Source organism: Impatiens glandulifera, chromosome 8, assembly GCF_907164915.1.
Source record: "Impatiens glandulifera chromosome 8, dImpGla2.1, whole genome shotgun sequence".
Lineage (NCBI taxonomy): Eukaryota > Viridiplantae > Streptophyta > Magnoliopsida > Ericales > Balsaminaceae > Impatiens > Impatiens glandulifera.
The window spans coordinates 42,977,457-43,049,545 of NC_061869.1; the positions used below are offsets into that span (position 1 = coordinate 42,977,457).

At 33.9% G+C, this 72,089-nt stretch overlaps 2 protein-coding genes across 2 annotated transcripts; one reads left to right on the top strand and one right to left on the bottom strand.

Moving 5' to 3' along the window:
* Positions 1-22,537: 22,537 nt before the first annotated feature.
* LOC124911913 (serine/threonine-protein phosphatase PP2A-2 catalytic subunit-like) lies at positions 22,538-26,919 on the top strand. The gene is made up of 6 exons (XM_047452446.1): positions 22,538-23,059; positions 23,819-23,933; positions 24,682-24,790; positions 24,871-24,948; positions 25,542-25,733; positions 26,341-26,919. The coding sequence occupies exons 1-6, from the start codon at positions 22,807-22,809 to the stop codon at positions 26,512-26,514; spliced, it is 921 nt and encodes a 306-aa protein (XP_047308402.1). The 5' UTR covers positions 22,538-22,806; the 3' UTR covers positions 26,515-26,919.
* Positions 26,920-32,390: 5,471 nt separating this feature from the next.
* Positions 32,391-32,870, bottom strand: LOC124913357 (keratin, type II cytoskeletal 1-like). Its single transcript, XM_047453947.1, has one exon. It carries the CDS (start codon positions 32,868-32,870, stop codon positions 32,391-32,393), a length of 480 nt encoding a protein of 159 aa, XP_047309903.1.
* Between the last annotated feature and the right edge of the window lie 39,219 nt (positions 32,871-72,089).

Genomic DNA, 72,089 nt, shown 5'->3' on the forward strand with positions numbered 1-72,089 from the left:
CGAGTAGCGATTAAGGCTCGTCCGGCATTGTGTGAGTGTTGTAACATTCAAGTTAGTGGAGATCATTCTCATAATCTGAGAAGAAGGGGTGACGTAGGAGGGTTTGCTCCGAACATCCATAAAAATTCTTGTCTCGTGTCTTTTTCTTTATTTCCGGCTCACTTACTCCAAACCGAACTATCACTTATTTCAAACCAAACCGAAACATAATTTTGTTTATCAATCAAACCGGTTTATCTATCGTGTCTAACCGATCCCTTATAAACATCATCTAAATATTGTGTGTTGCTTCAAACTGAAATAGACATTTCCGCCCTTAAACTCGGTTCAAGAGTCTGTGACAGCTTGCGTAGTGTTAAAAAACGGTTGTAGTCTCTAACCAGACTATCACCAATTGTGTGTGTTGTTTTAAGCGGTCAACCCTTCTAAACCGGAACCCCGGTACTCCAAGGGCGATCCCGATCCTAACAAGTGGTATCAGAACGAGGTTCTTAACACTCAAGCAACCGAAGAAGATGGGAAGCATGACCCATAGCGATAGGCCACTTATGCCAAACATTGAGGCATTTAGCGACTGGAAGGTTCAGATATATTTACATCTGATCACGTTGGATGATGAATTGAAAACCATCCTGAAGGAAGGACCAATAAGGATCAACAAGGAGATAGATGCATGGACGGCTGAAGATCGGAGAAGAAACAACCTAGACAACCATTGCATGAGACATATTTTCAAATCTTTGGACAACAACACTTTCAAGAAAGTCATGGAATGCAAAACGGGAAAAGAAGTGTGGAAAAAGTTGATCCAACTGTTTGAAGGTAGTGATAAACAAAGGAGAACCAGAAAGAGCAGAAACTCTAATGGCTGCTGAAAGCAAGGGAAAATTAACCGATAGCGATTCGGACAACTCATCATCCAGCGAAAGTGATGATAAAGTTGAAACCTGCTTCACGGCTAAGAAAGAATCTGAGGTATTTGATCTCTCCTTTACTGATTTTACCCAAGATGATCAAATTGCTGCACTCAGTGACATGGTCGTTAAGTACATAAAACTATCAAAATCTCTTAATCAAACTATTTCAAAAGGCAAGTCTAATAGTTCAAGTTGTTCATCTCAAATCAAAGAGGTTGATGTTTCAATAAGTGATATCTCATCTAAGAATGAGAAGCTCAAGGAAGAAATTACAAGCTGTAATGATATAACTTCGAAGGATGAGATAATTTATGTAAAGCCAACTTCAAGCTGGCTGAAACCTGAGAGAAGGGCATCCAGTTTGTATGGAAAAGAAAAACTTGACCGAAAGTTTAGAGATGTTTACCGAAAATTATCTTTTAAAGTTAAATCATCAGCAGGTAGATATACTATACATACACACAACAGAAAATCCATCAAAATAATCAAAGTATGGATTCCCAAGAGATTAATAAGCCACGGACCCAAAAAAAATGGGGACCATATTTTCTATTGTCTATGAATGTAGGTAAATCAAGACAAAAGCTTGGAAGAGACAACATTGTATCCGGGCCGGCTGTTGACGAACACATCACATGAAGGGAACAAGCATGAAGTGGCTAACATCCTCACAAAGCCACTTCTCGAGTCTAAGTTTTCTTCCCTTAGAAATATTTTAGGATTGTTAGATTACAAAATTTGAAGAAAATTTGTTAAAAATAAAATAAATAAAGTTCTCCTTAAACCAAACCGTTTTTCCAAAAACCGACCAAACAAATATAAGCTCTTTAAACCGGACAAACAAATATAAGCTTTTTAAAAACCGGCCAACAATTACAAGTTTTGAATATTTATTCTAAATAATCAAAAAATGAGAAATTGATAGAAAAATTAAGTAGATTAATTTTAAACCAGCCACACATTACAATTTTTGAATATTTATTCTAAATAATCAAAAAGGGAGAAATTGTTAGAAAATAATTGTTATAACTTTTGAAAAGTTTAATGAATAGATAAAACTAAGTTCAAATATATATGTTAAACCGCTAAGTTATATCAAGTATATTAATTGGTTTAAATATAACAAGAAGATGCTGTAGCGTAGTGGTAAACACTTCTGTCTGTCACACAGGTGACCAGGGATCAAATCTCACCGACTACAAATAATATTTAAAGTTATGCTATTTCAAGGAAACTGAGCAAAATCCGAAATTTACCTATAGGCAAGATCGGCTTGGAAATATATATATCGTTTCGGTCAAGAAGCTCAATCAACTAGAGTTCAGTCAGCCGGTTCGGTCAACCAAAGTTCAGTCAAATAGTTCGGTCAAACAGACATTTAATGAAAGAAGGCTTCGGTCAAAACCGGATCGGTCAACCGACACTTAATGAGGCATGGTCGTTCATAAATGAGTTCTGGTTTATTAATAGGCAGTAGGTAGCTGTCAGGTATGCTTGTCCAAATCCAGAAGCAATCTCTAGAAAACAGGTAACTGTCAGGCATGCTTATCCAAGATCATTAGCATATCTCTAAAACAGGCGGCCGAAGGAAAGGCGTGCAAGTCCCTTGATCATTACCGGCTTCAGATGTCCAATCTCCTGGAGAGAGAAAATATGACCGTTGTCATATTTTCACTATAAAAGGAAGCTAAATCATTTCAAGAAAAAAGTTCTCCCTCGCGCGCGCGAACACGTAAATACGCGTGAGATCATTTGACGGTTCTAAACATTTAAGAGAGAGAAAGAAATCTCACGCGCGATCTTAAGTAGTCTCAATTATTGAAAGCATTGTTGTTGTATTGAATTATTTGTATTACATCAGAGTGAAGTGGTGTAATCGGCGAGTAGCGATTAAGGCTCGTCCGACATTGTGTGAGTGTTGTAACATTGAAGTTAGTGGAGATCCTTATCATAATCTAAGAAGAAGGGTGACGTATGAGGGTTTGCTCCGAACATCCATAAAAATTCTTGTCTCGTGTCTTTTTCTTTATTTCCGGCTCACTTACTCCAAACCGAACTATCACTTATTTCAAACCAAACCGAAACATAATTCTATTTATCAAGCAAACCGGTTTATCTATTGTGTTTTACCGATCCCTTATAAACATCATCCAAATCTTGTGTGTTGCTTCAAACTAAAATAGACATTTCTTCCCTTGAACTCGGTTCAAGAGTCTATGTCAGCTTGCGCAGTGTTAAGAAACGGTTGTAGTCTCTAATCGGACTATCACCAATTGTGTGTGTTGTGTTGTTGTAAGCGGTCAACCCTTCCAAACCGAAATCCCGGTACTCCAAGGGAGATCCCAATCCTAACACTTTCATTATAACCAACCTTTCAAATTCCTTATTTCTTCCCTTGTTTTCCTGTAACATTTTCTTCAGAATTTTTAACAGCAATTAATTTCTTATCTTTGCTACATTCCTGTTTTTCCTGGATTATTTCTTCAGCAATCTTATCAATTTTCTTTGCAATTACCTCCCTTAAACCCGCTATCACAAATTCTTTGACTTCCTTATACTTATTGTTTTTCTTTCTTCCTATTTTAATGAACACAGAACAAAGGAACAAAGCAACAAAATGAGCCATTACAGAATATGGTACACCAGAAACCCTGGCTATACAAAATAGGGTAAACCAGAAACCCTAACCTTCCAACCAAGCTTTGTAGATGAATGACCGACCTGGAAATTAGAGATGATACTATGTTGTTCGTACTGATTGTGTCGATTGTACCGATTGTACCGATTATGCCGATCATGCACACATTTGACAAGCGACAGTGAGCAACTAACAATGTGAACACAATAAGTGAACCACGACCTTTATACCGTGCAAATTGTGTCGTTCGTGTCGTTCGTGCTGATTGTGTTATTCATGTATTCGTGATGAGAGAATTTGCTGCCGAAATTTTTGCCAAAAACCTGAAAGATACTTTTTTTTAAAACGAGACCCCAATGTATTATTTGGAGGATATTGAGTTTGAGGGGAGAATTGACTTTATTTTTTAAGATGATTTAGATTCAATAATTTATATTGAGGAAGAGTTTGTTCATATCACAAATATTTTTAGCATTGATAATAATTTTATTCCTATTGATGATCAAGTTGAAAATCAAGAGCAACAAGACATTATTGATCAAATTCATTGAGTACAAACTCAAAAAGCTCAAGTCAAGTATGTTTGAAGCAATCCACTAAAAAAAAGAACTATTGTATATATCAAATGAAAAAAGGGAGAAAAAAACTATGTATATCAAATGATTATAGATTTTTTCTTTATGAGTAAAACTTTAGAACCATAGTTTGTGAACATAGCCTTAGTGTTATGATAAACGTTAATGGGACTCATTGAACGATCTGATGTTGATGACGCTGATGCTATCGTATCTGATATATGATCTCCTTTGGTCCTATACATTTGTTTTATGGAGAAGCTAATTCTTTACCCTCCTAGTTATGAGGGATGTGTTCTTTTTCAACATGTAGTGGGAGCGGATTAACCAAGCCAAATTCGTGCGATCGGTGCCAAATTATCATCGTCCTTGAGATACTTTTCTTTGGTATCAAATCCCTAGCATGGTTTGACCGATGCATGGTCGCCCCTACATCATCATCCTTGACTTAGACCATAGTAGATCTTATTCTACGTCAAGCCTCTTCAGATTGTTTAACAATGAGTTTTTTTTCTTCTAGGAGAGATCATGCACCCACAAATGGACACTAATAAAAAATGATTTTTAACAAGGGAAAAAACTCTCGGTGAAAACCTAATTGTCGTCGGTGATGGTTTTCACTGAGGGAGACAAATGCTCTCGGAAGGTGTCGGTAATTCGATTGTCGGTGAAAGAAAATTAGTATCACCAAGAGTACAAATCACTCTCGGTGATAATTCAATTCTTTTACCGAGACTAGAGCCAATGGTCTTGGTGATAATCTAAATTTATTGTCAAGATCCTTTCTTTAACTCTAAGTGATACTTGACTTAGTGATATAAACATGTGAAAAAGATAGTTATCTATTTGGGTCTTATATTTTTCTCTAGGATTAAAGTAATTTGTGCATAAACTTAATCATTTCTTGCTCAGCCTATACACAACAAATAAAGAAAGATAAGAACAAGAACCAAAGATCGGACCAAACGATTTAAGCTCTCTTAGAGATAAAACATTAATTTGGTAATTGGATATATAAAATCTTACCATAAGCATAATGTTATAAACCATACAAAGAATTTTCGATGACGGATCAAAAAAGGGAATCCTTTGATTTAGTTCCTGATTTGTAGAGTCCTCCAACTATAGAAAAAGATATACCACAAAAATAAGACTCCACCCAAAGCAAAGAAAACAAGATATATAGAGACCAGTCTGAAGACTTAAACTAACATGTTCTATAAGACCTTGTAGAAAATATAATGCTCTTTCTTCTTCCTGAGGGATTTCCACAAATGGACTTGGTGGACCTGCACACGCCTTCCACAGCTCCGTGTATAACTTATCTAGCTTAAGAAATTGCTGAATCACTAAAGAAGAAAGTGAATCAATAGAAGAAGTTGTATCGTAATCACCTTCATGTGAGGAATTTGGTAGAGAAAATAAATCTCGATTCGACATGATTGAAGTAGTAGTCTTCAAATCAAATCAAATCATCAAATAAAGATTGAACATCTCCCTTATTTTTTCGTGCTTAATCTAATCGACGATAATTTTTTTTCTATTATTACCACGAATCAAATCAAGGAAATGAAAACTATGGAAAAGAGAGAAATGAAAATTGACAGACTGTGTTTATAAATGGAAGAAATCGTCGTCGGCGTCTCCATGACTGTGAGCGTGAGTTGGAGGTTGTACGCTTTGTACACTAATCGGCATATAGAAGCGAGAGAGGGGAGAATCAAGTACCTGAGAGTGAAAAAAAATCTTTAAAACGAAAGAGAGAGTTATGGAGGCGCTGTAGAAAATGAAAAAGAAGAAAGTGTTGTAGGGAGAGAATTTGAAGAGGTTAGGTTAGGCAGATAAGAGCCGGCAATAGGGAGAGCAGATGTGTAGACACTCATTTTTCAACACCAAAATTTTATAGTTTATGTTTTTAATAAATTCAAACCTATAAAATTTTTCGAATTCATTCAAAGGCTTGTTACACTATTTATTTTAAAACATTATTTTTAGAATAATTGATTTTTTTTTAAATAATTTATTTTGGATTTTTAATAAAGTTAAGTTAGTAATTTATCTATATTACAACACTTAGGGAAGTTATTATATTTAGAATATTCAAGGTTTTAATTTAATTAATTATATTGGGTATTTATAAAAAAAATTATCTTACAAAATATATATAAACGTTTTTATAAAATTTTCGTTAGGTATATTTTATTTTCTTTTAATTAAATTAGTTGTTAGATTAGTTTCTTAGATTAGTTGTTAGATTAGGCTTTGCGGTTTTATTTTTTATATGTTAGCAATTTCTTTTCATAATTAGAATTGTTCATTACAAATAAGAATAATTAATAATAATAAAATTGTTTTCTTTAATTGTTTGTTTTAATTTTATTTCTTTTGTAGGATAAAGAGAAATGTGTCAATTCAAGATCCACATGCAAGATCTGAATCTGATTTGTGAATGGAGCCAAGAAGATCAAATCAAAGGCAAGTCAACCCAAAGTAAGGCCAAGAAAAGGATCCAATTGACGGATCCGACTGGTGACCAACTAATGGACAGACCCATGCCCAAGATCCGACCCATGAAATCAAATGCTAAAAAAATTAAGTGAAGACAGCGGTCACCTTCTTGATGGTGACAACCAGAAATCTTGAAATGTCGATCATATCATGTGCGGTCAAAGAGAGAAAGGGAAGAAGTTGCAAAAAAGGAAATATTCAACCGTGAGCATGAAGGCTTGGTCTTTTTTTTAATTAAAAATTAAAATGACCAACCCATTGGATGAAAACTTGACATTTAATGAAATGTCAAATGGAGATTGCTTCATTATATTAAATATTTCTAAATGTTTAAAATAGTTTTTCTTTCCAACGGTCAAGTATGTTAAATGGGCATTTGGTCCTTAGAGTTTCATAGCTTTGCTTATTAATACCCCTCGTAACACCCTAGCAAAGGATCTCATTTTTCCACATTAACGTGCCCCTAGGCTACCCAACCTTTTCCACAACCAAAACCATAAGCAAACACCAACCATTCTTGGGTTGTGTCACAAGTTTTTCTTGGGAAATTTTGGTTTAGATTCCAAAATTAAAGGTCATTGACCAAGAAAAAAAAATTATTTTTTTTTATAAAACCAAAATCGGGCCCTTGAATTGGCCATTTAAAAAGACTCAAATAGTTAAAAAAGAATCTTAATTCATTATTTGTATTATATTAGATCTTTATTAATAATCTATTAAAAAAAGAGAAAAAACTCAAAGATATAAAAAAAAGAAATTAGTTTTGGTTTAATTTATTATTTGTATGACATTAGAATTAGTATGTATATATATACAAGTTGTTTTTTATTTAAATGTCTTAAACGTTTCTGAATTTTATTTTGCAAGTTGGGATCCATTTGGATCACCAAGGGTTAGTTAGATTAGGATAAGGTGGAAAGATCGGTAGAATAGCAGGTATACTGCTTTAGGACCAGAAAAGCTAGCCCTAGGGTAGCATCTGACCGAAAAAAAGGCACCCTGAAGCATACTCGAGCGCCAACCGACCAAAGCAGCCTCTCTACATGCGAAATTCGGCGCCTTCATGATATTTTTGTGATTCTGGACGCCTTTGTACACATGAAGACAGACGAAACTAGCCTAGATCTGTGCCTATGCTAGTTCCCCACTGCCTAAGACCCTAAAATCTGACCGGAGCCTCTTTCTAGCCGAGAAAACCTAGCCCTTTTTTCTTGTATCCGGTTCTTTTAGACATTATTAGGATTTTATGTTATCTTATCTACACTATTAGCCTTTTAGGTTGAAATTTGAACCCCAAAAGGACTTGCTGCCCATTTATGACCGAAGGGGAGAGTTGATGCAGGCCAATGACCGAAGTTTTCTTCACCCATAGGCTGAGGACCGCTACTACTTGTCAAAGGACCAAAGATTTCCTCACCCAAAGGTTGAGGACCGCTGCTGCTTGTCAAAGGACCGAAGATTTCCTCACCCAAAGGCTGAGGACCGCTGCTGCTTGTCAAAGGACAGAAGATTTTTGCACATAAAGGCTAAGGACCGTTGCTGCTTGTCAAAGGACCGAAGATTTCCGCACCTAAAGGCTGAGGACCGCTGTTGCTTGTCAAAGGACCGAAGATTTTGGCACCCAAAGGCTGAGGACCGTTGCTACTTATCAAAGGACCGAAGATTTCCGCAGCCAAATGCTGAGGACCGCCGCTGCTTGTCAAAGGACCGAAGATTTCCGCATCCAAAGGCTGAGGACCGTTGTTGCTTGTCAAAGGAACGAAGATTTCCGCACCTAAAAGCTGAGGACCGATGCTTCTTGTCACAAGACCGACATTAGACGCACCTTAGAACCGAGGACCGACAAAAAGCACAATTTTTCGACCAATCTGGATTTTCACATCGACCAAAAATCAGGTATAGGACCGTGGAGGCTAACCATGATCCTTTTGCTTGGTTTTTCATATTTTTGGGTTTATTTTTATTTTTTTTCCTTTGGTTTGGCTTGGTTGGTTTTGATGTAAGTTTGTGATTTATGTGATCCTAGGATAGTATGAGATTATTTTTTTTCTAAAAAGTAAAGCGTAAGAATATTTTAAAGAAAGGCCAAAATTAATTAGTATAGACCTTAGGGGCGTTGTGGGACATAGCGTCTAAAAAACTCTTTCCCACACGTAACCAAACGCCGAACTCACATCTCTTAATTTCCTAATTTATGAAATTATGTGGAGACTCTCTAGTTGTGAGGATTAATTAATATTGAAAAAGTTAAAGTAGGCCTATGACATTCTTTCCATTAAAAAACTCCCAATCTCTCTCAGATTCGACGGTGAGATAAGATATGAAGTTATCTATAAAGCCTCATTTTTTAAACTTCAATTTTTCAAACATTAAGGGTGTGTTTGATAACCCTGGAATTGGCATTGGAATTGGAATTGGAGGGTCCAGTTCCAATTATTATGTTTGTTAGACACTTTAATATTAAGAATTGGAATTAGAATTCCAATGGAATTCAATATAGTGTAATTTGATAGTTCTCAATTCCTATTTTTTTAGGTCGGAATTGTAATTCCAAATTAACACGTTTTTCATATTTTTGACATGTTTAACACGTTTTTCACACATTAAACACGTTTTACACGTTTTAACACGTTTTTTACATGTTTAACATATTTTCATATTTTGGCACGTTTAACACGTTTTTGGCACGTTTAACACGTTTTTGACACATTTAACACGTTTTTCACGTCCTTGACACGTCTAACACGTTTTAGACACGTTTAACATGATTTTCACGTTTTTAACATGTTTAACACGTTTTTGGCACGTTTAATATGTTTTTGTCACGTTTAACACATTTTTGACACATTTAACACGTTTTTCACGTCCTTGACATGATTAACACGTTTTTGACACATTTAGCACGTTTTTCACGTCTTTGACACGTTTAACACGTTTTTGACACGTTTAACATGATTTTCACGTTTTTAACACGTTTAACACGTTTTTGACACGTTTAACACGTTTTTTTATATCTAGGCATATTTTGCACGTTTTGACACGTTTAACAAGTTTTTCACATATTTAACACGTTTTTGACGCGTGTAACACGTTTTCACGTTTTTGACACATTTAACACGGTTTTTTTACGTTTTTGACATGTTTTACGCGTTTTCACGTTTTTGACACATTTAACACGTTTTTATTTACGTTTTTGACACGTTTACCACATTTTGACACGTTTTACACATTTTTCACATTTTGGCACGTTTAACATGTTTTTCACATATTTAACACGTTTTTGACACGTTTAACACGTTTTCACGTTTTTGACACATTTAACACGTTTTTTACGTTTTTGACACGTTTACCACATTTTTGACACGTTTAACACGTTTTGGTACGTTTAACAAGTTTTTCACATATTTAACACGTTATTGACACGTTTTCACGTTTTTGACACATTTAACACATTTTTTTACGTTTTTGACACGTTTAACATGTTTTCACGTTTTTAACACATTTAACATTTTTTTTACGTTTTTGACACATTTATCATATTTTTGGCACGTTTAACACATTTTTCACGTTTTGGCATGTTTAACAAGTTTTTCACATGTTTGGAATGTTTAAAACGTTTTTGACACGTTTTCATGTTTTTAACACGTTTAAAACGTTTTTAACACGTTTAACACGTTGTTGACACGTTTCACATATTTTTTACGTTTTTGACACGTTTGACACATTTTTAACACATTTAACACGTTTAACACATTTAACACATTTTGGCACGTTTTCACGTTTAAACGTGTAAAAACGTGAAAAACATGTTAAAACGTGTAAAAAAACGTGTAAAAAAACATGAAAGATGTGTGAAAAACGTGAAAAACTTGTTAAAACGTGTGAAAAACGTGAAAAACGTGTTAAAACGTGTAAAAAACGTGATTATGTTTGAAAACGTGAAAAACGTGTTATAATGTGTGAAAAACGTGAAAACGTGAAAACGTGTGAAAATGTGTGAAAAACGTGAAAAACATGTGAAAAACCTGTTATAATGTGTGAAAACGTGAAAACGTGTTAAAACGTGTAAAAAACGTGAAAACGTGTGAAAACGTGTAAAAAACGTGTAAAAAACGTGTAAAAAACGTGAAAACGTGTGAAAACGTGTAAAAAACGTGTTAAAACGTGTGAAAAACGTGAAAACCGTGTTAAAATGTGTGAAAAACATGAAGACGTGAAAAACGTGAAAAACATGTGAAAAACATTTGAAAAACGTGAAAAACGTGTGAAAAACGTGAAAAACGTGTGAAAACGTGAAAAACGTGTGAAAGATGTGAAAAACGTGTTAAAACGTGTGAAAAACGTGAAAAACGTGTGAAAATGTGAAAAAAGTCAAAAACGTATTAAATGTGCCAAAACGTGAAAACATATTTTAAAAGTTAACATTTTGAACCGATATTTTATTTTACAAACATTAGAATTAGAATTGAATTACAATTCTATCATTTTTTCAAACATAGAAATTGGAATTGAATTACAATTCTATTGTTTTTCCAAACATATGAATTGAATTGTAATTCAATGCCAATTCTCATAGAATTGGAATTAGAATTCCAATGCCAATTCCAATTCCAATTCCCCCTCATCAAACACACCCTAAAACTAATTCCCCTCACGTTTTCAAAATAAAATTTTTAAAGAGCGTTCCAGAATTTTCAAACTAGTCGATCAAAATAAAATGTTTTTAAAAATCGATCACTGTTTTCTAGCGACTCTGCTGGAAACATTCGACGTTTGACTCCAAAGTAATTTTGGCCAACTATTTAAACATTCTTACGCTATAATTCATACTCTATATTCACATTATTCGACTATTTGCATGAGACTTGGAGCTCCAATGTGGAGGTGTGTATACATCGTTGGATGAAGTTCACACATCTATATTTTATGTGCTAAGGGTAGTCAATGTGAATGACACCCTCAACCCATGCCTTGAAGGATTTGGTGTGATTTTTAGAGTTGAGAAAAACAATAGGAAAAAACCTGGATTAACCCTCTCTTCTTTTCAAATATCTCCTACTATTGAAAATGAGGGATTTTGAAATAGAAGTGAGGGGGATGTCCAATTGAGAGCTCCCCTTACATAGAGAGATCCCTTTTGGAATAGTATACTTGTCAGTGGAACAACTCTCTTTTAAGTCATTTCCAACTTTAGAACAAAAAGTCAAAAAGCCAATTCTACCAAGTCGTTGCCTCGTCTCGTCCTGTCGAGCAATAAAGCCACGTCACGAAGCCTTTTACTTGACTACTATATATGATAAATACATGTATGCATATAGATATTTCAAGGCGCTCAGTTTATCCATTCAAAGTTTTAAAATGCCATGAAACATGTGAACAATTTCGAAATTTTAAAGCTAAACCAAATAATTTCAAAGGAGTAAAATCAAGGAAACCTAGAAAAGCTAAAAGAGGAATCTAATTTAACTACTTTTCTTTCTTTGTGTCTTTACTACTCAAATTCTAAGCGTAAGATATAATAAAGAAAGACGCGTGAGACACAAAGACGATCAAGAGAGACGCATGAGGCGCAAAGACGATCAAGAAAGATAAAAAAAGACTTGAAGATTCAAAGACTTAGACTAGATTTCTTTATAATTGAAATGTAAATCTCTTTATGAAAATACATGAGAGCAAAGCTTGTAATGAGAGGATGATGGGTGCTTGTTCTCTTTTATTTTATGACTTTTGTTTATGATTTTATCCATAACACTTAGGACTTTAATAAAATAAGTCTTTCTATTTTACTCATCCTTTCCTACATATTATACATTGTGAATGGGTAAATTGAGTGTTTATTGCATATTAGGGATTATGTGCATACAAGCAACACATTGCTTGTCTTATCTTACTAAAGGGTCCAAACTCATTGTATTCTTTTGAATATGAATCTTTAATCTATGGAAACCTCACTTGATCCAATCACAGGTCGCTACTCTGCATGTGACCCAGTTTCTGAACGTTACGTTCGAGCTATGTCTGATTCGGAGGAGCAACCCACGTCAGGACGAAGGACAAGTCACTTTACTAGCATCCAAACAGAATCTATGGCAACCAAAGATGATTTGAAGGCTCTAGAACACAAGATAACACTTCTAATGGCGCAAGTGATAGTGATGGTTCCTCCTAATGATCCACAACCCCATCCCCATACTTCTAACCTAAATTCCTCTAAACCAACTGTTCCAAACCCTGAGAATGATGAAGGAGTGAAGGCGGAAGAATGGTATGACTCTGATGAAGAAGCTAAGGTGGATGCGGATAGACAGTTAGCATGGATCACCCAGATCAACAAAGGAAAGACATTAATACAAGAGCATGACGCTGGGTTTAAAGAGGTCAACGAAAGAGCAAGAGCTGGTGCAAAAATGAGAAGAGAGAACTGGGCACCTCGGTCTAATGATGGACAAAATGGTTTAATATCTGATGTTATTCTCGATTAAGTAGAGGAAATGAACAACATGAAGAAGATACAAGCTGAAATCCTGAAGAAGCTAAGTGAACCAACCGTTAGAGGAACATCTAGGGTCATGGAATCCTGGAGGTATAGTATGGAGGCTGCGAAAAACGCTTCCAAACCTTTTGGACTGAAATTGCAAACCTTCCAAAATACTCAAGAAAGAAGGATCCTACAACCTTTATGAACGGATATGTCTTAAATATGATGCTGCACAATTTAGGGCAATTCATGATGACTCAATTATTTCCTAGATACTTGGCAGACACGGCTCTAGAATGGCATACACGCTAGAATATCGCAAAGTACCAGACCATAGAAGAACTGGCCAAGTCATTCATTAGTCGGTTCGTTGTGTTTGTCAAGGTTGACAAACCCGAACGGAAGCTTCGTTAGATTCTCCAAGGGGCAAACGAAACATTTGAAAGCTACGCGAATAGATAGAAAGAAGTCGCGTCTGAATTATACCTAGTGAGCAGGCTCAAGTTGACATGCTTTATGTTAATATGAATGTACTGTATACAAAGAAACTGTATGGTGCAAAATATCGCTTCTTGGAAGACTTAACCAGTGTTGGTGAGGGGTATGATGATGCTCTTAGAAGGAAGTCGAAGAAGGGAAAAAGCCATACTCGACGCCCCCAGGTATAATCCAAGGAAGAAGGTAGAAATTAGCCATGTTGCCAACATCTAGGAGGAAAAGAATAATGGAGCAGTGCGTCTTTCAAAACAATCATTTCCCCAAAAACAAATATTTCCACCTAGGCAAGTTCACACGCCACTTCAAACAGGAACCAATAGTCCTAAGCCTCGCAGGACATTCGTTGATCTGGGAATGTCGACATCCAAGGCTCTAGAAGTGCTATTACCAAGAAAGATCATCCAAGTGTTGACCCCTCAACCAGAGAAGGAAATAATGGGAAGACTTACCAATGAGTGGTGTAAATACCACCAAGCGAAAGGACACTTTACTAACTTATATTTCGCCCTCAAACATAAGATTCATGATCTTATCGATGATGGAACTATCCCAGCACCCCAAGTGAAGTCCAACCCTTTTTCCGAAACATAATGTCAACCTTGTAGAGTTAAACGCAAAGATAGGGAGGATGTTAGACTCCTCTTGCCCAATTGAGGATGATATTTGGATGATTGCTTCTTTCGATTTTAATGATTTTAAAGAATCTGACCAAGACAACGGGTGGGAAGATGAATTGGCCAAAACCCCTCATTTGGTCAAAACGAACAGTCAGTTTTCTTGTTTTAGTATCAATCAAGTATATCAGATATAAAGGAAGCTATTAGATAACTCATTTCTCCTCAAAATAGTTTGAAAACCAAAAATTCAATTTTTGATCACAATATGTTTTGAACATTTTGATAATCATTTAGGTTGATTGATACATTGAGATGATGATAAACATGTTCTTGGGAGTTTGAGAAGCTACCCGAAGCCCTTGGATCAAAGAATCAAAGCTTAAATAAAAATTAAAAAATCTGCACTTTTGTGTTCATGAGGACCGAGAGGTCCGACCGACAACCATCTGTCCAGACCGAGACCTAGGACCGAGAAATTTAAACCTAGGACCAATATGTCCGATCGAGAAATTCAATAGGACTGAGAGATCCGACCAATGTTCTTGAGATAGGGTCAAGAGGTCTGACCGATGATTTTTACATCAGATCAATAATTCAAACCTAGGACCCGAGGACTCCTTAACCTAGGAACGACAACCTCCAACCATGACCGAGAGGTTAAATCTAGGACCGAGAAATCTCGACCTAAACCGAGAACTCCTAGACCTAGGACCGATAAACTTATCCTAGAGTTAACCCAAGACCGATGGGTTTATACACTTAGACTGATGATCTTAGCCAAGGACCGAGAGTCCTTAGCATCTAGACCGAGGGACTTTTGCACTTCGACCGAAGATCCCGAGCCTCAACATAGACAGATGGTTTTTAGACCATGACCAACAAAAATGAACCCAAGGCTTAGGACTCCGATCCTAATGCATGTTTGATTCCCCTTTTCAAAACCTAAAATTATTTTTGTAATTTTGAAAACCCAAATTATTTTCTAAAAATCTAAAATAATTATAAAATAATTTCAAAATATTTTTGGGATGGTTGCACAAAATATTTTGATTAAGGCCTGTTTGATGTTTATTTTTAAACTATAACATTCTTAAAATGACTGATGTTCTTCAGGTATACTCCTTCTTAGTTATCATCTTCAACAGGTAACAACATTTAAATAATGTTGTTTCAATATTTTAAATAACGTTAAACCTAGAAGCATGACTATGACCGAAAAAATAATCGGTAAAAATAAAACTTGTTACAACCGATTTTCAAAAGCCAATTTTATAAGTAGAGACCGTTTTTAAATGGGTGTGGAGGATGAAGCGCGAAAACTTTTTCCCTAGCATCACCAAACTACGAACTAAATAAAACTTTTATTGATTTAATACATTTATATATATGTATGACACTTTTAATGATTTAAAAAATTTAATTGGCGAATCTGTTTCAAAACAAATAATCTTCTAATAATTAATTTAAACTAACGGATTTTTCAAAAATCAAATTATAATTTGATTACCGTAAATCTCCGGATTATTTAAAATTGAACCCCAAATTAATTAATTTTAAAAACTATTAGGGATTATTTAAAAATCTTTTAAAAATAATATTTTATTTTAAAAGAAAATTTCTGACATGCAAACCGATGTTGAAATTCTCGAACCTCGAACTTTTCTGCAAAACCGAAACGAATGTTTTTTCCAGGGTTTCAACTGCACTAAAAAAATCACTTCAATATTTTTTATCTCCCTAATTCATATAGCTTTACTCAAGTTAAATTTCACAAGTTTGACTAAGATGTCCAGCTAGGATGAAATTGATGAACCGTGGATTCCTGTAGCTAAAGTTCAGGCGGTTCAAAGTTGTATGATTGGAAGATGGAAACCTAATGAACCTTTTGAAGTTATTAAAGACACAAACTCCATTTTTTAATTAAAATTCTTTAATGTTGATGCCGGAGATCAAATGTTCATGGTTATTGGTCTTGGAAGGAAATCTTATGGTTGTCAGGAACCGGCCTGAAAGAGGTTGATTTCTCAACTCTCACATTATCTATTCATATTCAAAACCCGCAAAGGGAATAAGAAGATATCAATTATACAAAATCTTATAATTCAAATTGGCATTAATGTTGAAAATTATTAACGGTCAACGTTGATATTCAAATTGATATTCTTAATATTATTTGCATGAAGGGATGCTTAGAGAATATATCATCAATTAATACTAATCTCGTTGAACATATTATTTTAACCTTAAGATTCGAGAGTGAGAGAGGGTGAAAAATAATATTACAACTCCTAAATGTTTGGGCTAAAATAAAGCGAGAAATGACTTTAAATAAATAAAAAATTAAATAAATAAGGTCGAGAGTTGTGATTAATTTAGATATTTATGTGAGAGTAATTGGATACTTGGGTCGGATTGTGGGTTGACCCGCCCATAAACTTAAAACGGTTAAACATAAATTTAAAAATGTTATTTGTAGGTTTCGAAATTGCAACCTAAGAAAACAAGTACAACCCTCTAACCAACTAGACTAACAACACTTTATAATTAAGATTCAACACCAAATTTGATGAACGCGAGATATTTTAAAATAAAAGTTCAAATTTTTAACTAACTAATCTATATATATATAATGATGCTTCATTTTTAAAATGTCCGGATTGTCGGGTCGAGAGCTGTGGTTAATTTGAATATTTATGTGAGAGTAATTGGATACTTGGGTCGGATTGTGGGTTGACCCGCCCATAAACATAAAACGATTAAAAATAAATTTAAAAATGTTATGGTTTGGAACTTGCAACCTAACAAAACATGTACAACCCATTAACAAACTAGACTAACAACACTTTATAATTAAGATTCAACACGAAATTTGATGAACGCGAGACATTTTAAAAATAAAAATTCAAATTTTTAACTAACTAATTTATATATATATATATAATGATGCTTAATTTTTAAAGTGTTCGGATTTTCGGTTCGAGAGCTGTGGTTAATTTGGATATTTATGTGAGAGTAATTGGATACTTGGGTCGGATTGTGGTTGACCCGCCCATAAACTTAAAACGGTTAAAAATAAATTTAAAAATGTTATTTGTAGGTTTCGAACTTGCAACCTAACAAAACAAGTACAACCCTTTAACAAACTAGACTAACAACACTTTATAATTAAGATTCAATACCAAATTTGATGAACGCGAGACATTTTAAAAATAAAAGTTCAAATTTTTAACTAACTAATCTATATATATAATGATGCTTAATTTTTAAAGTGTCTGAATTGCCGGGTCGAGAGCTGTGGTTAATTTGAATATTTATGTGAGAGAAATTGTATATTTGGGTCGGATTGTGGATTAACCCGCCTATAGACTTCAAACGGTTAACAATAAATTTAAAAATGTTATTTGTAGATTTCGAACTTGCAACCTAACAAAACAAGTACAACCCTTTAACAAACTAGACTAACAACACTTTATAATTAAGATTCAATACCAAATTTGATGAACGCGAGACATTTTAAAAATAAAAGTTCAAATTTTTAACTAACTAATCTATATATATAATGATGCTTAATTTTTAAAGTGTCCGGATTGCCGGGTCGAGAGCTGTGGTTAATTTGGATATTTATGTGAGAGTAATTGGATACTTGGGTCGGATTGTGTATTGACCCGCCCATAAACTTAAAACGGTTAAAAATAAATTTAAAAATGTTATATGTAGGTTTCGAACTTGCAACCTAACAAAACAAGTACAACCCTCTAACCAACTAGACTAACAACACTTTATAATTAAGATTCAACACCAAATTTGATGAACGCAAGACATTTTAAATATAAAAGTTCAAATTTTTAACTAACTAATCTATATATATAATGATGCTTAATTTTTAAAGTTTCCGGATTTCCGGGTCGAGAGCTGTGGTTAATTTGGATATTTATGTGAGAGTAATTGGATACTTGGGTCGGATTGTGGGTTGACCCGCCCATAAACGGTTAAAAATAAATTTAAAAATTTATTTGTAGGTTTCGAACTTGCAACCTAACAAAACAAGTATAACCCTTTAACCAACTAGACTAACAACACTTTATAATTATAATTCAACACCAAATTTGATTAACGCGAGACATTTTAAAAATAAAAGTTCAAATTTTTAACTAACTAATCTATATATATATATATAATGATGCTTAATTTTTAAAGTATCCAGATCGCCGGGTCGAGAGCTGTGGTTAATTTGGATATTTATGTGAGAGTAATTGGATCCTTGGGTTGAATTGTGTGTTGACCCGCCCATAAACTTAAAACGGTTAAAAATAAATTTGAAAATGTTATTTGTAGGTTTCGAACTTGCAACGTAACAAAACAAGTACAACCCTCTAACCAAACTAGACTAACAACACGTTATAATTAAGATTCAACACCAAATTTGATGAACGCGAGATATTTTAAAATAAAAGTTCAAATTTTTAACTAACTAATCTATATATATATAATGATGCTTCATTTTTAAAATGTCCGGATTGTCGGGTCGAGAGCTGTGGTTAATTTGAATATTTATGTGAGAGTAATTGGATACTTGGGTCGGATTGTGGGTTGACCCGCCCATAAACATAAAACGATTAAAAATAAATTTAAAAATGTTATGGTTTGGAACTTGCAACCTAACAAAACATGTACAACCCATTAACAAACTAGACTAACAACACTTTATAATTAAGATTCAACACGAAATTTGATGAACGCGAGACATTTTAAAAATAAAAATTCAAATTTTTAACTAACTAATTTATATATATATATATAATGATGCTTAATTTTTAAAGTGTTCGGATTTTCGGTTCGAGAGCTGTGGTTAATTTGGATATTTATGTGAGAGTAATTGGATACTTGGGTCGGATTGTGGTTGACCCGCCCATAAACTTAAAACGGTTAAAAATAAATTTAAAAATGTTATTTGTAGGTTTCGAACTTGCAACCTAACAAAACAAGTACAACCCTTTAACAAACTAGACTAACAACACTTTATAATTAAGATTCAACACCAAATTTGATGAACGCGAGACATTTTAAATATAAAAATTCAAATTTTTAACTAACTAATATATATATATATATATATAATGATGCTTAATTTATAAAGTGTCCGGATTGCCGGTTCGAGAACTGTGGTTAATTTGGATATTTATGTGAGAGTAATTGGATACTTGGGTCGGATTGTGTGTTGACCCGCCCATAAACTTAAAACGGTTAAAAACAAATTTAAAAATGTTATTTTTAGGTTTCGAACTTGCAACCTAACAAAACAAGTATAACATTTAACCGAATGTGATTGAAATGTGGTTTGTCGAGGAATAATAGACCGGTATCATTTGAAAGTGGTTAAAGACCAAAGTGTGCGGTCACGATGCTAATTATTAAAAAATATGAATCAAATATTTGGTTGACAAATTGAAAATGTAAAGTCACGAAATAAGAGATTCTTTCTGAAAAAATATGTGATGAAACATGTGAGAAAATAAGTTGTTTTATCGAAGTGAATAAAATGTGGAATGAGAGCGTTATATTTTTTATTTTAATAATTTTAAACATTGCATTGAATAAATGTTATTATAGTTTTTTTAATTTATTTTATTTTTATCCTTATCCGTGTGTATCATACGAAAATTTTCATAATAATAATAATAATAATAATAATAATAATAATAATAATAATAATAATAATAATAATAATAGTTGTAATTTTCATGCATATGAAAAAAAAAGACAATAATAACCCTAGATTTTGCATTATAATTTTGAATAATTAAGTCAATGGTCAAATTGTTTAATATTTGACTTGTATTGGAATGAATTGTATTATTTACCTTGTTGTAACGTTAACAACCCCTTGTTATTATTGGCTTCAATGATTGCCTGGAACTATGAATATTGCTTAACATATCTAATTTATTTGTTACAAAACATTTTATTAACTTACTATGACATTTGAAGATTTTAGCTATTGAAACAATTGATTTTTTTTATATCTATATTTAAAATTTTCCATACGAATATATAAATTTTTATGATAAAAGACTTATATTATTTTAATTATGTATAATACCTTTTAAAAATAATATAAAAATATATTATAGTTTAACGTTAAGATATGCGAAAATAAGTTACAATTTATATTTTTTTAGTTATTTATAATACCTTTTAAAAATAATATTAAAATATATATAATTTAATGTTAAAATACTTAAAAATAAGTTATCTTAGTTAGTTATTTATTAATGTTTAGTTTGTTAGTTATAACTTTTATAAGGGATAATATGTACAATAAATGTACATTCAACTAATTTTGAACATCTTTTTATATATGATTTTGCTAACAATTTGGTATTAGAACATATATAGGTTTTTAGTTTGTTAGTTATAACTTTAATAAGGGATAATATGTGCAATAAATGTACATTTAACTAATTTTGAACATCTTTTTATATATGATTTTGCTAACAATTTGGTATTAGAACGTATATAGATTTGAAATTGCTTATTATATATTTATTTTTATTTGAAATAGTTAGGATTTTGCGAATAATACAAAATAAATAAAACTAACTTGAAGTATAAACAATTTTTATTCTATGTTCAAAATTTCAACTCTTTTAAAAAATAATTTCAAACCATGAATTGCTTAAGATTTTAACTAATTTGTATTTCACATATTTAAATTAAAACTTATCTCTAATATATATACAATATTGATGTTTAATTTTTAAAGTGTTCGAATTGTCGAGTCGAGATCTGTGGTTAATTTAGATATATATATGAGAGTAAATGAATAGTTAGGTCTGATTGTGGGTTGACCCGCTAATAAACTTAAAACGGTTAAAAATAATATTAAAAATGTTATATGTATGTTTCGAACTCACACCCTAACAAAACAAGTACAACCCTTTAACCAACTAGGCTAATAAAACTTTATATTTTAATTTCAACACTAAATTTGATCAACGCAGAACGTTTTAACAATATAATGTTTAACTTTATAACTAACTAATATATATATATATATATTTATATATATATAATGATGCTTAATTTTCAAAATATCTGAATTGTCGGGTCGAGAGCTGTGGTTAATTTGGATATATATGTGAGAGTAAATTGATATTTGGGTCGGATTGTGTGTTGACCCGCCCATAAACTTAAAACGGTTAAAAATAAAATTAAAATTGCTATATGTATTTAGATTAACTGTAATTTTTTTCTCGATTTTATATCATTACTCGTACAAATGCTCGGACTACTTGCTAGTTCTAGTTATGTGAAGATTAAAACACAACTTGTAATAAAAAAATCACAAAGTAATCCTCTTTCTATTCTATTTGACAATTATTTTTTTGTTTTAATTTTAAATATAGAAAAATATAAAAAGAATAAAACATTTATGTAAGCCTATATACATGATCTATTATTTATTATATGTAATAAGATATATATTTTTTAAACTAATTTGGCAAAAAATAATTATATCTTTGTAAATATGATTTTTTTTTAATAAAATTTTTTATATATAATGATGCTTAATTTTGAAAATGTTCAGATTGTCGGTTCGAGAGTTTTCATTAATTTGGATATATATGTGAGAGTAAATGGATACTTGGGTCGGATTCTGGGTTGACCCGTCCATAAACTTAAAACGGTTAAAAATAAAATTAAAAATGCTATAGATATGTTTCAAACTCGTAACCTAACAATAACAAATACAACTCTTTAACCAACTAGACTAATAACATATTATATTTTAAAATAAACACCAAATTTGATTAACGTGAGATATTTTTAACTAACTAATCCATATATATATAATGATGCATAATTTTGAAACTGTCCGGATTGCCGGGAGTCGAGAGCTGTGGTTAATTTGGATATATATGTGAGAGTAAATGAATATTTGAGTCGGATTTTGGGTTCAACCATACATAAACTTAAAACGGTTAAAAATAAAATAAAAAATGTTATAGGTTTGTTTCGAACTCGCAACCTAACAAAACAATTACACCTCTTTAACAAACTAGGCTAATAATACTTTATTTTTAAATTCAACGCCAAATTTAATGAACGCGGAACGTTGAAATAATATATTTTTATAGTTAAATTAAAAATGAATATAATGTTTTGTTTAAAGAAAAAGTAATTATATTTTATTTAAATAAATGAAAATGGAATTTAAATTTTGTAAAATGATGAGAGTATTTCGATAATTACCCTGGCTTATATATAAAATAAAATAAAATAAAATAAAATATGCATTTTTAGAAAGAGAGATTCATTCTTGTGCTTGGAGACGAATCTCAATTTTAGGAAATGATGAGGAAATGAGGGGCTGAGATTGACCTCTGTGGGATCTGAATCCCCGATCCTTGAACGAAACCCTAATAGTCTGGGATGCTGCTTCGGTTCGATTTTTGAGTTCAATTTCATTTGACTAAATCCATTTTCGTTGTTTGCGTTCTTCTTGTCTGATTTCCCGTCCCGTCTCCCTCTCCCGTCTCTCGTTCCCGTTCCAAGGGAAATACCATACCATAGAATGCCGTCGCTTTCGGACGTCGATCGGCAAATCGAGCAGTTAATGGACTGCAAGCCTCTGTCGGAAACGGATGTCAAGACTCTCTGCGATCAGGCTAGAGCTATTCTTGTCGAGGAATGGAACGTACAGCCGGTAAAGTGCCCGGTCACGGTTTGCGGTGATATTCATGGACAATTCTATGATCTTATTGAGTTATTTAAGATTGGGGGGAAATCTCCAGACACCAACTATCTTTTCATGGGCGACTATGTTGGTTAGTCATCCAATCCAATCCAATCCAATCTCTAGGTCGTATTACCATGTTTGTTCTGAATGAATAACTTTTCCTTGTCCTAGTTATTATTGTATTTAACCAGCATGCTCGACTGATATCTGCAAGTCATCTCTGATATATCCGGCTTCATTTACTATTACCGAGATCCAAAAATTAATTTATGAATTCTTGGTTTGATCCAAATTCAGAAATAACACTTTTCCTTGTCTTGACATTGGCCATCATTTTCATCTTGCAAATATTTCATTTCTATTCTGCTTAGGTCAAATTTCTCATTTTGGTGTCAATTAAGATGAGATTACATTTGAAAATATGGTTTATCTAGATGTACTATTACACCTATTCACAAATTAGCTCATGAATTCTGCAAGATCCAGATATAGAAATATAATTGTTTCCAATAGGAAAAATGCATTGTCTTTCGCCATCATCTTCATCTTGGAAATATTCCATTGACATTCTGTTCTAATCTTTAAGCTTTATAGAACATGAGATTAAAAGAGCAGAATCAATCTAATTCTTCATACTTCATTTGATAATCCATTCCTTCAGTCACTACCTCTATTTATAAAGTACAGTGGTTTGTCTTATTTTTTTAACAAAAAGATAACTGGTCTAACTAACTAGACAAAAAATGTTAATAATATAATATTTCAGTGGATATAATTTACTATATTGGTTTGTCTGCTTAAATTGACGATTCTCTATTAACATCTGACCATATTTTGAAATGTGCAGATCGCGGTTACTATTCAGTGGAGACTGTAACACTTTTAGTGGCTCTTAAGGTTCGTTACAGGGATAGAATTACCATCCTCAGAGGAAATCATGAAAGCAGGCAGATTACTCAAGTGTAAGGGATTTTTTACATTACAAATTCATATGAAGACATTTGTAGCAAAGTCGTGATATCCTCAACCAAAGGAATAACTATAGATTTTTGTTGGAAGGATTTTAAATATATGAGCGGATTTTAAATATGGAACAATCATTAACATTTGATACTAACTACACACATTTAAGTTCTTCAATGTTTTGAGTTTCTAATGCATGGAGCTGCTAACTCGTTTCTTGAAAATCGTGCATTTAATGTGCTATATTATAACTATCATTGTACACATATACTACATGCTTATGAATAAACTGATACAAAATAGGGTAAGGTTATTATAGTCTAGATAGGAAGGGTTTATTGTTTAGAAGTCATGTGACAGGCACAAGCAAGAAGATAGTATTAGAATATAGTATTAGAATATAAATAAGGCATAACTCTGGTAGTGAAGATTAGTTTTCAGTTTTTAATAAGAACACGATGGTTCTTCGTCTCCCTTTCTAATATTGTTAAGTGTTTCCCCAATGTCTCAATAGTTCTACAAACCCAATTTGGTATGGTTTCTTTGTTTACCAGTGATGCAAATCCAATATAGTTCTTTTATTTTTTGTTTTTGCTTTCTTTTTCCAATAATCAGCCTGTTTTGTATCATTTATTTTGTTTGTTCTAACTTGTCAAGGGAATTTTCATTTAATAAAGAAAGGGTACATCAAACATCTTCATATTTCAATTTATAAGTGCTTAATTTTCCATTTTGTTTCTTTACCAGGTATGGTTTCTATGATGAATGTTTGAGGAAGTATGGAAATGCCAATGTTTGGAAGCACTTCACTGACCTTTTTGATTATTTACCCCTCACTGCCCTTATTGAGAGCCAGGTTTGGTTCCTATTTTCTATGGACACTTTCATTATGTTTTTTAGTTTTGCTCTGATATACTGTTGTGTATGTCATCTTAGGTTTTCTGTTTACATGGAGGACTCTCCCCTTCTTTGGATACATTGGACAACATTCGTTCATTAGACCGCATACAGGAGGTATAGAATACATATATGCTTTTGTATATACACATTCATTACTTCAAATTTGCCATTTTTTTCGCTTGACTTTTCAGTGGGCATTTGCTTTTTTTACGTCATATATAGATCGTTTATGCACTGCTAGTTTTGTGATTTGGCCAATAACTCACAATCTTTGTCCTTCCAACTAACTTATTTTCCGGTTTTCCCCGGTCTTACTCTTCAACCTAGGTTTGGAAAGATTCAAATTTACTTATTCAAATTATTTTTTTTGATAATTGTTATTTTAAATCACTTATAAATTCAGCAATTAAAGTGCATGGAAGTGGGGATGTCAATGTGTACCCATAAAACACGATGTTCAAGTATGGGGGAGTGAGTGATAGTGTGATACCTGTCCGCAATACTCGATACTGAAATATGTTTGACATGTTTTATAATAATATGCTTACAATGTTTTCGATGTTCATGTTCTTATAATTTAAATTTAAATCTTATAGACAGCATAACATTTGATACTATTTGAGAAAAGGATTAATCCAAAAACAGAGAAGAATAACCTCTTAATTCATGAAAAGTTTTTGATTAATGTGAAAGTTTTGTTGTGATAGGTTCCACATGAAGGACCTATGTGTGACCTATTATGGTCTGACCCAGATGATAGATGTGGGTGGGGAATATCTCCACGTGGTGCTGGTTATACCTTTGGGCAGGACATAGCTTCTCAATTTAATCATACCAATGGTCTTACCCTCATTTCAAGAGCTCACCAACTTGTCATGGAAGGTTACAATTGGTGTCAGGTTTGTCAAACTAATTCTTCAAACTTAAGGTGGCTTGTCCTTTTATTTCCCCCCCTAAATTAGTGAAGGAAAATATTTTTGTGAGAGACTTAGGCTTTGTTTAATCAATGAAAAGAAATACAAATTTCAATGTAATCCAGTTTTATCTGGGTTCAGTAACCCAAATGCCATTACAAGTATTCAATGTAACTTTAGTAGTTTTATATATAAAAAAATAGTATAAAGAGAATATATGATTCATAATTTTGCTTGATTTGAGTTTTTTATTTGGAAAAAAAATCTTGTTGGGATGAGAAAGTGAGATATTTAAGTTAAATGATTAAGATATCTTTAGTATTTAATATTATTAAGAATAGAGTAGTGGTATTTTGTTATTTTTTTTTGACGAGTTAAATGATTTGGTGTAAGACTTGATTGATGACATTACAGTGGTTTATTTGGACAACACCTTTATTGGGGATGCAATGTTGAATCCAGATAATTGATTCCCTTATCTCATAATGAATCAGTGACAATCAAAATACCCTTTTTTTTTGTCTTTACATAACCAATTACAGAAGGAGATTAATCAGTTGATTGATGTATGTTTATTGTATAATAATAATAGGAGAAGAATGTGGTGACAGTATTTAGTGCTCCAAACTACTGTTACCGATGTGGGAACATGGCTGCAATACTGGAAATTGGGGAGAAGATGGATCAGAACTTCCTTCAATTCGATCCAGCACCACGCCAGATCGAGCCCGACACTACTCGAAAGACTCCTGATTATTTTTTATGATCAATCATACACAAATTCCATCCATCACTGGTTTGTTTTTCCATTCTCTGCTATACCTTAGATGATGATGTGCCTCTGAGGAAGGCCACCAAGTTTTCTCATCTTTTTTTTTCTTCTATATTTTGTTTTCTGTATTATTGTTGTATATGTAAAAAAAAAGTACTAAAGAAACAGCTGTTACTGTAATTTTTCTAGACAACCATTTTTAATGATGGATAGAAGAAGAAGAGAAAGCCTTTCCTCTGGTGTCTAGAGTCCACACACAATTGCTTGCAAGCTTAAAGAAGCACACTATTTTCATTTGTCCAAATTAGTTATTTCAGTTGGTTTTGTTCAATTTAGTCTATAGTTAGTGAGTTAGTTACTTTTGATTTCTTTTAATTTATAGTTACACTTGATGTCCTAGTTGAAATGTTTTTTGGATAAATGATCAAACTATTGTTATTATTTAATAAGATGTTATAAAAAAAATAGGAATAGTATTTTGATCTTTTTTGTTTATATTTCATAATTATTGTGATGTTAAAATTCAGTGGGTCATATGACTTGAAATATCATCAAACTTTGGCTTGGAATAAAGTGGTTAACTGCAATTGTAATGTGAAATGTAGGGTGATCATTACACGGGTAAACTCCAATTATACTAAAATGTTTCGGGTAACCGAATTGTCCAACAAAGTAATTTTATTTTTTTTACTTTTTGTTAAGTGTAATTATACATTATTTTTTTTATACTTATAATTTATTATGTTATAAAATTTATAATTATTTTAAATAAAATATTTGAACTTAAATTATTTGATAATTTATAATTATGTAATATATTAAATTAAAATAGACACCAATCACGTTAATTAAATGATAATAAAACTTAAAAAAAATAATTGTGATTGATAAATTTATAATTTGAACTTATTAATTTATTTCAATATTTTATTTATAATTTATTATCCATGTATAATAAAAAAAAGTGTTAATCTAAAAACATATTAATAATTTTTAAATTTAATAAATAAACGTATTAATTATTATTAATGAGATAATTTTTGTTCGGTTATGGTTGAAGCTGGAATATCTACGTAAGATGAAAAGTCTTACAAGTAAGTTATATCAAAAACATCAATTATATTCTCAACGTATACTAGAAGGCACGTCTTTACAAGAACATTTATCATCTTTTAAAGAAATTGTTGCTAATTTGAAAGTTTTGAAACTCGAGTATTATGACGAGGATTTAACCTAGATTTTATTGTGTTTGTTGCCCTTGTCTTATATCACGTTACATGATACTATTTTATTAAGTTGTGATATTCTCGTAACAAATGATGTTTATTATGCGTTATTCTCTAAATAGAAGATGAAATAACTTATTAGTAATTCTGATGGTTTATGAGAGAGACATATTGCCCGAGAGAGAAGCCGTGAAATGGGTTCAAAAGGCGATAAAAAACAAATGATAGTCAAGAAAACCATGAAAGACTTGCAATAATTGCAAGAAAGAAGACCAAAACAATCAGAGGGTTGGAAACTATATAATAAAGATAAGAAAAATTATGGCATTATAACTAAAACTAGACTAAAATTTTTGGCAAAAATATTATTGTTGAAATCGAAGACAGTGAACTTCTCATGGTTTCTATTTGCGATGCAAAGTTCGTAAAATGAATGGATACTCGATTCTGGTTCTACGTATCTTATGTGTTTCAACTAGGACTTCTTTTCAACAAATGATATAGTTTCCACGAATGTTGTATTAATGAGAAACAATTTATCATGTAAAATCGTGAGTATAAAAACAATACAAATCAAGATATTTTATAGAGCTGTTCGGACACTTGATGATGTGAGACATGTTTTTTCCTTAAAGAGAAATTTAATTTCTCTTAATACCATCGATTAAAATGGTATAAGTACACTGTAGAAGGTGGAGTAAAAAAGTTAGTAAAAGTGTTCATGTCATGATGAAATATGAAAGAAAACCTAACATTTATATGTTTGTAAAAATTTCATAGTTATAGGCGATGTTGTGGTCACCAAATCTTCTTTATATTATGATGATGTCACTAAATTGTGGCATATGCGAATTAGTCATTTGAGTGAGAATGACATGACTAAAATAAGCAAACAAGGACATATTTATGGACATAGTATTAGTAAATTAAAGTTTTGTAAAACACTATTTTCTCCACAACCATAAAAGAGTTAAATTCTATAAAGACATCCACAATGCTAAAATAAACTAAATTATATTCACTTCGATCTCTAGAGACCGTGTAGGGTGTCTTCTATGGGAGATGTCTATTGTATGCTCACGAATATCGATGGTTACTCTTGAAAAGCTTGAGGTGTATTTTGAAGCAAAAAAGTGATGTGTTTTTTAAGTTTAAGAAGTGAAAAATTATGATTTAGAAGTAGAAAGGGAAACCAATAAACGTTTCCGTACTCATAATGGTTTGGAATTCTATTCTGAAGAGTTTAATCTAAATGCAAGACTAAAGGAATCGTAAATCACCAAAATAGTGTGATAGAGAGGATGAAAAAGACTTTGATGGAGAAGATGCATTGTGTTCTCCTTAATGTTAATTTATCAAAATCTTTTTGTGCTTAAGCTTAAGCTTCAACTTTAACATGTTTCTTCGTCAATTGTTCTTCGTCGACTGTGATTAATAAGCAGACTCTGCAAGAAGTATGGTATGATATGTTTCTAATTATTATGATTTGAGAATTTTTGATTCTTTTGCGTATACTCATGTTGATAAAAGAAAATCAGAGGCTCGATTTGTAATGTGTAATTTTATCGATTATAAATCCAGTGTAAAATGGTACAAGTTATGATGTCCAGAAACTAAAAACATAATAATTAGTTGAGATGTTACTTTTGACGAAACACTCATGTTACATGTTACATATTATATCATATATATTTTTGTGATCAAATTCGGAAAAAATCTAGCACTTCTGGCGATAAGGTTGAACAAAAATATAGAAAACAAATAGAGTTTGAAGCATATTAGAATCTAAATCCGTGAGTGTGCCTCAAACTACACTTGAGTTGTGAGACACTTCACCACCGTTTACACTATCACCGTAGATTCTATTGCTAGTGATAAGCCTAGACATGATATTAGACCTACTCGAAGACTCAGTGAATCTAATTTTTTAATTCTTGCATTGCGTGTTGTACAAGGCATTGATTCATATGATGAACTTTCTTCATATTCTGAGGTAGTCACTTGTGATGACTTTAACAAGTGGATGATTGTCATTCAAGAGAAGATGAAATATCTTCATAAGAATGGTATGTATATCTCATAAAATAACTTATAGAAAATAATGATATTCATTGTAAGTGGGTGTATAAAAGAAAAGAATGTACACCTAGAATTGAAGATAAAAGGTTTAAAGCGAGAATAATTACGAAAGATTAAAGTCAAATTCTGGAAATTAATTTTACTAACGTGTTTTCTCTAGCTGTGAAGCATACGATGATTCGAGTATTACTTGACATCACGGGGATGCATAATTTGGAGCTTGAGTAAAAAATGTCAATACCGCGTTTCTACATAGAGATCTTAATGAGGACATCTATATGCATCATCTCGATAGATTTAATGTCTTAAGACAAGAGGATTGCATATTTTATTTGAAGAAATATCTCTATGGTTTAAAATAATCGACAACACAGTGGTATAAAAGATTTAACTATTTTATGATCACTCATGACCTCAAAAGAAGTGATTTTGATAGTTATGTCTCTATTAGTAACGACAACTCATTTGTTCTACTTTAAAGTATTATATATAGTAGAGTTACATTGTCTACTATAAATGCATAATACATGCCATATGTATGCCCTTTTATCGGTCTCACTTCTGTTTTCAAAACATCTTTTTGAAATGTCCCGTCTTTTAGGGTGTTTCGTACGTTACAATTGGTCAAAGCCTCATGCCTTACATTCCGCTCGTAAGATCCTTCCAATAAGGGAGTGAGAAATTTTTATCGTAGGCTCGACCACAAGTACTAATTTTTAGAAAATAAAGTTTTTGTGTCGTTTATGTTATGTTACTGAACTTCTTGTCTTATCTTTCTTTCAAATCTCGTAAAAATTAGACGAAAAGACCACTCTCTCGGGAGTTGTCTTGTCATTAAGTGAGATGAGGAACTGAAAATAAAGTTTTTTAGCATGAACTTTGATAGGATCGGCTTAATCAATAGGATGTTCGGAGCAAACTCTCCTACGTCACCCCTTCTTCCATCCACCAGAAGGATTCACTATAATATGATTCAAATCAAATATAGTTTGCACACACTTAGCTCACTGGTGAACAGAATACGCTCTGTTCAACAAACAAGATGAAGAATATCACTCAGCTAAAGGATGATTTGAATCTAACTCTCTCCTGATTAACACTCAGTAAAATTAGGAAAGCAACTCACAGTATGAATATTCAAAAGCTTGATTTCTCAGTAATTTCAGTAAGCAAGATGATCGACTGATTTCTCTCTCTGTAATTCTGGCAGTTCGTCCGTTGGCCTTAGGGATCTTTAAATATGCATAGGTACCAACGGTCGAATATTCAGAATGATACGTGCCACTCTTCCATTGGAACGCCTCCATAGTACACAGTAGACTCTGAATACAAGGATCGTGGCCGTACACAACAGATAGTGCGCCGAATATTCTTCAAAGATTTACCTGTAAAACAAGTAGTGAGAAGGATATTCGTCTACGTGTCATTAGTTAATTCGTTGCATAGGGCTGTCGTACTGATCTTCACAAGAACGTGGAGCAGAAGTAGCTAACAACTATAGCACGTAGGTAGACGGGTGCTAGCTTCAAGCAACTGCTTAAGCAAAGAAATTAGACGCATTTCAATTGGACGACCTCGTCTAATGAAATCAAACGTCCCCGTCTAATAACAGAATCCATTAGACCACCTGGTCTAAAGGGATTATACTTATGTCTAATTACAATCACTTCAGACTAATCTGAAGGAGTTAGACTGCACGTCTAACTTTCACCAGTTAGACTGCACGTCTAACTTTCTCTTTCCATTAGACTGCACGTCTAACTCCACGAGTTAAACTGCACGTCTAATTCCGTTCCACTTCAGACTAATCTGAAGGAGTTAGACTATACGTCTAACTTTCACAATCCATTAGACTGCACGTCTAACTTCGCTGAGTTAGACTGCACGTCTAAATCCACGAGTTAGATTGCACGTCTAATTCCGTTCCACTTCAGACTAATCTGAAGGAGTTAGACTATACGTCTAACTTTCATAATCCATTAAACTGCACGTCTAACTCTACTGAGTTAGACTGCACGTCTAATTCCAAAATCCATTAGACTGCAAGTCTAACTCCGCTGAGTTAGACTACACGTCTAATTCCGAGATCCATTAGACTGTACGTCTAACTTCACGAGTTAGACTGCACGTCTAATTACGAGATCCATTAGACTGTACGTCTAACTCCACGAGTTAGACTGCACGTCTAATATCATGCATCTAATACCAAATCAGTCCGATGAACCTCATTAGAACCAAGTCTAATGAAATTTGTTTTCAATACACCTGCATCAAAAAAAATTTGACGTATAATTAATCCATTCATCATTTCATCATCAAAATTCCAATAGTCAAACTATTTCAACATATGGTCAAAATAATTTGACCCAACAATTTCCCCCTTTTTGATGATGAGATTGAAACCCTGTATAGATAAAAAATTAAGCATTTATCATATATAATACAGGGTAAAACTTGTTCATCCATCACACATAACCATTCTCATAAACCCATATTCTAAAAACATAGTCAAAGAAACATAGTTTAAACCAAAGTAAGAGAAATAAAATCATTGTTCTTCCCTTTTCACTCGAGGATCGATCGAGTTCCTTCATAGCTCATCCCTTCACCCTTCATCTCTTGACCGATTAACAGATTGCGAAAAGGAGGAAGAGTGCGACCACCACGACCGCTTCCACTGGATCTCCCACTACGATCACCGCCATTGGCACGACCTCCTTGATCATAACCGGATTGCCCATCACGACCACCACTATTGCTTCGGCCTCCGCGATTACCACCACTTCTACCTCCGCCTCTTTTGGTTGGCCTTGGATTTTCATCGTTGGTTGGTGCTCGCTTAGATCTGGTCCCGGTTGATACACCATACCCTCTTCTACTAGGCTCACCTTGGGTGATACGGGACTGTTCTCTTTCAGCAGGAACTTTAGCATTCTCTTTTTCTTGAAACTTTCTTGCAATGGAGTCGGCATAATCCAACCTTTCACCATTTGTTCTTCTCAGACATCCTTGAGTTTCAATGAGCTGATCTTTGTATAATTCCATTCATTCCAAGACGTCACGATGATTATCAAAATTGATTTGACTTTCTAGACTCATCATTTCAGATTGCCGACTGAAGAGCTGCTTTTCAAATTTGGAGAAATTTAGATTTGCAACATGAGTCTCATACATATTCTTCTTCAGTGTGTTATCCAATTATTTAAGGAGATTGACACACTCAATAACTTCTTTTCTATCCTCTTTCTAGGTCTTCAAAATATTAACTATATGTGATCCCATAGCTATCATATTTGTCTGAAGAGAGGAAAGTAGAGATGTTATCGACTTCAGAAGCTTGGTACCATCAGTCGAAGATCCTTCATTGGATGCATCATCTTGTGATTCTGCTGCCATGCTCTGAATGGGATTAACTTCAGTGTGAATCTGAAGAGATTGCTCGGGTTCACCCTTCTCAGACTCATTACCAGTTTTATTCTGCTCTTCTTCTTCCAACTCCCTTTCTGCTCTTTGAAATCTATCATATAGATTTCCCTTGCTGTGGAGAGGATGAAGAAAATTCTCATGAAGACTACCAGCAATAATACCTGGAAATGGAAAAGGCTTGAAGGTTCTGGCATTTAGATCCTGTTCCCCTTAAGACGAGGAACTCTCTTCTTCTGCATCATTGTCTTTTGAGAGTCCCCCCTCAGTTCTGGTAAGCTCAGGCTGATTAGCTTCAGCCTCCTTTTATTGAGCTTCCTCTGTTCTGACAACAGGGGATATCACAACTTCTTCTTCATTTGGAGTTTGAACAGTCTCCACAACAGTTTCTTCTTCTTGAGTTACAAGAGCTTGATCCAGCTCTTGAATTATCTCTTCTTCTTGTTCTAACGAAAGATTCTCTTGAACGGGTTCTCTATTTTGCTCGACAATAGGTTGAGCCATTAAACGTCTTTCTTCTGCAGAAAGGTTTCCAAATTCTATCAGAAGAGCAGCAACTTGCTCATCTGTATCAGCATTGTCAATAGAGACATCCATTGGTTCGTCTTCATCAGAGAAAATTCCAAAATAGCTCACTCCTGAGCAGTTAGCTCCATCGACGTATTGAGTGACTATTGACAGATAATCGGCCATAATATCATCTAATCTCTTTAGGTCTTTTACATCAACTTCATCACCTTTTTCAATGGGGGTTAAAATTGGCTTTTCTGGTTTCAAGGATGGGGAATAAAGCTCTTCCTCTCAGACAGACTTTGATAAGATATTTCCTTTTCAGAGCTTCCGACACCTGCGGAGTTTTATCCCATTTGAGAACCTTCTTCTCATCTGCTACAAGCTTGCTCCATTGAGTACTTATCCCTGAACCCGTGATTACCTCATCATACTGAATAGATAATCTGTTCTGGCTCCAAGAATCAAAGATTTCCATTTTTTCAGCAGTAATATCTTTGACTTGATTCATCATGAGGTCAACAATGCATGTTGCCTCAGAAACATCTTCACTTTCTTCAATTACAACATTTTCCCCTTTTCCAACAACCTCAACAGGTTTTGGAGAAGGTCTCGGTTCACCAAACACAATTCCACATGACTGCCTTGTGGAACACATCAATTCATAAGAAGATACATGTTTCTTGAAAAGTCCAGGAGGAAGCTCTCCTCGAGTGACTTTCCCGGTAACTATTGAATCTTTCGAAATGTGGTTGGTGGAGAGAGGCTCTTTGACAGAAGTAGAGGGTTCTTTTTTAGTATCATTACCAGCAACTAGGGTAAGGACTGCACCTTGTTCTGGTTGGGCAAATTATGTAGCACTTGCGGCTACTTGATCAGGTTGTTGAACATGAGACTCATTCCTGTCAATATTCTCTACATTTGGACCAGCTGACTCAACAACAGGCCCTTAAGCAGATTCCTTTTCAGGAATAAAAACAGATTTTTCTTGTTCTATTACAGGAACATCAAACTTGGGCACATCGGCCAGGGGTAGAGAGAAGGTTACCTTCGATGATGCCTTCATCGATTTAGACGCACGGGGCGCCTTTGACTTGTAACCTTTTGGAGCAGATGACCTTGAAGATCTCCGCAACTGACTGGCAGCCGGAGACAGAAGAGACATAGGAAGGGTGGCAAGTTCAACTAGACCTTGCCTAATTCTGGAATCAACAGTTTAAGAAACCTTCTTTGAAGAGCTCTTTAGGCTAGTGGAACTAGCCTCTGATTCGTTGATAGTCTTGGATCTCTTTGCTCTCGTTGACAAGATGGAAGTAGCTGGCTGTTTAGATCGAATAATCGATTTTCCACCTGTCTATTGGCTAGAAGCACCCGAATGCGTTTCCTTAAGATTCTTCATTCTAACTAGAGTGTTGGCAACTGTGAACACATTATATACCCTGGTTGAGTTGATCGGTTCTGGTTCGCCCATCGGAACCCTCAAATGTTCCAACAAACGACTTAGTTGAGCAGCAAACGTTATACTTTCTTTGTTCTCCTGGTTAATGGAGAAGCATAGATTGATGAATAATGTTGAGACCTAGTTTACCTGGTTCCCCTTTGAAATGGCACACATATAGTCAAATCGATCTTGACTATAGAGGTTGAAAGAACCAGCCTTCCCCTGAAGCGCTTTTGCCACCACATCATTCAGCAAAATAAACTATGGTTTAAGGAATTTCTTACTTCCGTTTACATGAATCGCCGAGCCATCGACAGATAAGACCTTCTTCATATCTTCCCTAACTTCCGTTGATAGATCCTTGTTGAAGGTATGACCCTCCGACGGAAGTTCAAAGAACTCCGCGTAAGAGGCTTCATCGAAAGATACTTCCATCCCATTCACAGTCGCTAAGATGAGTTCGTCCACCATTGATGCAGATTTAAAGAACTCTCGAACTTCCTTCTCGTAAAAGATGAAAGGACCGCCAAGATATTTTCCGAGACCGGAATACTCGAGTGTTCTGAACATATCTACCACTTCCGGCTGATCGAAAGTGTAGACAAACGAAAAATCCACCTCAGTTTCCTGAGTCTGTTCTTCATCTTCTCTTTCCATGAAGCAGGCCACTTCTTCGTCATCACTATCACTTGATGAGAAGTAGGAGTCACAGATGCTTCTTTGGTCCTTTCCGTCACCTGCAATAAGAGCCTTCAGCTCTTTTCCATCATCCTTCGTATCTTCACGTTTTGGCTTCCGGCATTCCGATTGATAATGACCTAGAATACCACAGTTAAAACACCTAACGTTATCCTTTGATTTCTTATTATCATTAGAATTTGAAGAGCTTGAGTTAGGGTTGCTCTTCGCAAAGAGAGACATGGCGTCGTTGCTCAATTGCTGTGCAGCCATCTTCACATTAGTAGCTACATGTGGCTCTTCAGCAGTCACTAGGGCTTTGGCAATGATAATGGATGTGGATTGATCTTCTTCAATCCTACAATTCAGCTCGAACTCATAGGCCTTGAGATCAGCAAACAGATCGAAGAGAGAGATCTTGTTGAGATCTTTAGACTCCCTCATAGCCATCGTCTTTATGTCCCATTCCCTTGGAAGAGCACGCATGACCTTGATAGCAAGCTCCCTATTGCTATAGGTCTTGCCTAGGATGGATAGGGATGAAACAATCCTGCTGAATCTGGTGTCGAACTCATTCATTGTTTCACCAAGACGCATCTTGAAACTGTCAAACTGTTGAGTTGCAACTATAATCTTGTTTTCCTTGGTTTGCTTGTTTATCTCACACAGTTGGGTGAGTCTGTCCCAGACCTCTTTAGCAGTATCACACTCGATAATGTAGTTGAACATGCTGTCATCGAGAGACCTGTACAGAATATCAAGAGCCATGTTGTTGAGGTTGTTCTGCCTCTTTTGTTCACTGGTCCAGTCAACTTTCTCCTTCTCAATCTTGATAGGACCCTCTGTGATGAAACTCCACATATTGTCATAAAGGGAAGAGAGATTAACACAAACTCTCTTCTTCCACACGATGTAGTTTTCTCGAGAGAAGGTTGGAATGGCGGTTGCACTGGCATCTTTGGTTGGTAGTCATTTTTCAAGAAAGGCTTGAGAATAGAAATAGAGCTCTGATACCAATTGATAGGATCAGCTTAATCAATAGAGATAGGGGGTCTGGCGATTGATGAGGCTTATGAAAAACGGTTTGAAATAAATCTTGTTAGGGATTTAGTTCACTTTCTATTCTACGCAAACCCTTGTAAACACTTGAAACATAATCAAGTGCGAAATGTTTATTTGGGTTTAAAGCTTAAGATGAAAAATGAGAAGATGACAGAAAAGAACAACACAACAATTTATTTATGGATGTTCGGAGAAAACTCTCCTAACCCCTTCTTCCAACCACCGGAAGGATTCACTATAATATGATTCGAATCAAATACAGTTTCCACACACTTAGCTCACTATTGAATAGAACACGCTTTGTTCAACTTACAAGATGAAGAATATCACTCATCTAAAGGATACTTTGATTTTAACTCTCTCTTGATTAACACACAGTACAATCAGGAAAGCAACTCACAGTATGAATATTCAAAAGCTTGATTTCTCAGTAATTTCAGTAAGCAAGATGATCGACTGATTTCTCTCTTTGTAATTCCGGCAGTTCGTCCGTTGTCGTTAGGGATCTTTAAATATGCATAGGTACCAACGGTCGAATCTTCAGAATGATACGTGGCACTCTTCCATTGGAACGCCTCCATAGTACACAGTAGACTCTGAATACAAGGATCGTGGCCGTACACAACAGGTAGTGCGCCGAATATTCTTCAGAGATTTACCTACAAAACAAGTAGTGGGAAGGATATTCGACTACGTGTCATTAGTTAATTAGTTGCATAAGACTGTCGTACTGATCTTCACAAGAACGTGGAGCAGAAGTAGCTAACAGCTATAGCACGTGGGTAGACGGGTGCTAGCTTCAAACAACTGCTTAAGCAAAGTAATTAGACGCATTTCAATTAGACGACCTCGTCTAATGAAATCAAACGTCCCCATCTAATAACAGAATCCATTAGACCACCTGGTCTAAAAGGATTAGACTTAAGTCTAATTACAATCACATCAGACTAATCTGAAGGAGTTAGACTACACGTCTAAATTTCACCAGTTAGACTGCACGTCTAACTCCATGAGTTAGACTGCACGTTTAATTCCGTTCCACTTTAGAGTAATATGAAGTAGTTAGACTATACGTCTAACTTTCACAATCCATTAGACTGCACGTCTAACTCCGCAGAGTTAGACTACACATCTAATTCCGAAATCCATTAGACTGCACGTCTAACTCCACGAGTTAGACTGCACGTCTAATTTCGTTCCACTTCAAACTAATCTGAAGGAGTTAGATTATACATCTAACTTTCACAATCCATTAGACTACACATCTAACTCCGCTAAGTTAGACTGCACGTCTAATTCCGAAATCTATTAGACTGCACGTCTAACTCCGCTGAGTTAAACTGCACGTCTAATTCCGAGTTCCATTAGACTGCAAATCTAACTCCACGAGTTAGACTGCACGTCTAATTACGAGATCCATTAGACTGCACGTCTAACTCTACGAGTTAGACTGCACGTCTAATATAATGCATCTAATACCAAATCAGTCCGATGAACCTCATTAGAACCAAGTCTAATGAAATTTGTTTTCAATACAACTGCATCAAAAACAATTAGACGTATAATTAATCCATTCATCATTTCATCACCAAAATTCCAATAGTAAAATTATTTCAACATATGGTCAAAATAATTTGACCCAACAAACTTTTTATTTAGATCGTACAAGTTTTATGGTTTATCTCTCTCGGCATCTTTTGCTTCTTGCTAGTTAGAGTTTCCCGAATCAAAATATCATCATTAAAATCAACATCATGTCTTTTTTTCTCACTTATCATAGATCCTAATTAAAATAACAACTTAATAGAGAAAGAAGGAGATCTCTGACATGTGACTTATTTTGACATATGCATCAATAATATTCCACATGAGCTAAGACTCACTTTGACATTTTATAATGTATTATATAAAATATTGATGTATATATTGTTATTTCAAGGGAGGCAGATAATACAGTCCAGATCTTCTATTCTCAATCCTCCAGTTCCTGCCAACCAATCAAAATGAAACAAAATATTATATTATTAAAATTGAGTTGGTTTAAAAAAAAATTCCGAAACCTATGTCCGACCTGTTCCAATGGTGTCATTCAAATGGGCTACAAAAATGGTGTCATTCGAACGGGCTACATATTAGATTTCCAATCATAGGTCACAAACCAAAAACTAAGCACTACAGCTTTAATTATGAATTAAACACCACGGGCATGTCCGATTGGATCTCGTATTGGTCATATTGTCTAATATTGCCAATTTCAAGTGGTTAAGAGCTTCAAATTATTTTTGTATACAAACAAACATTGTAGAAAACTCTTCAAGATTTTCAAAACAATAAAGAATAACTAATTCTGTTGATTATAATGACTTGGGTGAAGTATTCAATTTGAGAGTACCTTCAGAATTTTCTAATGAAATAACACACCAAATTTTGGAGTTTTTCAAATAATCCCGCTTCTAACGTCATTATGACATCAGTACACGTTTTTCTAAATTCTTTGGTGCACCACATGACCTGTTGACTTTTGTTGACCCACTCTTGACTCGCCCTATTCAACTCAGTTTTGATGTTTTCCCTTTCGAAGGCCTTCTGCACAAAATTGCCAACATCAATATTATACTCAAAATTTAAGATTTTTCAAACCGATCAATCTGCATATTTCAGATTTTCCGAATTCTGTTTCTTTATAAAAAATGATGTTTGGACACATAAACAAGCCCCAAACTGGTTGATCGATGCATTTTTTCCAACAACAATATTATACTCAAAGTTCATGATTTTTTAAGACGGTCATTCTGAACGTATGAAAACATATGAAGCTCTAGTATTTTTGGAAATTGGTGTTTGGATCACTACTTGAGGGTCACTCCGAGCCATTTCGAAAAAGTGATTTTTATTTTTATTTTTGATCACCTGATCCAATAATCAAGTATGAACATCATATTGGACCGGGAAAACTTATTTTAAATTCAGTGTATAAATATTGAGTGTTTACAGAATGACCCCCTTGGACAGAGTTTGGAGAAGATGACCTTTTACTTTGAAAAACATGTGTCCAAACTTTATCAAATATGCACTAATTTTGTAACTCCAACATGTAAAATATTAAAAAAAGATAATAAATGATAGAACCTAGGAAGTGTATCTTCCGTTCCGCTTTACCTTTTCATGACAACAATGTTTCGAGGAATCGACTACGTGACAATAACAACATACTTGTAAAATAACTGTACAAGATAACAACATATATAAACATATGTCCCTGTATAAAGACTTCGTATACATCCATAAGACGACGCACCTGGACAGTTCTATCTGATGAATGAGTATGAAGAGATACCCTCCAAGTTAGTATCACCTATAAAATACAATTGATAACAATACAACAACCATGAGTTGCGGTGTATGTTGTGTCTCATCAGTTACCTTATCATGGTGATCAAGGAATTGCATCGAAGATATAAGCAGAACCCGAGCCTTATTGTCTGGAATTCACAATAAAATGAGAGTTTGGATTTTTGGTTACAAAGGTTTTAATTATTCCGCAATAATGAAAGCATACCAAAAATCACATATAACAATTGTTTTTGAAGATGTTCATTTCTTATGTTCCAAAAGAATCATAAGAAATATCAAATCAATGAATTTTTCATCAGAACGATGACGAAAAAAACTATCAAGGAAATTAAGTTCTCTTATCGCAGGATAATGAACAACTTACTATGAAAACAACGAGTTCTCACATCGATATATGATGAGTTACTATTCACAAAACATAAAGTCCTCACATCAACGAGATGGAAAGTGACTTTCTAGAAAACAAAATGCGTCCTCATATCCATGAGATGATGAGCGACTGTCAACAAACATCAATTTCTCATACCAAAAGATAATGAGCATTTTTTAGAAAACAAACAAGTACTCACATTGGCGAGATGATGAGAGACTTGTGTAACAAATATATAATCCTCGTTATCTAAGATGATGGGAAACTCCTAGAAAATACAAAGTCCTCATATCAGCGAGATGATAATGGAATCCTCGTATATAAGATAACGAACCACTCCTAGAGAACACAAATTCCACATATATGCGAGCTAATGAGCGACTTGTATAATAAATATTGAATCTTTATATCTAAGATAACGAGCCACTCCTATATAACACAAAATCCTCATATCAACGAGATAATGAGCGACTTATGTAACAAACATAAAATCCATGTATCTAAGATAACGAATCACTCCTAGAAAACACAAAGTCCTCATATCAAGCCAGATGATGAGCGACTTGTGTAACAAATATAAAATTCTCGTTATCTAAGATGACGAGCCACTCCTAGAAATCACAAAGTCCTCATATCAAGCTAGATGATGAACGACTTGTGTAACAAATATATAATCCTCGTTATCTAAGATGACGAGCCACTCCTAGAAAACATAAAGTCCTCATATCGTAGAGTTCAACACGCTCAAACTGCTGACTAAAAAAATGACACAAATAATAAACTCAGCACACTAAGGCTGTTGATTCATGTGACGATATAAACGAACTCAACACACTAAGGCTACCGATTCATGAAATGTAATAGATTGCAGGATCCGTTGACACATGAAAAGTTCAGTATGCTAACTAAGGCTGCCAACTTTTGAGACAAAATATAATAATCTTGGATCTGTTCACACATGAAAATACATCACACTAAGGCTGCCCACTTTCGAGACAAAACTGATCGCTCATGGATCTATTGACACACTACAAGTACAACATGCTAAATCTTCTAACTCTCGACACGATATAAACAAACTTAAAACGTTAAGGCTACAATTTATGAAATAAAACAGATCGCACTTGGTTCTATTGACACATGACAAATACAACACACTAAGGTTACCGACTTTAGAGACAAAAAAATCATTCCTAGATCTGTTGACACAAGATAAGTACAACATACTAAGATTGTTGGTTCTCGTAATGGCCTAGGTAAACTCAATACCCTAAGGCTGTTAATTTACAAAATAAATACATAACATATCATATCTAAGACCTATTTACGCGAACAATGAATTCAACACGCTAAGGGTACTAGCTCTCGTAACTCAACATATCACATATATGATCTATTGATACTAACGAAAACTGAATATAATCATCACTTTATAATTTGAGGATTCCTCCAAACTTGATATCAAAATGAAATAAATAACCCAATGACATGCGAGTGTTTTCTTCTTTGATGCATGAACGCACGCTCGACCCCAAGGCTGCGACTACGATACATTTGTTAACCTCGATAGGTAACAATGATTGTATGTTTAAAAAAATTGAAAACTCACAAAGGTTTCTGAAAACTCATGATGTAGAATGCATGATTAGCCTTAGGCTAAAATGAACGCAAGATTGAAAACATTCTTGGTGAATACCAAATATTTTGCTTTCTTGTTCTAAACATTTGTCGTAAGACACTTCTTGGTCCCCAAGACTTTTCTTTGGGTTCAACACCGTATTCTTGTAGAGGATCACCTTTGATTGTTGGACAAATTGCAATTCTTACCTTGCCTTCATATCCTTATTCCTCTTTTGTATGTCTTCAGATACAAAGGATGACTGAAGTTAATCTAGCCAATACTATTTTCGATGATCATCCTATTCGTTTCATCATCCCACAGTATCATTTCAGCACCATGAGATACGAGATAGATGACTAACCATTCGTCATTCTACGGGTTATTTGAAAAACACTAAAATGATGTGTATTTGGGGTGTTGTTTGCTGAAGAAATCCTGAATGGACTCTCAACTTGAAAAATACTAAAGTCACTATATTCAATGGAATTTGTTGTTCTTGGATGATTTGAAAAATGCGTCAACAAACAAGGAGTTATAGATGACAACCGTTTCCGATTTCTAGATTTGCAAATGAATCGTCCTTGGATTCCTTTGTTCCTTGTTTTCTATAGTTGAAACGTCTCCCTAGGATGTTCATTTTTAATTTTTTTTCCCGAAGTAGAGTATCCATATTCTTCTTTTACTAGTTTTCAAGATTAAAGGATATACGATGTTGATCCCTTCTATCCTGTTTAGAATGATCACCCCATTGCATACTTAGTACCATAGTATCATTTCACGAGGATGAAGTTTCTAATGGATGATCATTTGATGGGGCTTGAAGAAGTCACATTATACTACACCTTATCTCTCTTACGTCAGTACGGGAGGAGCATGACCATATTTATGGTGGATACAGTGGTTCACAATGGAGGGACCATCAATGATGCAATGTTCGATATACATATGGACATGTGACATGGAGCTCACTTTCAATACTTTCCATGCAGATGGATCAATCGCATCAATGCGGCTGAAGAATTGTTGGAATAGAGGATGATGATAAAACAAAAGGCCACGAGATAGGCTCTAATTGTTAGGACTATTCTCTATTTTACTTTGTGTTTATCTCATTTTGTATCGCTTTACTACGTGTATGAAATCTTTGTGTACACAAGTACTAGATATTTTCTGTATGTATGAACTATTTAATTTTAATGATACACTGGATTTATTTATCAAGTGTCTATTTCTATTATGAGATAGAATGTGCATTATGGACAACATGTGTTTCCACACAATTAACCAAAAAATTACGTGAAATTTCTCATTTATATTATTGATGTTGTTTGTGCTCTATTTCTTAAATACATGCATTTGTATTAGAAGAAGTGGACACTCATAGTCACATTACATTTGGTCTCTTATGTCTTGGTACTAGAGAAAACTCTTATGTCATTAGAAAAGTGTTTGGAAGTTACATTTGGTCTATTAGTCTTGGTACTAGGGATCAAATACTTTTGAATCGTTTGTCGGACCCCTAGTCTAGAATAGGGGCATTTTTCCAAAAATGCATCAAAAACCTTCATGAATGGTAACCGTTTAACTTCGTTAGTTAAAAGAGGTAGTGTATCCTTGTGGTATCCGAACTCTTTATATTTTACAAATTAAGAGAATAAAATTCTTGCGAAATCCTTTAACTTTGGATGTTAAGGTAATTTTGTTTTTGAATTGTCTATTCCTTCATTTTCATAAGATAAAAGTGTCAAAATATATTGCGTTTAAACTGTCTATTCATTCATCTTGGATATGATAAAAGTTTAAAAACCTTCTAGTCAAAATTGTCCACTTCTATATATTTAGTAGAATTAAAATCCCCAACAAGCCTTTGTCTAAGTTGTCCATTTCTACATCTTTGGTAGAATGGAAATCCCTAACAATTGTCTGGATTGTCCATTTCTACATCCTTGTAGAATGAAAATCCCCAGTAAGCCTCTATCTGAATTGTTAATTTTTGTATTCTTGGTAGAATGTAAATTTCCAACAAGCTTTTGTCAGAATTTTCTATTTATGCATCATTGGTAGAATGTAAATTCTCAGCAAATCTTTATTTGAATCATCCACTTCAACGTTTTTTGTAATATGAGAATCCTTATAAAACCCTTTAAGAAACCCTCTATCTTTTTAATGCTAAGTAATTGTTTGTTTAAATTATCCACTCTTGCACCATAGGCGGAATGAATATTCTCAATTTATTTCTTTGGAAATCCTCTAGCTTGGAATGCTAAGGTATTTCTTTTTCATCTGAAACGGATAGTTCCTTCGTCCTTGGTAGGATGAAAGTCTCAAATCCTTTAGAAAATCCCCTAGCTTTTGAATGCTAAGATAGTTGTTTGTTTAAGTTGTCCACTCTTGCATAGTTGGTGGAATGAAAATCCTCAACATATTTCTTTAGAAATTCTCTAGCCTGGAACACTAAGGTATGTCCTTTTTGTTCGAATTGTCCGTTCCTTTGTCCTCGGTAGGACGGAAGTCTCAATACCTTTAGGAAATCCTCTAGATTTTGAACTCTAAGGTATTTGTTCGTCTAAATTTTCCACTCTTGCATCTTTGGTAGGATGGATGTTATCAATATGTTCTTTAGAAATCTTTTAGCTTGGAATGCCAAGGTATTTCCTTTCTCTTAAAGTATCTGTTCCTTCATCCTCGATATGATGGAACTCTCATATTCTTTTAAGAAATTCTTTAGCTTTTGAATGTTAAGGTAATCGCTGGTTCAAAATTTTCCATTCTTGTATCTCTACCATGATGGGAATGCTTAACAAGTTTCTTTTGTGAAATCCTCTAGCTTTGAACGCTAAGTTAACTCGTTTAATTTGAAATGTCCATTCCTTTAGCATTGGTAGTATAAAGTCTCAAATTCTTTTAAAATCCTTTGGCTTGGAATGTCAAGGTATCTTTTTCGGCCATTTTAGTTTTCGGTCTTTGACGTACGAACATGATTCCCTATTCATAAGGATACGTATGCAACCTTCCAGCAGATTCAGTCCATCTTAGTTCGTTTTCTTCCTTCTTAGGGAACAAAAGTTTGAGATACTAGTTAATCTAGGGGCATTTTTCCCAAGGAGAAAATAATAAAAACAATCTGCATTACATGAATCATTTACATGATCGAAAATGCAGTACATCATTAAATGAATCACGTATATTGGTCGATCATCATTCAACCTTTATTTGCATTACCGTTCTACAATCGTGTCGGGGTTGGGATTTTAAAACCATTTCTTTTGGTTTTGAAAAAAAAGAAAGTGGAACTACGTATGGACCTGATTTCTCTCTCGTGAGGATAGGAAGGAAACATATCAAATAGGTTTGGTCACATGTCCATGCATGTTTACTAAAAAAATCTCATCATTCTAAAGTGAAAGAAGATAAAGATCTCTCCCGTTGAAACATACCATGGACACAATGAAACGAGTAGGCTTTAGGATTGAATCATAAACTAGAGACTATTTAGGTGCAAAGTGAGTTTGAATACCTCATTTAAAAATTTCATAAGAAGAATTATCTATCATAGTTCATTTTCGTGTCTTGTGGATTTTTAAAATATTTTTAGACTTCACAAAGTTGTGTTGACGTTCAAACCTTAGTCTCAAGGCTGAGCATATTAGGGAAATTGTCTAGCTTCTAAAAAATGATGAATAAAGAGATTAATTTGAAATACTAAGAAATCGGGCAAAAAGAAATAAATGAGAAAAGTATTCATCACAAGGTTGAGATAATGAATGCATTACTCGACAATCTCGCTAGGTATGTTGATCTGTTAGATATACCGATGATACTCCAACAAAACAGAAAAGAAAATGGTCACTTCTGTGAAGGATACAACATTTTACGGATGTATATGAAGTCTCTATATGGTTGTTGTACGCTATGTTTTCATATATAGCTATCTAGTACTATCATTTTTCAAGAATGTTGTTATTGTAACGCATTCGATTCCTCGAAATGCATCGTATCTACAAAAGGTAGAGTAAAAGATGCACGACCCATGTATTTTTTTATAGATTTTACATGTTAAGGTTACAAAATTGGTGCCTATTTGATAAAAGTGTAAGGTCCAATTCTCCAAACTCTGTCCATGTGGAGCATTCTATAGACACTTAAACTTTACACCCCAAAATTAAAATAAATTTTTCCGGTCTAGTATAATGTTAATACTTTATTATTGGACTAGACGAGCAAAAATTAGAAATAACTTTTTGGAATTGGCTTAGAGTGACCCTCGAGTAGCAGTCCAAATTCCATTTTTTAATATACTTGAGCTTCATATGTTTGCATAAGTTTAGAATGAATGTCTTGAAAAATCATGAACTTTAAGTATAATATTTATGTTGGACAAAATGTACCAAACAACTAGTTCGGGGCTTGTTTGTGTCCAAACATCATTTTTCATAAAAAAAAATGGAATTCGGGAAACCTGAAATATTCAGATGACTAGTTGAAAAAATTATAAATTTTGAGTATAATATTGTTGTCAACAATTTTATACAGAAGTCCTTAAAAATGGAAAAATTGTCAAAAAACGAGTTGAACTAGGCGAGTATAGAGCGGGTCAACAGAAGTCAACGTGTCAGGTCGTGCCCCAAAAAATTCAAAATACGCGTGTGCTGACGTCATGATGATGCCAAGTGCGAGGTTATTTGAAAAATTCTGAAATCATGTGTATTTGGGGTGTTGTTTGCTGAAGAGATCTCGTAAGGGACTCTCAACTTGGAAAAATCACCCATTTCACTCTACTCAACTAAATTAGCTATTCTTGGATGATTTGGAAAGCTTTAAAAGTCATCTACGATGTTCGTTTGTCAAAGGGTATTCAAGGAGGTTGCCTCATTAATTTGAGTAAGGTTGATTCATTTGCAAAGTTTAACACTTACTCATGAGAGAGGGCTTGGAGAGAAAGCAACCAATTGAAGAATAATTGGAAGGTGATTCCATCGAGGTTCCATCTTGCTCCGACGAGTTCGATTCCAGTTTGTTCTTCTTTGTTTTTGTTTCTTTAGGTAGGTCTCTCTTAGCTTGTTAATGTTAATTCATGTAAGACGTTGGTTCTGTCCATCGACGTCGACATTATGTTGATTCTTACAGTTTGTTAATAAAATTTCAGTTTGTATTTAATTGATGAATTGTTATTTTAATGCTTGTTTGATTGCTTGATAAACCTAGCTGTTAGAGTCCCTATGCTATATTAAGTCTTGTTAGAAGAGGCTAGGCCGATACTAGCCTCATTTCTCAATTCTAGAAGTCACCTGAATCTTCATGTTTTGTTCATCAGAGAAAGAACTGTCGACTAGTGCTTCAAAGACAATCCAGACCGCCTCCTTGACACAATGAAGGCATAACTGAGGTTCTGAAGGAAAAGAAGCAATCTTTCGACGGGCGCAGAGCCAATGCGTCGACGGATAACGAGTTATAGACGATAACCGTTTATGATTTCTAGATTTGCAAAGGAATCATCCTTAGATTCCCCTATTCCTTGTTTTTGTTAGTTGAAACGTATCCCTAGGATGTTCATTAGATTGGCGAGCCTCCGTAGTGACGAGCTCCAGTCTTCTAGAGTAACGACGAGGCCAGGACGATGCTTTATCGGAGAATCTGAAGTCCGATCGGAGGAACAGAGCATTCCTCTATTCTTCGTTGCTGGATTCCTTGTCACAAAGTAGACAATATCTAGACAAAGCAAAACTGTAGCTGATTCTAAGGCGCCTTCTGAGTGGTAAGGTTAGGCGGAGATTCTATGTGCAGCCACGACGTCGAGATGGAGAAAACATCGATAGAGCTGAAGGAAGACACCGAAACTTTTATGCAACTTTTCTTGTTTTGGAATTTTCGATTCCTCCAAGATCCTATGTGCATTCATGTTGGCCCTCAGACTTGTCGAATGTTTAAATCTATCTAAAACATTTAATTCATAATTAGTGATTTAATTCATAATTAATTAGACCCCTAGACTATTTGCCATTATAATTTCAACCCCAAATTTCAAGATTCGAATCTTTTCAAAAAATTCGAATTTATTTGGTCCATGGACTATTATTAACTTCAATTCGGCCTTCAAACTTTATATTCATAATATTTTGGATATGAACTTTCTATTTTAAACTTTTGGGAAATTTTCTTAAAGGTTTGTTTGTTTCCTTTTATACCAAACAACCTTTAATCTTCAATTAGAGCCTCTAAATGATTTAAGAAAAAATCCAAAAATTTAGGGATGGTCAAAAATATTATTTCCAAAGATAATAATGTTTTCCCATAATTTTTGGGGCTCATTTAAAAATGGCTTATCTTGGAACGCTCATATCTGGAGCTCCGTAGCCCGAAAATTTTCGCACGAGGTTCATAAAAATATTGATCATCTTCTTTGAAATTTTTAGAATTTTCCGAAATCGTTCGAAAAAATGCTCATTTTAGCGTATCATATCATCTCAAAACCCCGAAAAAAGTTCCGTAATAGAGTGCAAATTGTTTCTAAAAAAAATATGTTCGACATGCACAAGAACTATAGAGATTTTCCAACTCTTTGAAAAAATTCTTGATTTCGGTTGTTGCATACTTAGACGCTCTATTTCTCCTCTTCGTTTATTAATCCATATTCTAGTATACTTGTGAAGTCCTTCGCGTGCAAGGATTTACAGTCTATACCAACAAGCAAAACCTTCAAGAAAATTGACAAATATGAGAGTTCACAATATGATTCACATGACTGCATTTGAGGTTACCTTTCATCTTCTTTAAATTTAAGAAAACCAAACAAGAGTCAAGAATCACATTTGTACTAAGCATAAGGTATCAGGTTAAATAGACTTAAAATACGATAAAGGGAATCAAGAGAATTCTTATGGCATGATTCCAACCTTTATTAGAATCTAATTAGAGCTATGATTACTCCTTCTGGATTATAGACAATGTTAAGATATATACACAAACAAAAGAATTATGAACTCAGAATGCAAATGTGTAAAATACCTTCACAAATAAATGGCCAACTACATTTAGTAGAGACTATCCCACGGGATAGGCGCATAGGACATAACTACTGCGACCCTTTCCTCATTCGTAACAATGTACCGAACCCTTATTCTGTGAATACTCTATCTTCCTTCTTTAGTTTCTTCTTGAACATTTTTTGAACACGAAATTACTATGTTTTTGAATTCAACCGGATTACTATGTTTTTGAACACGTACTAATCTAGAACATGTACAACCAATCAAGGAAAGATCAATGATATAGAACTCCACTTTAGTTCATCATCTCAAAACAAATAGGAAAACATCATATATGAATAGTTCTTCTATCTACTTTTTGTGAGATTCGAGAGGAAGGTAAGCCATAAGAATCTATAGCATAATTTTCATAAAAAAACATTTTTCTAAAAAATGCATGAGCTGTATTTACCATTCTTTTCATGCGTCTCCTTCACTAGTAGAGCACTCGAAAGGATAGGTCAGGCATGAGACTGACCAACTTTGGATCGCACAAAATGCTCTTAAAGACAGAGCATTCAAATGAATAAGTTTATATTATGATTAGATCTTGCATGCCCTAAAAAAAAGACGTTAAGCGAACACTAAAATTGATAGACAGTTCAGATGGAAGAAAAACCTACATACATAAAACTTCTAAACGTGAGGGTAAAGGGCAAGAATTAAACAAATACAACGTCTCACCCGTAGACGGATCATTCTTTGAGAACACATTGTTAGTCATCTCAATTATAGATGCATTATTCCTCAAGAATGAATTGTAAAGTGTCTCACCCATAGACGCATCATTCTTCGAGAATATGATATAATCCATCTCTACAAGAGGTGAATTATCTTTGAAGAATACATTGTATGGCGTCTTACTTATAAACATGTCGTTTTCGAGAACACGTTGTTATTCATCTCAACCAAAGATGCATAATCCCTTAAGAGCGTGTTATATGGAATTTCACCCTTAGAAATACATTTTTCAAGATCACATTGTAAGACATCTACACTAGAGATGTATTATTCCTTAAGAACACATTGTAATGTGTCTCACCTGTAGAAATATCATTCTTTGAGAACACGTTGTAAGCCATCTCAACAGGATAAATATAATTCCTCAAAAATGCCTTGTAAGGAATTTATCTCACTTGGTTGATAAATATAATTCCTCAAAAATGCCTTGTAAGGAATTTATCTCACTTGTAGATGCATCATTCTTTGAGAATATATTTCCAAACGTCTTATTTGATGATGCTTAGTCCTTGAGGGATGAGTTGACATATATCCAAACTCTAGCCAGAATTAAATGATTAATTGACGAGAGATTAATGAGAAGAGCGTTAATCTAAAACAATGATGTTGTTAATCTAAAACAATGATGTTATTGTACAAGATAAAAATTGCTTAGATTCTGATCTTACATTGTTTAATGTGATCTTTATTTTCTTTTGTACATAGAGAATCTATTCTTTAAAGTGTATTCGAAAAAGTAAAGCAATGAATACTAGAGTTTATAGTCAACCCCATAATTAACGTTCACGTCGAATCTCATCTGGGATTAAGAATTTAATGGTAGGTTGACTATTTTAATTTTTTAATAAATATCACGACTCGATAGTCGACACATAATTTCTTAAAATTACGAAAATGATTTGAGCGTATACATGCCCTGATCAGAGATTTTTATGAGTTAAATGTTTGGTTATATAGGAGAAATGACTAAAAGTGCTATGTCTAAAAATTCCTTAAAGGTCTCTACTACAATAATTTTGGCATTTAAAAATATATTTCAACACTTGACATTTTAGTTTTTTCTTTTTTAACTTAATGCTAAGGATTATTGTCCACATTTGTGTGAATCTTTTGATTTTTGTTTACAATGTCTTGAACATTTATAAAATCAAATATGTATAAGCATAAAAAGTACCAGAATGAACGTACAAGAATATAAAACACTACAAAAGAAAGAAAGGGTTAGAAAAAACCTCACATGCATCTCATCAAAACTAACCATCTGAAACAAAATCTTCCTAAACTTTTCATTCTATTTTCTTATTCGTGCTATTTATTAATGCACAATTATCATAAGTACGTCGAGGGAAATTCCAATTAATAAAAACAGTTAGAAGCTCAGTCAAATGTGAAATATCCCCAATAAGATCATTACAAAGAAATGAAGGTTCAAATAGTTCTTGTTTGATAATTTCTTTGGTGTTCAGTTATTCAGTTGTTTGAAACTCAGTTAGTATTTTTAACAAAACTAGGTTCTTTCTAGTTTTATTTCTTGAAACTCATTTCCCTCTTTTTGAGTTTTTTTTTTAATAAAATAGAACTAGGTCATTAAAAAAAAAAACTAACCATCTGTATAAAGAGTTTTAGAAATTCTATTAAATAATGTTTAAATATAAAACATCCTCATGATCTATTTTATATTTTTTAGACAAGTGGTTCGAAAGATATGGTCATGCATAGTGAAAAAAAGTTTATTTTTTTTTAATGTTTTAGTTATTTATTTATTTTGGTATTATATTAGAAAATAATAAACACATAAAATAAAATATAAACCAAACAAAAACTTACACAAAGCAAACAAAATAAATTAATAAAAATAATTCTTGATTGTTGAGTAAGTTTTCTCGGTAAATGTCATAATCTGGAAAGCGGCTTGACGTCGAAAACATAGCCAGACCAGAAAATGCAAAATGCAGTTGGACAGCTAACAGACGGAGAAAGGATAAATTTTCTCAGTCAAAAACATAATTTAGACACCTTATTTTTAACACCTAAAATTTAAATAAATATGTCTAGTCTAGTATGATGAAAATACTTGATTGTTAGACTAAGAAACCAAAAAATAAAAGCTCAATTTCAAAATTACTCCAAACGTTGATTTTTTATAATACTCAAAATCTGGATAATCCAATATTTTCAGATTGACAGGTTTGAAAATCATGAGTTTTTAGTTTAAAATTGCTATTTTAATATATGGTTTATGCCCCCAAATGCCATTCAAATCAATTGGTTAGAAAATTTATGAATTTTGAGTATAATATTGCTATTTTCAATTTATGAATTTTAGACTTAGGAGACGTCTTCCTGCTAGCCACTGATCCCTTAGCTTTAGAGGATGATTTTCTTTTAAAACTCCTTGACTTATTGTTAGGTTTTAGATTGCCAGACTTGCTGGCTGCATCTAACTTAATTTTCAGCCAACTAACAGTCGTCGAAACTTAAGTTATTTCATTCTTCAAAGCTAACTCCTCATGGATTGGATCATATTCAGTGTTAGTTAGACTCCCTTTGACAAAACTTATTGGTTTAAGCTTGTCAGTTGCTGAGTTTAACTTCTTACAAGATTGGTTTGGGTCATTGCTATAAAATCCTAAACCGAATTTGGATCCAGCAGGTTTCAACAAACTAATCAGATATTTGAAAGGTTCTCCAAACCTTGTCTAAGAGTTAACAATATAGTTTAACCTTTTGTTTTCAGAATATAGAATTTGTATCTATTATTTGAGCATCTCATTCTCAGATGAGATCTCGACCTTGCCATTTTCAAGAGTGTTTGATTCTAGAGTTTGAAATAAAATAGGTTAAGACACTTCAGAAGAAGATTTTATTTCATTCTTAGACTCTGATAGCTTTCTATACTCTATGACCATGTCATTTAGTGCAGCTACCAGTTATTCCCTTGAATTTTTTAAGAAGAGAAGTCAAATACCTCATATTCTTGAGCTTCTTCTTCTTCTTCTTCTTCTTCTCTTTCCATGAAGTAAGCAACCTCATCATCATCACTGTCGCTAGAAGATGAATCAGAATCACTATAGTTCCGTTGGCTCTTCCCGTCGCCTACCAAGAGAGCCTTCAGCTCCATTTATTCGTCCTTCTTCTTCTCCTCGCACTTCGGCTTTCCGACATTCCGATTGGTAATGACCTAAAATACCATAGTTAAAACACTTTACATTAGCTTTAGATTTCTTATTGTCATTGATATTTGAGTTAGAATTGCTCTTCTTCATGAAGTTTCCAAATTTCATCACTAAGAGAGACATAGCATCGTTGTTGAGCTGTTGAGAAATTGTCTTCACATCAGGGGAAACTGATGGCTCTTCTGTAGTCACCAAGGATTTAGTAATGATGGTGGATGAGGGTTTATCTTCTTTAATCCTTGAGTTCAAGTCGAACTCATAGGCCTTGAGATTATAAAACAAATCGAAGAGCCCGATCTTGTTGAGGTCTTTGTATTCCCTCATTGCCATCATCTTTAAGTCCCACTCCCTTGGTAAAGTTTGCATGACCTTGATAGAAATCTCCCTGTTGCTTTAGGTCTTGCCAAGAATGGATAGGGTGGAGATAACCTTGTTGAACCTTGCGTCAAACTCAGTCATTGTTTCTCCAGAACGCATTTTGAAGTTGTCGAACTGCTAAGTGGCAACCATGATTTTGTTCTTTTTGGCCTGCTCATTGCCCTCACACAGTTGAGTGAGTCTGTCAGATTTCCTTGGTAGTTTCACACTCGATGATGTAGTTGAACATGTAGTCATCAAAAGATTTGTACAGAACGTCCAATGCCATGTTGTTGATATTGTTCCTCCTCTTATCTTCGCTGGTCATTTTTGATTTCTCCTTTTCGATCTTGATGAGACCATATGTGATAACACTCCACATGTCATCATGAAGAGAGGAAAGATGAGCATGGACTCTCTTCTTCCACACAATATAGTTTTCTTTTGAGAAGTATGGATTGCGATATCATTAGCATCTTTGGATATGATCGTCATTCTTGAAGATAGCTTGAGATTAGAAATAGGGCTCGGATACCAATTGATAGGATCAGTATAATTAATAGAGATGGGGGTCTAACTATTGATGACAACTTCTAGAAAACAGTTTGATAGAAATCATATTAGAGATTAATATCACTTTCTATTATTCACAAACCCTTGTAATCTCTTGAATCAATTCAAGTGCGGAAACGTTTGCTCAGGTTTGAAGCTATGAACCAATGAAAGAATGAAAAACATAATGTAAATGACACAGCAAGTTGTTTATGGATGTTCAGAGCAAACTCTCCTACATCACCCCTTCTTCCAACAACCGGAAGGATTCACTATACTTCTTTGAATCAAATACAGTTTACTGGATAGCTAACTGTTGAACAGAACAACCTTTGTTTATCTTACAATGGCTGCATAGACCACCTTAGTCATTGAATGGAGACTCGACACTAGTGAAATTCAATTGGATTGTGTCTTAGTTTTACAACAATATGTAAAATTCCAATTTTGAGTCCAAGTGACTCAAGTTATGAATGATTAACGTAGGCATGTTCGGTTTAATCTTATTACACACACATCGTCTTGTACCTAGGATTTTCTAGTTTTCGAGCTTCAATCTGAAATGGGGATCAAATGGATATTGTAGGAGACTCTTTAAACTTTCCAAGATCATACAAAACTATAAAGTTTAGAGGCTTGTGTGAATTTTTGAAGTTAAGGATCCTTCAGTCGAAGAATATCAAATCAAAGGCATTTGGGAACTTTTTTAAATGAAGTTCTTGTTGACATCACTCGCGCATTTTGTAAACTTAAGGTGCGCAGGAGTGCTATATTGACTTCCGTTGAACTAGCTTTGAACCGCTTGATTTGACTCGGTTTTGACTTTACTACCCTTTTAAAATACTTCTACACAAAATTGCAAAGAGCAATATTATACTCAAAATTCAAAATTTTGAACCAGTTAATCTGAATGTTTCAGCTTTCCCGAATTTCAACCTCTTATGAAAAATGACGTTTGGGTACAAAAACAAGCATTGACATAGTTTTCTATATATATTGCCCAACATCAATATTATACTCAAAATTAATGATTTTCCAAATTGATCATTCTGAACATGTTGTATAATCTGAATTCTAAGTATTTTCAAAAATTTATATTTGGACTACTTTCAAATAGCCATTTCTAGCCATTTTTTGAAAGTGTTTTTGTTTTTTATTTTTCTTGTCCAATAATCAAGAATGAACATCATATTAGAGACTGAGAATATTTTTTAATTTTGGGATATAAAAATGAGGTGTCTTTAACATTAAAATATAAAACCAAAATATTAATAAATTGTTTTTTAATGGCTTGAAACAATCTCTTCTAAGATGATACTGTAGATATGAATTACATCTCAAATAAAAGAATGTGATTCTGGTAAAAGAGACGTTCATCTAATTTTAGCTTAAGTGAAACGTTAACCTGAACTGTGTCAAAATATATATTATTCATCTACTTTTATCTTATGTGAAATCCTAACTCTAATTAGGTTAAAATCTAGAAGTTCAATCTACTTTAAGCTTATGTAAAAAGTTAACCTGAACCAGGTCAAAACCTTTATTATTCCCCTACTTTTAGCTTATGTGAAAATCTAACCCTAGTATAGTCAAAACCTATATTTTCATCTTCATTTAGCTTATGTGAAAAGCTAACCCTAGTTGGATTATTCATCCACTTTTAGCTTATGTGAAAAGCTGACCTTAGCCAGGTCAAAAGCTAGACGTTCATCTAATTTTAGTTTATGTGAAAAGCTAACCCTAACTAGGTCAAAACTAGATGTTCATATACTTGTAGCTTATGTGAACATTTAATCCTAGCTAGGTCCAAATCTAAAGGTTCATCTATTTTTAACTTATGTGAAAAGATAACTCTAATCGGATCAAATGCTAAATTATTCTCTTAATTTAGCTTATTTGAGAATCTAACCCTAGTTGGGTTAAAAACTAGACTATTCTTCTAGTTTTAGCTTATATGAAAACCTAATACTTAGTGGGTTGAAAGCTATACGTCATTATACTTTATTTTATGTGAAAAGTTAATAATTAGATGGATAAAAATCTGACATCACAAACTTTTAACTTATGTGAAAAGCTAATCCTAGTCAGGGCAAATCCAAAAGATACTAGTTTCTTTTTCTTAGCATCCAAAGATTGAGTTGAACGACCTTAGTTTATATGGATTCAACGTGAGGTGGATGTCAATAACAACCGCATGTCTCCCAAATGAAGTGCATCATTTTTTATTTAATAAATAAAAAAATAAGTTCGAGAAATTATAAATTGAGTAATTCAAATGTAGTGCCTATTTTTAAAGCTTAGACATGTGTGTTACTAAACAAAGTATTTTATCCAAACTCTTTACGAGAGGTCATTTATACACTCATTTTATCCATCAAATTATTACAAATAATCGTTAGCCAACAAATTTAATTTCATAGATATTTATTTTGACTGATTGCACGAGATTATAAAAAAATAATTGATTTGAAAGATGTTGTATTAATTTGATTCTAAGTTAATTAAATTCTTGACTACTATTTTAATAAAACAAAAATAAAATTACCAAATAATAATAATACTATTAATAATATATTTGTTAGGATCATGATCAACGATAGAGACAGGGGTCTACTTACGTTGAACGCTTATACACACTTCGTTTGATATTAACTCTGTTAGAAGTTCATATTTGTTTCTACTATACGTAAGTCGTCACAAACTTTTGAACGGAGTCAAATGCGGAAGTGTTTGTTTCGACTTGAAACTATACAAGAAGATTAAGATGATGCAATAGAAAAGAACACAAGATACCAAAGATGTTTATGGATGCTCGGAGTAAAAACTCCCACGTCACCCCTTCTTCTCATACTTGAGAAGGATATCAAGTAGAAAATTTGGTTAAATCCAACACTTGTACAAACCTAGTCGAACAATCAGGACTTAGTTACTGCTTGCTTCGAACTCCTAGCACACTTACTATGTGAAGCAAAAACAAAATCTGTCAACTTACAATACTAACCAACTCACACAGAATAGCTAGTATTGTAATACACTTTTAACACTCTAACAAACTTGAAGGCTTATGAAACTTTGAGATCTTGAGTGAGTTGTGAATATAAATTGAGAGTTTGAGGATTCGTAAAGCTTTTTTGTCTCAAAGATCAGATCAGATATGATTAAGTAGGTTGTCCTTGGTCTTCTTAAGTGGGCATATGTCAACGGACATATTTGCTGCTCAACGGATATATCTGCTTCATAAGACATCTGTCTTAATCTTGATTAGTTGATTTCAGAAAAGTACCTCAGGGAGGATCCTCTTTGATCTTGTCTGTATTTGGATGATAATAATCCAAGATTTTCATTAATGGGATAATGTTTTCGAGGAGCGTATATCTTAGAAATTTTTATTTGTCTTTGGTTCTTTTAACATAGCTCTACTGCCAAAAGATCTTTATTAGTCTTTGTACAAATGTGGAAATAAATACTAGAGACATGTAAAACTGTCTTTTGATAATACAGAAAGCGTTCTGTTGGGTCAAATTATTTTGACTACGGGTCAAAGTATTCTGACTAATGGAATTTTGATGATGAGTGTGTATAAAACTCAAAGAAGAAATCTAAGCCGTCAAATTGTCCTTATGAAGGTGCATTAAAACATGCTAAATTAAACTAAGTCTGAATGAGGTTCATTAGAATTATAGGCTATTAGACGTACAGTTAACAGGCGTAGTTAGACGTATAGTCTAACAGATACGTAGTTAGACATGCTGTCTAAAAGATACGTAGTTAGACGTGAAGTCTAACAGATGTGTAGTTAGACGTGCAGTCTAACAGATACGTAGTTAGACGTGCAGTCTAACAGAGGCGTAGTTAGATGTGTAGTCTAACAGATACGTAGTTAGACGTGCAATCTAATAGGCGTAGTTAGACGTATAGTCTAACATATACGTAGTTAAACGTGTAGTCTAACAGATACGTAGTTAGACGTGTAGTCTAATAGATGTAGTTAGACGTGCAGTCTAACAGATACGTAGTTAGACATGCAGTCTAACAGGTGTAGTTAGACTTGTATTCTAACATATACGTAGTTAAACGTGTAGTCTAACAGATACGTAGTTAGACGTGCAGTCTAATATACGTAGTTAGACGTGCAGTCTAACAGATACGTAGTTAGACGTGCAGTCTAAAAGATACGTAGTTAAACGTGTAGTCTAACAGATACGTAGTTAGACGTGAACTCTAACAGATACGTTGTTAGACATGCAGTCTAATAGATACGTAGTTAGACGTGCAGTCTAACAGATACATAGTTAGACGTGCAGTCTAACCGATACGTAGTTAGACGTGCAGTCTAACCGATACGTAGTTAGACGTGCAGTCTAACAAGCGTAGTTAGACGTGTAGTGTAACAGGCGTTGTTAGACGTGCAGTCTAATAGATGAGAGTTAAACGTGCAGTCTAACTACTTCAGATTAGTCTGAAGGGAAACGTAGTTAGACGTGTAGTCTAAAAGATGAGAGTTAGACGTGCAGTCTAACTCCTTTTGATTAGTCAGTAGGGAAACGTAGTTAGACGTGTCGTCTAACAGATGAGAGTTAGACTTGCAGTCTAACTCCTTCAGATTAGTCTGAAGGGAAACGTAGTTAGACATGTTGTCTAACAAATTAGAGTTAGACATGCAGTCTAACTCCTTCAGATTAGTCTGAAGGGAACCATAATTAGACGTGTTGTCTAATCCTATTAGACTAGGTGGTCTAATGGATCCTTCTATTAGATGGGGGCGTCTAACTTCATTAGACTTGAACGTCTAATTGAAGCACGTCTAATGCCATGCTTAAGAAGTTGTTTAAAGCTAGGATCCATCTATCCACGATCAACTAGTTGTATGCAACTCCTACTCCACAATTCCGTGCAAATTAGTACGAAAGCCAGTTGCAACCAATGAACTAATGCCACGTAAGCAAATATTCTTCTCACTACTTGTTTTTACAGGAATATCCTAAAAGAATATTTGGTGCACTACCAGATTGGTACGACCACGATCATGATGCATAGAGTCTGTTGTACCTTTGTACTATGGAGGATTTCTAATGGGTATTCGCCACGTGTCATTATAGAAGATTCGACCATTGGTAACTGCTCCCTATTTAAAGATCCTCAAGGACAACGAATGAATTAAGGAATCAATCAGAGAACTTATCGAACGAATACGCGCGAACATAAAATCCAATACACGAATTGCTTTCTTTCTTTACTGTGTGTACATCAAGAGAGAGATAGAAACAAAGGATTGTCTAGCTGAGTAATATTCTTTAATATATTGTAAGTTGAATAGAGTCTGTTCTATTCAACAGTGAGCTAGTCGTGCAACTGTATTTGATTCTAAGAAGAGTATAGAGAATCCTTCCAGTGGTTGGAAGAAGGGGTGACGTAGAAGAGTTTTTCTCCGAACATCCATAAACAGCTCTTTGTGTCATTTACATTCTGTCATCTTCTTCTTATTTGGTTCTTAGCTTCAAACCTAAGAAAATGTTTCCCTACATGAATCGTTCAAGAGTTTCCAAGGGTTTGTGAAAAATAGAAAGTGATTTAAATCCCTAACAGGATTTCTATTAAATCGTTTATCCGAAGTCGTCATCAATAGCCAGACCCTGTCTCTATCGATTACACCGATCCTATCACATTCTCATGTAACACCAAAGTGGTTAAATACCGGACACGCTCCAATGTAGAACCAATTTCATCAAAAAACCGATTTCAATAAAATATCGGAAGAGTTTCTTATATAACCGAAGTTATATAATACCGGAAGATAAAATCGGACTCGTGCTTAGAAGAGAAAAAATACCGAATTTATAAACTACCGGTTACGCTTTAGTAAAATATCGAAGTCCAAACTACCGAATAGTTTTGTAAAATACCGAACTGATATAAAACTGGATACGTGTTTGTAAAATACCGATTTTACAAACTACCGGAAGCACCTATTATATAAAATTGATTATATAAAACCAGACACGTCTTCCCAAAATGCTGAGCTTGTAAAATATCGGTTACGTCTTCACAGAATGTCGATCTTGCACAATAACGGTTATGTCTTCATAGAATGTCGATCTTGTACAATACCAGTTACGTGTTCACAGAATGTCGATCTTGCAAACTACCGGAAGCGCCTATTATGTAAAACCGATTATGTAATACCAGACGCGTTCAATAAATAGCCGATGTGTAAAATGCTGATGTGCAAAATGCTGGACAACTTCTTCTTTTCGGTTTTCTTTAATCTGCATATGATTAAATTAACTCAGTTAAGTTCTTATTTAGATGCTAATAGGTAATTAATAGTAATAGTTGATTAACTATTTTGACTTAACAATTTCTCCCTTTTTGATTATTTAAACTAAATATTCAAAACATGGTAATTTTATAATTGTTGGCTAATTATCCTAACTTAATTAGTTACCTTAATCTAACAATTTTTCCCATGATTGTTTAGAATATATTATCAAAGCCCATTATTTGTTTCTTAGCAATTTCTCTCTTTTTGATTGTTTTAATTTAAAAGCTATCAAAACTAGAAATTGATCAAGACATAATAAACATGCATCAATTTACTTTCTTGTTTGATAACCGAAACAGGGAATGCAGTTAGTAAAAAAAACCCAATGTTCAACAAAAGCGTTTTGATGTGTATATAGTTGAAAGACATAGAACGGAAAAGCACAAAATGAAAAGAGAGTTTTAACGTCTCCCTCTTGTAATTCTCTTGATGATGTCTTCTCTTAGCCCTAACATAAAAGTGTTTCTAGGTTGGCCCTCGGTGTCACATCCACGACCTCTTCCCCTTGATGGAGCAGGAGCATTGTCCAAAGAAGAACCGTCACATGAACATAGCCTTCGTTTGGATCGAGAGATTTGGTTTTCATCATGTCTTCATCAACCTCAGTTTGTTTGGAAGCCTTAGCGGCTGCATTTTTTTCATCTTGAAGGCGTCGAGCAACCGCCTCGTCCTCTCTTAGTTTTTCAGCATTTGTGGCATTGTATGATCTATCCATCTCCATTACTTGTGACGCGAGTTCCAAAAAGTCTTTAAAAGAGGGAAAATGGCGCCATTTTGAAAATAATATATTTCCAAGAAATATATTCATTATGTTTTAAATATTTAATCATTAATATCCTATGACAGTCATAAAAGAAATAAATCAGAATTATATATATATAAATCCAAATATTACTTAGTAGCAAAGAAATTCACAATTATAATTAAATAACCGGTTCACAAATTCAAAATAACCGATTAACATCAAGAACATTTTCCGAATCCTTACTTGACAGACTTAGAAAATAAATCTAGTGACTTGGAGACCCTATAAGTATTTCTTTCTTAACTTTTGCTTTTTCTATCATAGTTATGTAGGCATGGACTTTTTTTTTGTTCAAAATCTGGGAAGTTATTGGATCGTAATCGGGTCCGATATAAGCATCGATACGGAATAAGAAGATGCCAAGTTGAGGGATATAACATGTTAGAATTTTTGGAGAAGAAATCATTCTCTTCTAGTTGTCAAAAATGACTTTTGACTAGTTGACCGGAATGCCTCTGGTTATGGAAACCATCATTTCGAAGATCTTCTTGAAGTAAATGTGTGTGAAGTCTTTTTCAAGAATAGACTTGGCAATGATGTCGTTGAGGATTTGGAATTCAGTTTTTATAGAGGATTAAACCCCATGGATTTCAACACGGGTGGAATTCAGTTTTCATAGAGGATTAAACCCCATGAGAATATGAGTGACATTTCATGTATAATGTCATTTGGAGAAGGAAGAAATTCGAAAACCCTTCCGTAGGAGATCGAATGAATGTGAAAGGTCTTCTTCGGAGAAGGATAATTCTTTTCCTTCTATTTCTGACATGATAATTGAATCATCAATTACACTTCTATTTTCAAAGAATTCAAAAACTGCATCTTTGATGAAAATTAAACCTCCGAGAAATTTTCTCAAGCCTGAGTTTTCTATAGATTTGAACATGGAAGAGATTTCTTCATTTTTGATGGATAAGACAAAATCAAAATCTATGATCCAGGTTTTGCGAGCAAAATCCGAATTCATTTCTTTGATATTGATGAAGAGAGGACTTATATATGAGGAATGAGTCTTAGATTGTAAGAGGAAGATAGAACTTAGTATTACTTGAAGGAATTATGAGACGCTTCAGATGTGTGGGTTACTCTTAATAAAAGCATCAATAAATAGGAGGGGGTTATTTAAGGTTCATTTTAAAGTCTATTGGGCAAAGGAAAGTCACTGTTACAAGTATGTTAGTCATCTTTTTGAAGGTTGAGAGACACAAGTCTTTTTAAACTTAGTTTGATTTTCGAGGGAATATATTCAGACAAATAATAACAAAACTGGACAGCTGTCCCATTTTGATTCGAATATAAAACTACCAAAAATTTTATGCAAATAACCGAAGTGACTATCTGCAAGTCATGTATGTAAGGGGTTGGTTATTTAAGTTTGAAGAAAAACCGCTTCCGCTAAAAGCGAAAATTTAAATGAGAGATATTTTTCAGCTTATAAATAACCGATTGGCTTAATTTCCAATTTTCATAAGATATTCAGTTTTATCTATAGTTATCTCGCTAGAGTGATCTAGTCGATTTCAAAAGGAGAAAACCGTCCGGTTTTATTTTTCTGAAAAATTCATCAATTTATTTACCCTCTAAAATTATGCAAACAAGTGTTTTATGAATTCATGCAATGAAAATATCTTTGAGAAGTGAAGAATTCTCCCTAAATTTATGCGCGGTCTTTTTTTGAAAATGCATCCAATAAAACCATTTTTGAGAAGAAGGGGCTTCTCCCTCAATTCATGCACGGGTTTTAAGAAAGCATATGTAATAAAAACATTTCGAGAAAGAGGGAGGTTCTCCCTAAGTGCATGCCGCATTTTAGAAAAGTTTAATTAATGTCTGCACGACCCAAAATATTTCTAAAGTAAGAAAACTTAGTCTCTTGGAGTGACTTAGTGAATATATCAGCCACTTGTTGATCGGTTGAAACATATTCCAGCCGGATATGCTTCTGCGCCACATGATCTCGGATGAGGTGGTGCCTGATGTCTATATGCTTGGTTCTTAAGTGCAACACCGGATTGTAGGTTATGGAATTGGCTCTAGTGTTGTCATAGAAAATTGAAGATTCCTAAGCCTAAAAACCGAAATTTTTTAATTGTTCTTGGATCCACAGAAGCTGAGCACAACAACTTCCAGCGGTAAGATACTCTGCTTCAGCCGTTGATGTTGCAATGGAGGTCTTCTTCTTGCTATACTAGGAGACAAGGCGATCACCAAGGAATTGACATGTTCCACTTGTGATCTTCCTGTCCACCTTACATCTTGCATAATCTGCATCAGAGTAGCTTATCAAATTAGAACTTGAATCTTTCGGATACCATATTCCCACATTTTGAGTTCCTTTAAGATATTTTAAAATTCTTTTAGAAGCTACATAATGAGATTGTTTAGGATTAGCCTGAAATCTCCCATAAACACCAACAACGAAGAGAATGTCTGGTCTGCTTGCTATTAGATAGAACAAAGAACCGATGATCCCACGATAGGTAGTGATGCCAACACTTTGACCATCTTCATCTTTATCAAGCTTGATCGAGGAACTCATAGGTGTTGAGGCAGCATAACAGCTCTACATGTCGAACTTCTTCAACAACTCCTTTGTGTACTTGGCTTGATTAATGAAGGTGCGAACTTATAGGCCTAAGAAGAAACTTAGTTCCCCATCATGCTCATCTCAAACTTATCTGTCATCGTCTTAGAAAACCTCTCACAAAGTTTGGGGTTAGTTGACCCAAAGATAATGTCATCAACATATATTTGAACAAATAAAATATGAGAGTCTTTTTCAAATTTGAGCAATATTTTTGTCAACAGATCCTATAGTATAATCATGATAAAATAGAAACTTAGTAAAAGTATCATACCATATTCTAAGAGCTTGTTTAAGACCATAAAGTGCTTTATCCAATCTAAAAACATGACTTATAAAGACAGGGTTTTAAAAACTGGGAGGTTGCTTAACATAGACCTCATCATTAATAATTTCGTTAAGAAAGTCACTCTTAACGTCCATTTGAAAAACCTTGAAATTTTTGAAAGCAGCAAATGCTACAAAAATTTGGATTGCCTCAAGTCTAGCGACATGAAAAAATGACTCCTCGAAGTCAATTCCTTCCTCCTGTTTATATCCTTGGGTCACTAATCTAGCCTTGTTCCTCGTGACCAAACCATCTTCATTTAATTTGTTTCGAAAGACTCATCTAGTTCCAATAACAGATTGATTAGCTTGTCTTGGAACTAGATGCCATAAATTGTTTCTTTATAATTGGTTTAGTTCCTTTTGCATTGCAAGGATCCAATCTGGATCAAATAGTGCTTCATCAACCTTCTTAGGTTTAATCTGTGAGATGAAAGAAGAGTTTGTAAATTCATCTAATGATTGATGTCTGGTCCTAAGAGGGGTAGAGGGGTCACCTATAATTAGCTTAAGAAGATTATTTCTGTTCCATTTGATGTTTGGTCCCGACACATTTTCTGACCAACCAGTTATTTGATCAAGATTTGATAAACCAGTTGGTTGATAAAGTTCTAACAGACCAATTTGCTCATAGTTATCTAAACTTTCAATAGCCTGTTGAGTTGCAGTTTGATCTTGTTGAATTTCAACATTATCATCCGTCTGGTCAGAAGTAATGTTTCAGAAGACCTGAACTTCATGTTCGCTATCAGATTAGAGGTTGACGTCCTCCATCCCGTTAGACAAATCAATGGATATAGAGGTGTTACTTTTGACAAATTCATCAAACACGACATGGGATGATTCTTCAATAGTTACAGATCGATTATTATATACTCTATAAGATTTACTAACTACATAATATCCTAACATAATGCCAACATAAGATTTGGCATCAATAATAGTCAAATGATTTTTACCATTATTATGAATGTAACACTTACATCTAAAGATACTAAAATATTTAAAATTAGAAACTTACCATGGTAAATTTCATAAGGCGTTTTGTTTAAATCTTTTATTTATCATTGACCAATTTTGAGTATGATATGCTGTGTTGATAGCTTCTGCCCAAAGCTTTTGAGCCACTCCAGATTCAGCTATCATAGATCTAGTCGCTTCTTTAAGGGTTCTTTTCAGCTAAGCCATTTTGCTGAGGAGTTCTGGCACTAGAAAAATCGTGTATAATACCAAATTCCTCAATATAACATGAAAGAGTCTTATTAGTGAACTCAGTATCCCTATCACTTCTAATTTTATTTACACTTACCAATTTTTCATTTTGCACTCTTTTAAGCATTTTAATTAAATTAGGTGTGACTTTATATTTAGAGATTAAGAAAATAACCCAAGTAAACCTAGAGTATTCATCAATAATTACTAAGGTATATTCCATGTCTCCTAAACTGGTTACCTTAACTGGACTGAAGAGATCCATATGTAAGAGTTCTAAGTATCTTTCAGATTGAATGCTACCTTTACTTTTAAAAGATGACTTGATCTGTTTACCCATTTGGCAAGGAAAACAAATTTTATCTTTACAAAACTTCAAGTTAGGGATACCTTAAACTAGCTCTTTAAAACAAATAGAGTAAATAGTCTTAAAGTTTAAGTGGTTAAGTCTTTTATGCCAAAGACAGTTTTGATCATTCTTAGATATCATGCAAATAGAATTAGGTGACTTATTTTTCCAGTTAACCTTATAAATGTTGCCTATCATATGCCCTCTCAACAGAGTACTTCTTTGTTTATCTTTAACTAAGCATGCTTGCTTATAAAATTCTACAGTATATCCTATATCACACATTTAACTTAAGTTAAGTAGGTTATAGCACAATTTTTCAACAAGTAGCACATTATTTATAGTGAGGTTACCATGGACAATCTTATCTTTGTCAGGTTATAGCTCTGATACCACTTATTAGGATCGGGATCAACGATAGAGACGGGGTCTACTTACGTTGAACGCTTATACACACTTCGTTTGATATTAACTCTGTTAGAAGTTAATATTCATTTATATTCTACGCAAGTCGTCAAAAACTCTTAAATGGAGTGAAGTGCGGAAGTGTTTATTTCGACTTGAAGCAATACAATAGGATTAGGATGATGTTATAAAAAAGAACATAAGATATCAAAGATGTTTATGGATGTTCGGAGTAAAAACTCCTACGTCGCCCCTTCTTCTCAACATTGAGAAGGATATCCACTAGAAGATTTGGTTAAATACAACACTTGTACAAACCCAGTCGAACAACTAAGACTTATTTACTGCCTATTTTCGAACTCCTAGCACACTCACTCTGTTGAGCAGAAACATATTATGTCAACTTACAATGCCAACCAATTCACACAGAATAGCTAGTTTGTAATACACTTTTAACACTCTAACACACTTGAAGGCTTGTGGAACTTTAAGTGCTTGAGAGAGTTATGAATAACAATTGATAGTTCGAGAATTCGTAAAGCTTGTTGTCTTACAGGTCAGATCAAATATGTTTAAGCAAGTTGTCCTTGGTCTTCTTAAGTAGGTATATGTCAACAGACATATTTGCTACTCAATGAATATATCTTCTTCATGAGAAATCTATCTTAATCTTGATTGGTTGAGTTTCAGAAAAGTACCTTAGGAGGATCCTCTTTGATCTTGTCTTTACTTGGATTATAATAATCTAAGATGTTCATTAATGGGATTATCATATTTGAGGAGCGTACATCTCAGAAATTTTGATTTCTCTATGTTTCTTTTAACATACCTGTACTGCAACGAAAATGACTTCATCAGTCTTTGCACAATTGTGGAAATAAATACTGGAGACATGTAAAGTTGTATCATGATAATTTCAGAAGCGTTCTCATGTAGCACCGAAATTGTAAAATACCGGACACACTCCAATGTTGCACCGATTTCATTTAAAACCCGATTTCAATAAAATACCGGACGCGTTTCTTATATAACCGAAGTTATATAATACCGAGAGATAAAACCGGACTCGTGCTTACAAGAGAAAAAATACCGAATTTATAAACTAACGGATACGCTTTAGTAAAATACCGAACTCTAAACTACCAGATAGTTTTGTAAAATGCCAAACTCATATAAAACTAGGTACTTGTTTGTAAAATACTGATTTTTACAAACTACCGGAAGCGCATATTATATAAAATATTATATAATACCGGACGTGTCTTCACAAAATGTCAATCTTGTAAAATACCGGTTATGTCTTCACAGAATTCCGATCTTGTACAATATAGGTTACGTTTTCACAGAATTCCGATCTTGTACAATACTATCTACGTGTTTGGAGAATGTCGATCTTGCAAACTACCGTAAACGCCTATTATATAAAACCGAATAGTAATACCGAACGCGTTCAATAAATAGTCGATGTGCAAAATGCCAAACAACTTCTTCTTTTTGGTTTTCTTTAATCTGCATATAATTAAATTAACTCAATTAAGTTCTTATTTATATACTAATAGTTAATTAATAGTAATTGTTGATTAACTATATTAATAAAGGGATAGAATATTGTGATATATAATAATGTTGTTTTTATTTTTATTGCATAAATTAAAGATATAAATAAAAAAATATTTTGTCAAAAAGTTATTGTCGGTCGTGGTTGGCGACGAACAATCCCATTGTTGCTCAAGAGCAATAGAGCCTAGGAAAAACAAGTATTTTTCAAGCGTTAGGTTAAGGGCTAGGAAAATCGTTTAGTCAATCGCATGTTCATCGAGCTTATGGCTAAGGAATCCATGTTTGTTTGATCCAAGGATAGTTCATGTGAAGTCCATGGTTCAATGGCTTTGTTATGGTTCAGCCTAGGGCTAGTCCAATAGTTTAGGATTCGATCTAGGCACGGTATGGGCTTTAGGATGGGGGGGGGTTTAGGATTGGGGTCTAGGCTTAATGCTATCTTTCAATGGTTTAGGCTCAAAGTTCAATTTAGGGTTCGAACAAGGTATGTTCTTTTGAGTAAGGATGTGTGAACAATTCTTTGTTCAGTCAAGTAACCTTGGTCTTAGTTCACTTGGGTCGGCCTTAGGAATAAACAAACTAGATGAGTGCCTAATCCACATGTCCATCTACATGCATGGGGAGCAATTTCTTCACAACATCATTCTCCTCGACGCATCAAAGCAATAAAGCTTGGTTATAGGAAATTTCCAAGACTACCTTAGGTTTGTAAGGGGAGAAGTAATGGTTCAACCAAACTAATTAAATAACCTACCAAAATCACCAAGTTGAACCAAGGAACAATCTTGTATGGGTCGGGAGCCATCATTCATCGTTTGTGAGACAAGAAATGCGTTGGAAGCTTAACTATGATCTAATTAGCCCATGAAGACTTCAATTTAAAATAATTTTGTTCTAAATTACACCTTGAGCATGTATGGACTATCAAAGTAATTGTATGAATATCAGCTTAAGATAGAGGAAGTTAATGACTGTCATTCATCACTTGTGAGCTTAGAAACGCACCGGAAGCCCAACTACCTCGGGTGTAATTGCTAGAACGTCAACCGCGAGAAGTGAAGTTATAGTACATTAAACGACACAAGACATCTACCAAAATTACGACACGAAACAGGGTACCAAACAGAAGAAATTGTTGCTTGTCAATATTTTTGTGGGAGTCTATAGCATCCTAGGTAGTCTCTATTTATATTTAAAAGAGCGATTTTAAAATTCCCACTAGGCTCCTCTATTTAAGTCATGTTTGTCTTAGATGTTAGAGTTTAGTTATTTTGAGTATTTAAAAGAAAATAGAGCACCCAAGAGAAGTGGAGGAAGAAACCTACATTGACATCGAGCTTGCTTTGTCGGACTCATAGAGCCTTAGCTAGACCTAGGAAACACGTTCTAGAACCATTGAAAGATATTCTAAGAGTCTTAGAAGTGTTCTTGACCATTTATAAGTCCTTTATCCAATTGTAATTCAATTCCATATAAATTTGATTACTCTATCTCTTTCTTGATTCTTTCTTAATTTAAGTTGTTTTTAGGTCGTAATTTGTTGTTATTACTCCATGATGATCAGTTTTGGAGTAGTTTAAATTAGTTGGTTGATTAATCATTGTTGAAATTAGATAATACATTTTGAAAAAAGTTTCTAATCAATAGTAGAAAATAGTAGAAAAGGGTCGTCTGTAACGAATTTTAGTATAGGGAGGTTACAGTTAATAGATATTAGTAGCGACCTTATAAAGTCGTTACTAATATATAGTATCTGTAACGATTTGGTAAGTCCATTACTAATAATAAATATCAGCAACGACTCTTTAAAAAGTCGTTACTAATACCATGTTTTTCTTTTTGTTTTTTGAAACAATGGTGTCTATAATGGTATATTAAAGAGTCATTACTGATAATAAAGTAATTTACTATAACGAGTCTATGAAAAACCATTATTCATACCATGGTTTTTTCTTCATTTTTCGAAACAAGTGTCTCTGTAATGGTTTTTCAAAGAGTGGTTACTAATATTAAAGAAGTTTAAGTAATGACTATTTGAAAAGTCGTTACTGATATTATGGTTTACTCTTCGTTTTTCGAAATTAAGGTGTTCGTAACAATATTGGCAGAGAGTCATTGATGATATTAAAGTAGTTTTTATAACGATAATTTGAAAACCCTATTTGTCAATTTAATTTCTGAAACAATAGTATATGCGCTCTTCTCTTTTCTTTTTTCTTTCTTCTTCGCTCTGCTGCTGTTCATGTGTTCTGTTGCTGCCTTGCATTGTCGTTGTCGTCCAGAGCCATTGTTTGCTCTGTTCATTCTCCGTCTATCGTTGCTCATCACGTTAGTCTTTCTTCGATTTCACAAGATCTATATAAATTATTTTAGAAACTGATCAATCGACAATTTGACAGCTATTAAAGTAGTTTTTGAATTTGGTTATAAGTCTTTCTTCAATATAAAAGTTGTTTTTGAATTTATATATGTTAGATTATTTTCCTATGTTAATAATAGTTAGTCATTCTATATATGTTAGATTATTATAGATTATAGGTTAGATTATTGTGATTTACTTTTTGAAATTACTAAATCATGCTTATAAATTTGATTTTAAAATTTTGAATTCCATGTTAGATTATTGGCCAGTGTATATACATGATTTTGAAAGGATATGTTTTATTTGACATATTAATATTTTATCTAGTCCCAATGGAAGTTCCTAACAAAACATGGATGACCCTACGTCGGACTGATCCAAAATATATCGAAGGGGTTGACAATTTCATAGAATTTGCGGAAAGTTCTACAGGTAGATCTTCAATTGCGTGTCCATGTGTAAAGTATTAGGATTGAGATCGCCAATAGGGACTAAGGTCTGACTATTGTTGAACGCTTTACACACATGCCGGTTGATAATAACCCTGTTAGTGGTTAAAATCGGTTTCTATTCTTCGCAATTTGTCACAAACTCTTGAACCGAGTTCAAGTGCGGAAGTGTTTGTTTCAACTTGAAGCAACAAATAATCGGTTTGGATGATACAAAAAGTAAAGAACACAAGACACAAGGATTGTTTATGGATGTTCTGAGTAAACTCTCATACGTCACCCCTTATTTCCGACCTCGAGAAGGATACATTTCTCAATCTTGAGAAGAGTATTCACTGGAAGATTTGGTTTAATACAATACGCTTGTACACAACCCAGTCGAATAGGCAAGACTTAGTTGCTGTCTACCTCCGAACTCCTAGGACACACACATAACTTGTTGATAGACACTCTATTCACTTACAAAGAACTTGATACAATGATTTTCGGTATGAAGACACTCTTACACACAAAAATATGTTAAAACAAAAGCTTGAATATATTTGTAAAGAGAGAGTATTTGATTAGCAAGGGAACCCAGATCTTCAAGTCTATTATGTTTTTCCTTTAGTCTTTTGTTAGGAGTTTTAATTATGGCCGAGCCTTTCAAGTTCTTTAATTCATGAAACGGGTTCTTGATGTTCGGGACTGATGATGGAATTCAACACTCTAGCGCAGCGGACATAGAATTAGAGGTGAATTCGAGGTTAGGGAGAGAAGAGTCAAGGGGGAGGGGAGAAATATCACTAGTTTACACCTAGCGGTCCAAGAAGGGAGGAGGGCCGAGAGATAACTTAAACACCAAGTTCCAAAATATCAATTCATAGCCCCAAAAAGTGGGATGGGCATCACCATTTAAAGAGGCTGGTTTACCCAAGAGTATTCGGTTACAACAAACTTTCAAAATAATAGAATTCAGTTTCAAAAGAAATAAGAGAGAAAGTAAACAAAACAGAATTATTCCTTAAAAAACATAAACGGGCCCGTATAAACACTTGGGCCGAGAGACGGATGATTAAAATATTTTAGGACCGAGGTTTTTTATGAGCAGCCCGTAACATTATCCCCCCTTTCGAAGTTCGTCGCCCTCGACGAAAAGAACGCGGACTGGTCAGCCTCTAATATGCATCTTCAACTTCAAAACTATTGCTTCGGTCGGGCTTCGGCACATTCAGCAAAGGTCGCAGAATAAGACCGTATTTTCACAAAAAACTTTCGGAAGAATCGTTTCAGTAGTGGAACTGGCCGGGTCCTTGCGGTCCTTTGCGCTGCCGGGTCGCTTGCCACTCCGCTCCTTTCTGGAATTTCTGTGCACCCAAGGTCGAGTTTTTCAGTGTTTAGAGCTGGTCTTGGTTGCTGCAATGTCCCCAGCGCCTGGTGCAAAAATAATTTCTTCCAACTTCGATTAAACTCCATACTTGGCTCAAAAATCCAGGCCAAGTCTTTTTCCCGAACCAGCATAACAGCAGCATCGAATGAACCATAGCTTCTAATTAGATCATTAGGAATATCTTCCAAAGTCATTGCAGCTAGTGAAACA

Excerpts from the sequence above, each read along its gene's own strand:
- LOC124911913 (XM_047452446.1), top strand. The coding sequence starts at position 22,807 with ATGCCGTCGCTTTCGGACGTCGATCGGCAAATCGAGCAGTTAATGGAC. Across the intron at positions 23,060-23,818 it reads TTTCATGGGCGACTATGTTG|ATCGCGGTTACTATTCAGTG; the intron begins GTTAGTCATCCA and ends TGAAATGTGCAG. Across the intron at positions 23,934-24,681 it reads AGCAGGCAGATTACTCAAGT|GTATGGTTTCTATGATGAAT; the intron begins GTAAGGGATTTT and ends TTTCTTTACCAG.
- LOC124913357 (XM_047453947.1), bottom strand. The coding sequence starts at position 32,870 with ATGGAATTATACAAAGATCAGCTCATTGAAACTCAAGGATGTCTGAGA.